This window comes from Phaseolus vulgaris, chromosome 8 (genome assembly GCF_051622355.1).
Source record: "Phaseolus vulgaris cultivar YP4 chromosome 8, ASM5162235v1, whole genome shotgun sequence".
Lineage (NCBI taxonomy): Eukaryota > Viridiplantae > Streptophyta > Magnoliopsida > Fabales > Fabaceae > Phaseolus > Phaseolus vulgaris.
In genome coordinates this window covers 17,037,309-17,109,397 of record NC_143505.1, presented here as the reverse complement: position 1 = coordinate 17,109,397, position 72,089 = coordinate 17,037,309, and the positions used below count along the sequence as shown (strand labels likewise).

Genomic DNA, 72,089 nt, shown 5'->3' with positions numbered 1-72,089 from the left:
TTCACACAACATTAGAATATCTAATAAGACAATAGCTTAAAGTATTCACTTATTTGAAAATTCTTCACTGATGTGAAGGTTAAACCTCAAATCTTTTCATTTAGAGTTATTCATTTTTAAACATATATTAAATATATCAATTTTTGTTGTGAAGATATCTCACAAAAGGAGAGCTTAGACTTCAAATCTTATCATTGAGAGTTATTTCTTGCATTTCAAACATATCAATTTTTATGATGTGAAATGTGAGACTTGAATAATACTCAAGAAATTCATTAGAGACTAAGTATTAAAAAATATGTGTGTTCTTTATCTCAATGGAGATAAAAATATAGTTGAGAGTCACTTTTCGTACTCCTATAAGCCAAGAGTGACAATAATAATACTTGTCTAATCTTCATATTCTAACATAATCTTTTAAGATTTCTCTTAACTTGGTGTAGCTCATATTATGTGAATCAGTATATAAATAAGTATTCATTGTACTATTTATTTTATGTTTATACATCTATCTTTTTTTATTTCATAGGTTTTGAGAAAAGATTTGATGCAATCTTATGTTGAATCGATGTAGTTCTTTATATTTTTTATATGTTGCGGTTTGATGGATGACATGTGGAATTTATGTCTTCCTTGTCACTTCATGCTTTCTATTTGCACTTTAGTCATTTATTTGTGCACCCTAAATGGTCCAGAGTTGCATTGAGTCCAATGAGATCCAATTTAACTCTAGTTAGACTCTATTTTCTTATTTACACCTTAGCCAGCTTCTTCCTGCACCTCCATGACTTCTTCTCCCACCCCATACTAAAAGCACATTTACTATTATACCCTTCAGTAAAAATATTAAAAAATTAAAATAATATTTTAACCTACTTTAAAATTTAACCTAACTTCAATTTCATCGTGCCTCTTCTCTTTCTCTTCCAGCATCGCACCACCCCCTCCCACCTCCTTTCAAGGTTTTTCCTTCTCTTCATCTCTCAAATTTCTCATCATTTCTAAACCTCACATTCTCCATCACTCACAAATTCACAAGTGCCCTCTTCATTGACAGATTAGTAAGTTTAATTTTACTGATTTTGCATTATTGCATAAGTATTTGAAACCTGCGTTTGTGTTGCTGGTCTGATGTAATCCGGTACTCACTCTTCACATTTGTGCTGGTCTTATGTAATTCGGTACTCATTCTTCGTAGTTGTGTTGTTCTTTTGTAATAAGCACCGAATTATGTAATCTGATACCATTCATAATTTAAATTAATTCTGGATTACGTAATCCAGTTTAGGTATTTAAGTAATTATGGATTACGTAATCCGGTTTAGGTATTTAAGTAATTCTGGATTACGTAATCCGGTTTAGGTATTTAAGTAATTCCAGATTACCTAATCCGGTCTAGGTTTACAACATGTTCCGAATTACATAATCCGATATGGACATTGTCTACTTAATGTTTCAGATTATGTAATCCGGTAGTGTTCTCCAATTAAGTTGTAATCATGAAGTTGCAATTTTTGTCTTTTTGAGTTTTTGTTATGTATTGAGTTTCCAACCCACTTAGGTAAAAAAAAAATTAAATTTTATATTATGTACACAACTTTATGATTATATTATTCATTATTTATAAAGAATTGAAATTCAAATTGTGTTGTGGATAGATATGGTTAAAATTAGAGGTGGTGGATCTCAGGATCATGATCGCAAAAGACCGACGACATTCGTCCGTAGAAGAGACCGAGGTGGTGTCGAGGAAAGGATTGGTGATGATGTTCATAATGATAATGACAATGAACAAGGATTACGGGATGATGACCAAGTACACTAGGGAGAAGGGTTTCCTGGAGGACCTTCTTATATGTTTTTATTGTAAATTTTGCTGACGATGTTGTTGTTAAGCTCCTGGGAGGGTGAGATAAGAATGAAAAAATCTTCAATTAAATTGTTTTTGTTAATTATTGTTTAAATTTATTTAATTATATTTAATATATACAAATTTTATATTAGGATCAGGGACAACTTAAATTGGTATCCCACAGTAGGAAATTACGTAAATTTGGGATGCCTCATACTAATATTGAGCTACTTGTACAAAATTTTTGGATTGTTTAGTCTGTGCAATATAAGTTATGAAGTGGGGCACAAGGGATTGATTTCAGCCTTTGTCGAAAGGTGGCATCGGGAGACAAACTCCTTCCACCTTCCCGTAGGTGAGATGACCATCACACTTGATGATGTGTCATCTCTTTTACACCTTCCCATTTTGGGTCAATTTCCAACATATGTGCCCTTAGAGTACAACGGATCTGCAACAATTTTAGTTGAGTTACTAGGGGTGGATGAGGTTCGTGGGAAGGCTGAGATGAGGCACTGACAAGGTGCCCACGTACGATTGAGTTGGCTCCGAGATATATATGAGGAATGTTGCGCTCAGGAGGCTTGGGAGTGTGCTGCCAGGGCTTACTTGTTGCATCTGCTTGGATGCACTATTTTTGCAGATAAAAGTGCCACCTCTGTAACTATATCGTACTTATTATTATTCAGCAATCTACATATGTGTCCTGGATATGCATGGAGAATAGCAACACTTACATATCTATATGAGCAGTTGGGGATGCATCTTATTTTAACACGAATCAATTGGGCAGTTATGCGACACTGGTTCAGGTATGAAACCATACAAATAATTAGCAATCACATGTTACATTCCATAATGTTATGTATTAAATATTTTATAATTAATATGATCGAATTACGTAGGCATGGATTTATGAGCACTTCTCGGGCATGGGAAGAAGGGATATTAATCCCTCATATGACGAGGTACAGTTGGTGATGTGCGGGTGCAGTTGGATGGGGTCACACTCGATGACATCATCTAGACTCCGTATGAGGACCATAGATTGAGCAGGCCATTTGAGACCATTTATTTATTCTCGGGTCACTTGCGATTGGGCAGCTTATCACAAAGACATATGCCCGAGCGTGTCTTGGGCCAATTTGGCTACGAGCATAGCATTCCACCTTCATCGATGGCGGCTAAGGCTCCTGGTGCACATGTCATTGATCAAAGGTGGTTGCAGTTTGATCACCACGTGGTGACAGGTTTGAGAGTTGCTTTCTAGTCCATCTGCATGTGTTCCTGAGTACATGTCTTGGTTAAGACGGTATCACACCCATACATTCGTATAGGTGAACTTGGAGATCGACCCAGTGTTGTACCACGTCGTCGCCTTCGTAGTCCAAATGTTGAGCAGGTAGGGCATTCGTCTCAAGATGAGCATGTACAGGCGATAAGATTTTTTTATCGTTATGTGATTAAACAATATATTTGACAAGTTTAATTTATTTTGAAATTGTTGCAGGGTATATTTAGGCCCATTGTCAGTATCCTCCAGCGCATGATAGATTGTCGTCAGGTCACTGAAGGCACTGACGCATATGTTATAGTGTTTGTTATTTTATTTTTATATGACATAAATGCGAATAAATTATGAATCGGAATTGAAGTAATAAATTAGGAATCAGAACTTAAGTAATAAATTATGCATCAAAAACCCACATAATAAATTATGTTTACATCAATCGTCTCCAAGGTTCACATATGTCGGGCTAATACTAATTAATTGGGTAAAAGATTGCATTCGAGCAATGTAATATGATGACCATAACCTTGCCTCTGGGTAACAATGTGTACACCATAAAATGTCAGCGGTAGGTATGGGACAATCATCACACAATTTTACCTGCACCACAAATGAAAATTAGCAAACAAAGGAATATAAATAATGTGTTGAGTAATAACCTTACATGCACAAAGTGTGAATCATACACATGACCAATACATAGTAATCGGTGTAGACTAGCATCGGTAGGGGGTGCAGTACGTAATGGAAAAATAGTAATATTTTGTTTCAATAACAAACAGACTAAGATAATATTGTATCTGCTTTCACTACAAAAAAACGTGTATAAAGCGGCGGTTATTTTCGCAAAAACTGGCGTTTTTAACCGCCGCATTATACGTCTGTGGCGGTACCGCGTACGGCCAGAATTCTTGCCGCCACAAAGTTTAATGTGGCGGTCAATTGAGAACCGTTGTAGCATACGCCATATTATGCATTGTATAAAGTGGCGATTTTAAACGTGTAATTGGCGTCAGTTATAAATGTCATAATTTTAAAACTGGGTAAACCAATTCTAACGTAAATAGTGGCAGTTTTAACCGCCACTTAATACAATATAGTATGGCATTTATAATACACTTTATAATTGTCATAATTCGAATATTAAATATTTAATTTTATTTTTAATATTTATAATAATTTATTTAATTCTATTTTATAATTTGATTTCATAATATTATTTAATTTCATATTATAATTAAACTTTAATTTTATTTTTAACATTTATAATAATTTATTTAATTCTATTTTATAATTTGATTTTATAATATTAATTAATTTGATATTATAATTAAATTTCACTACACATTTATGTTTCATAATATAATTAAAATTGATAAATATAATAATCAAAAGATGACTTCATTCATTGATTGAGAAAACAAAATTTATAATGTTAAACTAATCCAAACAACTAGTAAATTAAATTGTCAAAATATAAATTGTTTAACTTTCTAAATATATTACAAGTAAATTTCCAATCCTAATTTGTCTTACTACCTTCACTTGAGCTTGGTGATATATTCTGGTTTCGTGATGGAGTATGACTGCCGATGAAATGGTGATTATCAACTCCTGCAGATACCATAAGGGTTGTCAACTTAGCGGCAATACACACGAAAAAATGGGATAGATACTAACTAGGGTTGGCATTCAACAACCAAAAAAATTTCAAATAAAACTAGTCTCAAGAGAGGTGTGCATCTTATTTCCAGACTAAATAAAAAACCAATGCGTGCCATAAAATGTGTCATTCAAGAAACAGTTTGTGTTATGAGACAGACAAGAAACCAGACTGGTCCCACCATCACCCGTAGACTAAGTTGCATGATACGTGTAAATTTAGTTTAAATGACAATATTGGTCTTTCAAAGATGATACCAACACAACACTGGTCCTCAATTTATAAATACATCAAATCAGTAACATGATCAAATTGGTTTTAAAATTTTACATTTTATCATCAAATTGTTTTTTGAAGGAAAACCAATGCCATTAATTATCATCAAAGCAACAATCTTTGGAGAACCAATCTAACCTCATATTTTTAGAGGACCAAAATGAATGTTAATTATATAGATAATGAAAAACATAACAGCATAGAAATTTTATATTGTAAAGGATAAACTAACACTTGAATTGCAATCAACCATAATGAATTCACAAAATATTAGTTGATACCTTTAACTGTTCAAGGAGAAAAGTTCCTAATATTGCACTTGTGCTTCGTAAATTTTATTTTATAACCCAATCTAAATTCATATGCTATTTAAGAAAATGGCCACTGAACTAACTATCCTTATCCTAGTTCACAACTATTTCATACTTCAATAGCAACTCATCCCTTCACATCATATGTATTAAAAGATAATACTCGTGTAACCGAGAAAAAGTTTTAAATCAATAACCATGTGATCGTTCATCTCATAACTGCATTAAGCAAATAGGGAATAAAATGTATTTAGCAAGACAACTCACGTAAAGAATGTTCCAATGTTTTAAAAGCAAAAAAACTGTCAGGCACACATCATATCATTCACGAGGATAGTGGACAACTTTATAGTGGACAACAAATGGTTCACCAAAATAGAAAATTTCTTCAATACCCTACTTTTATTGCAAATTGTTGATCCAAAGATTACAATGAAAATTTCTTTTGGACAATCTATAGTCATTCACAAATGCTTGCATACTTATTACTATCAAGAGAGCAAAAGCAGTATAAGTAGGATGTGTATAGTACCCGAGTTGCAAAAATGTTATCCTTTTTCTTGTTTTTGAAGATTGCCAATTGAAATTCTTCCTGCAAAGAAAGATCATCCAAAACCACACAATATGGACACCGAATTCCATGTGAGAACAAGTTGTCTTAGGACGATAAAATATATAAAGTATTTTTATCAAATATATGAAAGAAAAGTTTAACAAATTGATATTCTATTGTGGATCATTCATGCCTAGAAGCATCATTGAGAAAATAACAACCGATTATCCTTATATTATAAACATTATCAGAAGAGAAGACAATAAACTGCAACCCAATTTAAAAGTTAGCTATGACTAAGAACAGAAACTTGGAGAACCAATCTAAAATTGGAAAATATACACAAAATTCTAACCAGCATATCCCAACACATTATGACATATTTATAAAATTGAATTTCTTCCAAATAGTTGAGAGTTGAGAAAATACCTTGTAAAATGTATGTATCTTGGAGTTGAGCTAGCTTCCAACACAAATCTGAAATAGTCTGAAAAGGGAAGAAAATGATAAGGCATTGGACCACACACAAACCAATTATTTAGAAAACCTATTATAGTATTTTCCACCAATTTTGAAGAGACTATAACAAGGTCAAGTAAAATAATAGACCAACATTACCCATTTAACAAGGTTAAAATTGAAACACAAGTTGCATTGTACTTTCACCATCAGACTAAAATCCTAAGGGAATACATGTCACAATGAATCAAATTATAAAGTGAAGAATGCCCCAATTTAAAAGGGAGGTTGCAGTAAGAGTACCCAACATCATAACCTTAAGGGTTTGTTTGGTGTAGAAATAAAGTGAATAAAAATAAAAACGATAATTGAAAAAAAAAGTTGAGAAATAAAGAAAAAAAAATTATTTGGTTGAAGAGAAACGAAGAAGAAACCAGGAGAGAGATACACACTAAGGTAAAAAAAAAAAAAATAGAGTGAAGAAGTATTTGTGAGACAGATTCACCTTTTAATTTTCTCCTGCCTATTTCTATCTCATACAAAACAACCCATTCAAATTCGTCACCCCTATTTTAACTCCTCCCCCTCCACCCAAACATACCATAAAGAAACAATTACCATATCAATCATATAAAAACTGAACATTTAAGTAGGATACAACATCATCATCCTGAACAACCTGTAGTAGAATCAATGAGTAAAGAGTTAAGTTATCAGTAAACTACAAATAACATATGTCATAATATACTTACAAAGAAATCACCAACGACAATAAATATGAGAAGGCAAGAAAATAAAATTCCAATTTTAACTGAGAACATTCACACAAAAGAACTGCAGAACAGCATAGTTCTTACCAAATAAGAATAAAAAACATAGTTATTTGAATCCAAAACATGTAACAAAACTTGCCTGAACAAAACTGTAGTTGTGGTGTTGGGATATATCGGTCGAATGCAAATGCTTTCCAAAGTCTTCTTCAATATCATCTCATACTCCTCCACTTTTCCTAAACCATGGAAAACATATATTATTTTTTTATTTTAAAATGAAAAGAAAGAGCAGAGTTTAGCATTGTTCCAACCAATTTGTCCAGTCTTCGGCTTCCAAATAATTTCAACGAATGCTTTTTCAGGATTTTCATTCTTCTTGGTTCCAGTTTTGGGTCCATAAACTGCAGCAAGCACTTTGGTACATGCGTGCAGCACAACCGCAACCACAAACAAGACCAAACACCTGGTGTGCGTGGCAATGTGCATAACCATCTCCCTTCTTTTCATCTTTCTCTCAAGAAACTCACCTACTGAAGAAACAACAACGTCGTATGGCTCCAATGGTATCTCACGTAACACGCAGTCCACACGCCGCTGGTAAGCAACGAAATCGAAGGTGAATTTGTGGCCATTGATGGACAATAAATCATTGGAAACCTTCTTAACAGTGGGATCTCCTTCGTCCTTGTCGAGGAAGAGCGGCCTCATCCTCACAATAACCTGCGACAAGGCAAGAAGAGAGAAATCAGAGTTAGATAGAAGGCTTTGGAAACTGATAAATCGAAAACCCTAATAGGAGAAACCAACCTTAACGGAATCGGAGGGCGCATGAAGTGAATTTTCGGTTAGGGCATCGGCGGCGGTGGCGAGCTTGCGCTTCAGAGTGTTGGAAGAGGGTGGTCTCGGGGGCAAGGGGCTCTTGAACTTAGCGGGGGAAGGGACGATGAGATTGGGATCGGAGGAGGGAGGGTCATTCTCTTTGGAGGGTTTGTACTTGCGAGAGGGGCGAGGTTTAACAGAGCTAGGAGAAGAAGAGGGGGTTGGAAACTTTTGGAGGATGGAACGAGAGAATAGGATTTTGGAAAATTAAAATTTTGAGTAAGTGTGGGAAATGAAATTTTATGAGAGGGAAATAAAGTAAATATGATGGAGGGAATAAAAGGAAATTTGTGGCGTTTCTAAATGACATATTTTGAAGGATAATTGTGACAGTTATTAAAATGTCGTATTATACGGATAATTGTGGCGGTTTTTAATAACCGCCATATTAAAACCGCCACAACTTACAAGCTTTTTTGTAGTGTTTCTATTAAGTATCCCATATCCGGTATTGTCATCCATTTTTCAACACTAGCCTGCAAAATTCAATAATAAAATTAGATTGCATCCCAACACGAGCACATGTCTCTCATGCTATTTTGTAACATTAGTTTCAAAGACCAATGAGTTGATTCAACCCTGTATAAGTATAAAATATAATAAAACAATTACACATTATACCCGTTCTAAACAAAGTAAAGGCATTGATATACCTGTTTGATGTTGTATTTCCCAAATGCATTAACAAATTTGTCCAACACTTGACAAACTTTTCTTTGTGCGAAATAATCCATGTGTTCTTCACATATTCAACAAGTAATGACCACGGTGAACAAATAGTTTCAAATTTTTTTCACAAACTCGTCAAATTTAGTAATCTATGTACAGTCAATGATAGTCTTCCATGAATCCATCACAACTTCCCAAGCCTCGACAGAATCTACCAACATTTTACACTTTACTATAACATTTTATTGTTGTGAAACCGACAAAGAAGATTTCTTGTTTTAGAAAACACAATATTGAAGGCATTCATCAAAGCAAGATCTCTATCACAAACAATGACTTCAGGCCCCACATGCGATGTCAAAAGTGACCCTCTAAATTTTTGTAGTGCCCATATGAAGTTCTTTTCTTTCTCACTAGATAAGAATGCAAAACCAACATAAAGGGACAAACCTGTACAAGTTACACCAACAATCTCAAGCAAAGGCAGTCGATATTTGTTTGTTTTGTAAGTTGTATCCATTAAGAATACAAGGTTAAATGCATTCAAGAGTTTCACAGCATCAAGATGAGTCCAAAAAATATCACTAACAATATTGGAAGACTCATGACACGTACTCCAGTGAAGATAGTTGTCACGGTCTAACAACATCATTAACTGTTGTAATCTGGTTCTTGTTCCTCTAACTGATCTCTTGTACGAGTATCTTGCATTATATAATTGCTTTATTGTTATCATATTATCCTCATTATTCTCCTTCAAAGTACGTAGAATGTTACCTAGCTTAACCATGCTTTTAGTCATATCAATAAGCATTGAATGTTCATTCGCTTTTAATCTTCCTGCATATGGATGACCAACTAATGTATCATACAAATCATGATTATGAGTACCACATACTACCTTAAGTACCCAACCTTGACCATTTCCAATAGGTTTACCTCGCAATTTAAAGGGACATTGACATTTTCGAGTACCGATTACACTAACCTCCAAACCATCCTTGTACTTTCTATAACTACCCCCCCCCCCCCTTTCACAGCCTAACAAGACATATGTCTTTCTCCCTTGCTTTCCATTTGCTATGTCAGACCTAATAATGACAATAACAAAACCAAGTCCATAACCAACCCTACGGACCCATTCAAGTAAGTTTTCTCGTGAAGGAAACACCTACACAAAGTTATTCTAACAATATTACAAAATCACTTCTTCAAATTATAATGCAATAAACATGAATGAAATGAAATTTTATTCACCTCATCTGTTGTAAAATGGATACCATAGTCCCCTATAAACAATCCATGTTGATGCACATAATTCATTAATTCTTCCATACTTACACCTTCATTCATAAAACATAAATTTTCATTTTATTATAATTTTCATAAATTCACACAAGTATGCAAAACAAAAATAACATTCACTTTCGAGGATTTTGTAATTGACAACTTAAAAATGACTTCCAGATTGTATAATTCGTAAGTCAAATTTTAATAGCACAATAAATTATGGATTATGTAATCCGTAAGTCATTTTAAAACTTTAAAATGACTTCCAGATTGTGTAATCCGTAAGTCAAAATTTTCACAGCAAAATGACTTCTGGTTTATGTAATCCGTAAGTCATGTTTGATGTTCCAAAATGACTTCTGAATTGCGTAATGCATAAGTGAAATTCATTTAGCAAAATGAGTACCGGATTACGTAATCCAAAAGACATAATGATATAATACATATGATATCATTATTTATTTCCTATTCCTAAAGAAAAGGCTAAGGCTAAAAAAACATATGATATATATTAAGAAAAGGAAGAAAGAAGCTAAGAAAATACTTGCTGGATTGTAGATCAATTAATGACCCAAATTAGTTACATTGAAGAACAATCAGGGAAATGGGCTGACGAAAATAAGCCTAACATTTTCGACAAGTCCATGATCAAAACAGGAAATTATTTCCTGTACCCCATGAATTGTTACTAGCACCTGATACTTATGTGAAATAGTAAAAATACCCTTAAATAATAGGAGTGTATGGATAAAAATACATACGAATATTTTTCTGAAATACGTTTTCGAAATACTTTTCTGAATTCCAGATTCCTTTTTCTAAAATATGTTTTTAGATTTTATTTTTCATAATTTTTTTTAAAAGTATATTTATTTTAATTTTAAAACTATTTTTTAATGATTTTGATTTTTTAATTTTATTTTAAAATTTCATTTTCAGAACACAAAATATATTCTGGATTTACTTTTTCAAAGTATATTTCTTTTATTCTAAATTTTTAATTTCAGAATAAAAAAAATTGGGAATAAAATCTGCATAGGACGTCACAATTCTTCCGGTGCACATGAAGAGTTAGTTCAAACCTGAATAAGGAATTCTAATTATGAAAAGTATAAAACGAAAATATATGTTTGGGGAAGCATTCTTTTTGAAATGGAAACAATATTGTCTTTTATGTATTATTTTAAAAGATAAAAGTCTTCTATTACCTAATTTAATTATATTTCAAGTGTTTTTTAAATTCAGATGTTATGACTTAAAAATGAATAGTAAAGTATGTGAAAGTTAATATGTATAACTTATTAAATATTCATCAAATTTAGATACCAAAATTAATTAATTATTATATTGATTAAATTAGATATTATTTGTTAAAAACTAAAAAATTATTAGTATCTAAGGTGATTTTTATTATTAATAAAAATTTATAAAATGATTTCTAAATTGGTATTTAAATTAGTTACCAAGGTTTTAGATACTAATATCTTAAATTCTAAATTGCTATTTAAAATACTAATAGAGACTAATTTAAAATATAAAGTAGTTAGTAGGTAAACCTTGGTAACTAATGGTTAGATACTAATTTAGAAACTATTTTATAAATTTTTATTAATAATAAAAACTACTTTAAATATTAATATTTTTTTAGTTTACAAAATAGTTTCTAATTTAATTAATAATAATTAATTGTTTTGATTTCTAAAATTAATTTATATTTAATAATTTTATTTAGTAATAAGTTTCACACGTGAGACATTTTTTCCCTGATAATGGATTATCAAGACATTTTTGTCATAAGCTTTATTTATTTTTTATTTTTATTTTTTTTATTGGTAATAAAAAATAAATAAATATGAATCACTTTAGGGGTGATTCAACCCTTATATATGAACTCACCCATTACCTTCATCACAAGACTTACACCAAAGTCTGCCTAAACAAAACTCTCCTAGCTAACCCAGAGGAAGACATCTAGGAGAAACAGTCATACAACTTAAATGAATACGTCATGAGATCATCTTCATACAAACCAATGGATTTATGCACCAATCAGAAAAGGAAAAATGTGCACATTGTGACTTGGATGTAACCCATGACCAAGCCTTTAATTGAACCAAAATAAAAGCTTCCAATACATCCACTACTCCCCCCTTAAAAATTACCCTGTTTCTATGCTTCCAAACAACACCCCAAACCTCATTCACTGAAGCAGACGCGTTGCTCATCCTAAACTGGAAAAACTTTAACAATGGGACGTTGTGAAACACACTCAGCACGCCCAACAATGCACAACAATGGTTTCACAATAACCAAGCAAATCTGCACTCAAAGAACAAATGGGTGCTAGTCTCTGATGAAGATGTGCCCTCATAGTTTCGATTTTTGTTGGTGAATGGCGGAAGCATCATGGATTGAAGATGAAGCAAGGTTCTCCCAAGAGTGGTGGTGACCTTGAAGGTGCATGAGAAGTAGGATTTGAGAGTGGTGAGGCCAACTCTACTTGGAAAGGGGAAGTTTGTGAAGATTAAAAGCCTAACCTAGGAGGTTTTGGGCAAGAAGTGAAATTGGCACAATTTGGCAACAATTCACTAATGTATTAATCTTCCAAATACATGAGCCAAACCCTTTTATTTATAGTGTTTAGAGGGCTGGAAATTCAAAAGAAAGTGGAGGGAAATTCAAATGAATTCCCTCCCAAAAGTGGATCCTAAACGAGCACATGGGGAGGGGTATGTCTAGTTTGTATGTTCACCCCCTCCATGGGCTTTCTAGACTAGCCTAGGTAAATTTAGAGGTTTTTAGAAACTCTAAGTTTACCTAGGTTGGTGTTTTAGGTGCCAAAATTAATTATAAGAAAAATTACAAATAAAGTTCCTATGCTAATTTTGACAAGAATTAAAATATTACTCTACCCTAGAGTTTATGACATGTAGAATGCGTCCTCTTGACCCCTCTTTGACCATAACTCTTTTTGAAAACCTTGAAATCATTTACAAAAACTCCTCTTGCAAGTGTAATACTCTTGTTTGTGAAAATTGTGAAAATCTTGAAAATAAGGTCCACTATCTTGTTAAAACTGTGGATAAGCTTTCTAAAGGTCAATCCAACTTTGAGAATGTCTTGGCATCTCAAAACTGTGTTTTTGGAAAAGCTGAATTGGGTTTCAATCCACAAAACAAACAAGATAGATTTTCAAAATCATTTTCGAAAATGCCAAAAAAACAACCGATTGGACCATCGAAACAACCGATTGTTACATGCTTCTATTGCATGGAAAGAGGTCATTTTGTGAGGTTCTGTAAAATCAGAAAATATGTTGTTCCTAAGGGCTTTATGAAGTGGATTCCTAAGTGAAATAAAGATTCAATTGATGAATGTAAACCAAATGGACCCACATTCATAAGGGGACCAAATCTTTGTACTTGAAAATCTTCTTTGTAAGAAATCTTGGAGGAGAGCAAGCAACAATGGTACTTGGATAGTGGATGTTCCAAGCACATGACAGGGGACAAATCAAAGTTCCTGAGCATCTCCTTTAAGAAAGAAGGGCATGTCACCTATGGGGACTACAACAAAGGAAGGATTCTTGGGAGAGGATCCATAGGAGACAAAGACATCTTGGTCATCCATGATGTGCTCTATGTAGAAGGTCTAAAGCACAATCTGCTGAGCATTAGCCAACTATGTGACAATGGATATCAAGTGATGTTCAAGTCAAACACATGTGAAATCCGTCTACCCAATACCAAAGAGGTAATGTTGGTAGGTAAGAGAGTAAATAATGTGTATCTTCTAGATATCTCTTCACCATGTTCAATTGGATGTCTTCTATCCAAGCAAGATGAATCTTGGCTTTGGCATAGAAGAATTGCTCATATTCACATGAATCACTTGAACAAGTTAATTTCAAGGGATCTTGTGATTGGGCTACCAAAACTCAAGTTTGAGAGGGATCACATTTGTGAAGCATGCCAAAAAGGGAAACAAGTGAAAAGTTCTTTTAAAATAAAAAATGTTGTTTCTTCTCTAAAACCCCTTGAACTTCTTCACATGGATCTCTATGGACCCTCAAGAACTGTGAGTCTTGGTGGAAATTATTATGCTCTTGTTATTGTTGATGACTTTTCTAGGTTCACGTGGACTCTTTTCTTGGAATCAAAGAGTGATGCCTTTTCTGCATTTAAGAAACTAGCAAGAAGGTTACAAAATACAAAGAACTACAACATAGGCTCTATTAGAAGTGATCATGGAGGAGAATTCCAAAATGAGAAGTTTAGCAAGTTCGGTGAGAAGATGGGGATTCTGCACAACTTCTCTTCTCCAAGAACTCCACAGCAGAATGGTGTGGTAGAGAGGAAGAACAGATCTCTTGAAGAGTTAGAAAGGACAATGCTTAGTGAATCATCTCTTCCTAAGTACTTTTGGGCCGATGCAGTGAGCACTTCTTGTTATATGATGAATAGAGTGCTTATTAGGCCCATTTTGAAGAAAACTCCATATGAACTCTTCAATGGAAGGAAACCCAACATCAATCATCTCAGAGTTTTTGGCTGCAGTTGTTTCGTTCTCAACAACGGAAAGGAAAACTTGGGGAAGTTTGATGAGAAAGCGGATCTTGGCATCTTCATAGGGTATTCTCTCACAAGCCATGCATATAGAATCTATAATAAGAGGTTGATGACTGTAGAAGAATCAGTTCACGTTGTCTTTGATGAGGTAGATCACAGAAACATCCAAATCCCGAAGACCAAAGCTGAAGAGGATGAACAAAGCATCAGTTTGGAGAAGCTGGAAATTTGTGCAGAAAAACAATCGGTTGATTCGCATAAACAACCGATTGAAATTCTGCAATAGAGTGAGTTGCCCAAAGAATGGAGGATTCCTAGATATCTGTCAGTGGAAAACATCATAGGGCAGATAAAGGAAGGTGTCTCCACACGAAGCTCCATCTCAAACTTCTGCAGGCACACAACTTTCGTATCACAATTTGAACCAAAGTCAATTGATGAAGCTCTCAAGGATGAGAAGTGGGTTGAAGCTATGATTGAAGAGTTGAATCAGTTTGCAAGGAATGAGGAACAAGTTGGATGAAGATGGTGTGATCACAAGGAACAAAGCAAGGCTAGTTTCCAAAGGCTACAATCAAGAGGAGGGCATAGATTATGGTGAAACCTTTGCCCCGTTGCAAGGTTGGAGGCTGTGAGGCTGCTGCTGGCTTTTGCTTGTATGAGTGGTTTCAAACTCTTCCAAATGGATGTCAAGAGTGCCTTCTTGAATGGCTACATCAATGAGGAAGTGCATGTAGATCAACCACCGAGTTTTGAAGATCGTAAGCATCCCAACCATGTCTTTAAGTTGAAGAAAGTTTTGTATGGACTGAAGCAAGCTCCAAGACAGTGGTAGACAAGACCCTCTTCATCAAAAAGTCAAATTCAGAAATAATTCTTGTGCAAATCTATGTTGATGACATCATCTTTGGTGCTACACAAGATAGCTTGTGTGAAGTATTTGTGGCTGCAATGAAAGGTGAGTTTGAAATGTCTATGATGGGAGAATTGTCTTTCTTTCTTGGATTGCAGGTTAAGCAAACAAAGGATGGGATCTTTCTATGTCAATCAAATTATTGCAAAGAGATTCTCAAGAAATTTGAAATGGAGAGTTGCAAAGAAGCAAGCACTCCAATGCCATCAAGCTGCTACATGGATGCTGATTCTGCTAGAAAGAGTGTAGATCAAACCAAATACAGAGGATTGATTGGCTCTTTGCTTTATCTAACAGCTAGTAGGCTGGACATCATGTTTGCGGTGTGTCTTTGTGCTAGATATCAAGCAAATCCTAAAGAGTCACACTTCAAAGCTGCAAAAAGAATTCTAAAATATCTCAAAGGAACATCATCAGTTGGGTTATGATATCCTTCTCACTCTCCAATTCATTTAATTGGTTATTCAGATTCTGACTTTGCAGGTTGCAAGTTAGATAGAAAGAGCACAAGTGGCACTTGCCACCTCCTTGGCTCAAGCCTAATCTCATGGCATAGGAAGAAGCAAGCATGTGTTGCTCTCTCTACTGCTGAGGCAGAGTATATAGCTGCTGGTAGCTGCTGTGCACAGATTCTATGGCTCAAACAACAACTTGCAGACTTTGGATTACAAATTAGCAAAATCCCTTTGATGTGTGATAACACAAGTGCCATCAATCTTACCAAAAATCAGATTCAGCACTCTAGGACCAAACATATTGAGATAAGACATCATTTCATCAGGGATCATGTAAACAATGAGAACTGTGAAGTGAAGTTTGTGGAGACCAAACTGCAATTAGCTGACATCTTCACGAAACCACTACCAAAAGAGAGGTTTTTCTTCCTAAGAAATGAGTTAGATATCCTTGATCTTAATAATCTCTCCTAAATCTGTTTTGATGCATGTTAAGGTCTATTTGTGAAGACAAATAGGGGGAGAATTAATTGGTCTTGTGTGTCCTTATCTGAAACTGTTTAATTATGTTAAAATCTCTTATATAAAACTAGTTTATTCTGCTGCTGATACAAGCAACCGATTGTTTCGAGTAAACAACCGATTGTTATTCAGATTTTATGCCTTAAATGTGTGAAAATCTAACCTGCTGCTGTAAGAAGCATTGGATGGTAGATATGCTATTTTTTGCAGGTACTGCTTCATATTCAATCAGATCAAACACAAGCACTAGGGTTTTGTCTTCATCAAATAGGGGGAGATTATTGAACCAAGTGGTGTTCAAGCTTTGAAGAATCCAAACCCTTTGAAGGATGTTGAAGGCTAGGCTGTGCTTGCTGTTGCAGAGCTGTCTAGATAGGATCTGGGGTAGATTGTTTATGTAATCCACTCTTGATTGAATCCAAAGCATAGGCATTCTCAATCCTTTTAAAAGAAAAGTGTTTTTCAAGCTAAGTGAAAAACGACCGATTGTTTTGTCGAAACAACCGATTGTTTTATACTTATGAGTTTTTAGGAAAGGTTGAAAACTGTTTTTCAAATGGTTGAGCTGTTAAAACCAAAACAACCGATTGATTCGTGGAAACAACCGATTGTTTGTTTTGGTACCATAACAGAAAAATGGTTTGTGCTTTGAATGAGCATTAAATGATTTTCTAACTGTTTACGCTCTAGTCTTTAATGCTTTGACCAATCTTTATATGCAATAAATAGTTTGTTAAGATTTTATAACAAACAACATCTTTGAATATATTCAGAAAAACAGATTTGAGTTGAAGAAGTTTTACACAAGTTTTTGAGATTTTCAAAGAGTTGAAATTGCTTAGAGATTGAGATTGATGAAAGAGTGTGAGATAGGATTTCTGCTTGTATTGATTTCAGAATTGCTTTTGTAACAAGTGTAATCCTTGTATCTGTTGAACAAGAATCTTTGTGTGTTTGTTGAGAAGTGTTGTGTGTTATTGAGGGGATCAAGATTAGCATTCTTAGTGTTGGTGTGTTGGCCAAGAGAAGTGTGTGTCTTGAGGGGATCAAGGTCACTTTCTTGGTTGTGTTGTAAGTGAACTATGTTTGATTGCTTAGTGGTGTTCCTCAGTGGTTTCTGAGAAGACTGGATGTAGCTCTGGGTTTAGAGTGAACTAGTATAAATCTCTGTGTGCATTTTCTCTATCCCTTAACTCTTTAAATTCAGTTTTGATATTTGTAAACTGGTATAAACAACTGATTGTTTCTACGAAACAATTAATTGTTTTTCTGGTGCTGTGCTTTTTGCTTTGTGTTTTGAAACACTGATTCTTAATCAAGATATTCTCGAAGTAATTTCATCCAAGGCTTAAAAGTTTTCGAAATCCCTCTTTAAAACATTCACCCCCCTCTAGTTTAAAGCCATACATTCTAACAGTCTCAATTTGACATTTTGGTGGTCTTTCAATGGATTGGTGTTGGGGCCTCTTCCATCAGTCTCCTCCTCGACCCCACAAAGACTACACTTGGAGCTTGCAACTGTGATCCCGTGCCTTTCCAGGTTAGCCTTAGTGGCTAACTTGTTTTCCAACACTCTCCAAGTCGTAAATAAAGCAGTAGGTACAACTTTACTCTTCCAAAACTTTTTAAACACCGTCTCATTCTCCCTACTCCATCCTCCCTTAAACGGAAGTATGCTGATTTAACCGTGTACCCAAACTCCTTTCCTTCCTTCCAGACCCACTTGTCCTCCTTATCCAAGTCGAAATTCACACCTTGGACTTCCTGAAAAAGTCATTATGTTAATTGCTTGTCCCACTCAAATAGATTCTTTCTCCATACAAAATTCCAAACCCACTTTTCGTTGTTCAATCCCCAAATGCAGCCATCACAGAAGCTTTTGACACACTCAGGGAATACAACCTCAGGAAAAACGTTTTCAAGGCCCCTCTCCCCACCCAATTATCTTCCCAAAACAAAACTTCCTTCCCAGTTCCCACCTTCTAGATTAAGGCTTCTTCGAAATTTCGGCCCCAACCCTCCAAGCTTCAGACCTCCCTCAAATCTTTCCACAAAATAGAGTCTTTACTATCTTTCCCTCCCTCTCTCAGACTTTTCCACCCCCTATACTTGGAATCAATAATTTTCTTCCACAAACCACCCTTGTCTGACCCCAACCGCCATACCCATTTACCAAGTAACGCCAAATTGAAAGGCATTAAGTCAATAATCCCAAGACCCTCGTCATCGCGAGCTGCACACACCTTTTCCCATGATGCCCAAGCGACCTTTCTTCCATCAGATCCCCACCCCCCATAGGAAATCCCTTTGGACTTTTACGAGCTTGTTTGCCACCACCATCGGCATTTTAAATAAAGATAGGTAAAACAATGGGATGGTCAACAATACTGACTTTATCAAGCAAATCCTACCTACCAAAGACAAAAACCTGTCTTTCCACCTTCTTAATCTTTTCTTCATTCTAACAACCACTTCATCCCAAAACGCCCTTCTCTTATGGCTCCCTCCTACCGACAAACCCAAGTATAGAAAAGGGGTTACCATCACTTAACAATTAAGAATCGTCGCGAAGCGCTGCATCATTATCTGCTCGACCCCCAAACCACCTATCTTGCTCTTCATAAAGTTCACCTTGAGCCCGGATGAGAGTTCAAACCAATTCAGGGTCGCCTTTATATTGAAGACACTTTTGACATTTGCTTCACAAAAAAATAAAGTATCATCAGCGTACTGCAACATGTTTACCTTCACTTTCTCCCTTCCAATCTCCAAACTATCAATCAGTTTCTTCTCGACCACCATCTTAGACACTCACGCCAAACCTTCTGTTGCTATAAGAAACAAAAACGGAGCTGGTGGGCCGCCCTGTCGAAGTCCTTTCTTTGGTAAGAACAACTTATACGGGCTACCGTTCACAAGAACAGACACTAAAGCTGACTCTAAACATCCCTTTATCCAGCGAATCCATTTACCGCAAAAGTCAACCTTTTCTAACATATAATAAATGAACTTCCATCTTACATAATCATACACCTTCTCAAAAATTTACTTTGAAGAAAACACACATTTTCTTCCTTCTTTTCATCTCATCCAAAACTTTGTTGGCAACTAACACACTTCTTTTTATTTATTATATCCTCTTGCCTTGAATTCATTTCAAAATTATAAAAAATTCCTTTCAATCTTGAACCGATTATAAGCAATAACTCAATTCTACAAAAATAATTTCATATACAATACCAACTTTAACTAATCAACTATGTTCTTAATTATAGTTATTTTAATCTTTATAGCATATATATCATTCTTAGGATTAAAAATTTATTTAACTCTTACTAAATTATTTTAATAAAAATAATATATTTATAAGAAATGAATATTGTAATCGAGGTGTATTTATACACTAAAAAAAATAATTTTAACTGAGGTTTATTAGAAGAGATTAGAATAACCTCCATTAAGATATTAAGATACGCGTACAGTGGAGATTTTCTAAAATCTCTCATCAGTATTCACAGGTTTTAAAAAATTGTCTCAAAATTTTATTATTTTCACTTTTTATTTTATTATTTGCTTTTCTAAACATTTAGTTTTAAAAAATATTCTAAAAAAAAAGCAAACAAGTCCAATCTTCGCAATATAACGAGCTTCTTCATTCAAAGAGAAAGATGATTCTCAATCCATGGAAGGAAAACAAGAAATCTTAAGGTTCAGATAAGATCTCAATGACGCTCAAGGTTCATTTCTCTCTCATATAAACTCACATTCACACAAAATAACAGATTAAATATGAGTTTGTGGATGTAGCTACTTCACACTGCAATCTATTCCCGGATAGTGTTGCTTGCAAGTTCTATTTCTTCGACAAAATTGGAGAAGTAAACCCCAAGTATCACAAAATTCCTAGTTGATTGTTCGTTGATCTCCTAGCTTTCAAAAACATTTGATACAACCCAGCTCGACAAGCACATGACCAAGGACACCACAAACACTTCACACCTAGGTCAGTCATCTCAGCATACAAGAGAAGACCCCACCAAATCTCAGAAGAAACTCAGCAGAAGAAGAATCGGACATGGACCGGAATATCAATTGTTCTTCCCTCTAGCCATTTTACAAGACAAGTTTAAGTAAATAAATAGGCTCACACTACAAAAAAAAGTGTGTATAAAGTGGCGATTTTAATATGGCGGTTATTAATAACTGTCACAAGTTTCTGTATAATACGACGTCTTAGTAATCGCCACAATTATCCTTCAAAATGTGTCATTTTGAACTACCACAATTATCATTCAAAATAAAAAGTTCGCGTTTTCCTTCCATCCATACACCATTCCTCATTATTCCCATTTTTTTTTTTTTTTGAAAACTTGCTTTGACTCTTGGAAATTGAATACACTCTTAACTCTTCACATTTTTCATAAACACTTTTCCCTCTCTCTGCTAAACAATTTGCCCCTCTCTCTCATGAAACACTCACAAAACCCTACCACTCTTGCCCCTCTCTCTGCAAAACACTCATGAAACATTTCTTCACTACACACTCATGAAGCCCTACCTCTCTTCACTCTGCAAAACGCTCATGAAACCTTTCTTCACTACACACTCACAAACCCTACCTCTTTTCACTCTCACGTTCACGTGTTACACTATCTGCCATTATCCGTCATCACTGCCTCCTCCACCATCGTTTGTTCAGGTTCGAAATCTACTGCTAGATTGTTCCTGATTTGTCAAACCTATTGTGGTTCTTAATTTTTGAAATCTATTGTTCTTAATTTGTGAATCTATAAACAAGGTTCGAAGATCTTAATGTTCTATTTGTTGTTGTTGTTTAAGCTTTTGTAATTTGTGATGTTTTATGAAAATGTTTGTTGTTGTTATTAGGATGCAGTGCATTACCCTGAGTGGGACGAGGATTACATAATAGCAATGTCAGCAGCACGCCGATTGGCACAAAGCATCTCCCGAAGAGTTGAAGTCGATTTACAGCCCTTGGCCGTTTCATACATGGGGGATCGATATTATGGGACCTTTCCCATTGGCGATCAGGCAGATGAAGTACTTGGTGGTGGCAATTGAATATTTCACCAAGTGGATCGAAGCAGAACCAGTGGCCCAGATCACCGCACACAAGATCGAGAGCTTTGTATGGAAGAACATCGTGTGTCGGTTTGGTGTGCCTAAGCGCCTGGTGTCGGACAACGGGACTCAGTTTGCAAGTCACCTGTTGAAGAAGTTGTGCAAAGGGGTGGGAATTCAACAAGTATTTGCATCCGTCGAGCACCCTCAGACAAATGGCCAAGTAGAGTCAGCCAATCGGGTATTGCTAAGAGGCTTGAAGAGAAGACTAGAGAAAGCCAAGGGATCGTGGGCTGAGGAGGTACCCCGTATAGTTTGGGCGTACCACACCACCGAGCAGTTAGGAACCCATGAGACCCCGTTTAGCTTGGTCTATGGATGCGACGCAATGATTCCAGTGGAAATCCAGGAGAGCTCGCCAAGATTCCAGAACTTTGTAGCGGAAGACTCGAATGAGGAAAGAAGGCTGAATCTGGATTTGCTGGATGAGGTCAGGGAGGAGGCGAGAGTAAAGGCTGAGGCAGTAAAAAGAAGGATTGAACGAAGGTATAACTCGAAGGTGATGCCAAGGCAGTTTAAAGAAGGCGACCTGGTGATGAGGAAGGCCCACCAGTACGAGATGGAGAACAAGTTGTCGCCTAAGTGGACGGGACCGTTCAGGATAACCGAGGCGCTCGGGAACGGCGCCTACCGCTTAGAAACATTGGAAGGAGGGGCGATTCCTCGCACTTGGAACGCCACGCACCTCAAGTTATATTACAGTTAAAAGCTTTGTAAGTAAAAACAAACACGAAGAGTTTTGCAAGCTTTCTGTTAAAACAATTTGAAGGGGGCACTCTTTTTTCCCTAAGGAGGGTTTTTAATGAGGCCACCCAATAAAGAAGAGTTTTCAAAGTTTAAGGCATTTTAGATTGCATGCTTGTCGTAGTTACGAAAGTTTTGAAAAAAGACCTTGTCACTCGTATGTGATTTAAGGCAAGTTTGAAGTTATGTTGCATGCTTTCTAAAAGGTTTTTAAGTCCCCATCGCTTTTTGGCGATTGGCGGCATCAGTTAAAGTTAAAAGTCCTCATCGTTTTTCGGCGATTGGAGGCACCAGCAACGTTTAAAAGACCTCAACGCCCTCGCGCGTCCTGAGGCGAGAAAGAGATAAAGTCCTCAGTGCATCCAGGGGGGAGGAGATGTACGCCCTGGGCAAGTTGAGGCGCCGGTTAAAGTCCTCCTCGACTTTGTGCGAGTGCAGGCGAGAGCAAGTTTAAAGTCCTTAGTGCATCCAGGGAAGAGGAGATGTAATCCCTAGGCAAAGTAGAGGCATCAGATAAAGTCCTTCTCGCCGTCGAGCGAGTTCAGGCGAGATAAAGACCTTCTCGCCGTCGAGCGAGTTCAGGCAAGATAAAATCCTTCTCGTCTCGAACGAGTTCAGGTACGGCGTAGAGGGTGGAAGAAGTTTAAAGGATAGCCAAGATAGGTTCGAAGAGAACGCCTAGCTATCTGGCTTATTGTTCTGAAACTCAGGGAGGTAGAGAAGGATCCGAAAGGCGCCTCTACCCCCAGATGAGGGAACAATAGCCAAGTTATGAAGGCAAAAGGAGGCTTACATCGCCGGGACCCGATGGCGATCAGAGGAGATTCAGGCGATGGCAAGAGTAAGGGCTCGTGTTGATGAAGCAGATTAGGTGAACTATGTCTTAAACTATCAGTTGGATTGAAACTTGCTGTTTAGTAAGTAGTTTCACGCTGAAGCTCGTTGCCTTAAGTTCACAAGTTATTAGAATGCTATCGTTCGAAAGTTGATAGTTTGATCGAGTTCGAAGCAGTAAGTAAACAGTTGCGCCCGCAGAATTGCTAAGTCAAATTCGTTTAGGCGGTTTTTACAAGAAGAAGCAAAGCAAGCAGAGAGACCATATGAAGAAGCAGAAAAATTTATGATAAAAGTGGTATCAGTTCGAATACAAAGAAAAGAAAATTACAATTAAGGGTTGTGCAAAAGAAAATAGGCAAATAAGTGATGGAGGGAAGCAGCTAATCTTCAGAAGGAACGATCTTCCCATCCACCACTTCATTACATATTGACACCATGGAGAGGTCGAGCTCGGGATACTGGCAGGTGACTTGCTCCAGGGCGGCGTCGAACCCAGCGGCGAGGACTTGGGCGGAGCTCAGCTCAAGCTCTTCGTTTTGTTGCTTGAGCCCCTCGGTTTGCTGCTTCAGCTCGTCAGCTCGCTTCTTCAGTTCTTCAGTTTCCCTATGAGTCTGAGTGAGGTCATCAGCAACCTTCTTGCTTTCCTCCCGCACCTGGGCCAGCTCTGCAGCAATCTTTTCATTCTCCTCTCTGGCTTCGGCGAGCTTAGCCACGGCGTCATCCCTCTCCTTTTCGACCTTTCCTAGGAGAACCTCCCGATCAACCGACCTTTTCTCAAGGTTCTCTACCTTGGCTGCATCCGCTTTTATTGATGCCTCCAAGTCAGCCACCTTGAGCCGGTAGGGAACCAGCTTACTCTCCAGCTCGATCTTCTCTTGAGCTAGGAGGTGCAGTTTCTGGCGTAGATCGGAGGTCTCCTTGCGTGCGACCCGCAGCTCGGCACTCATGGCATCCTCCACCCTTGAGTGGTCGATCTCTGCCATCATGAGGTTGCAAGACAGCTTCTCCGCCTCGATTCTTATCAGGCGATTCTCCTCTTCGAGTGCGGAGATATCATCCTGAAGTTTTTTGTTGGAGCTCTCCACAGCTTTAGTTATGATAGAGGGGAGGTCCTCTGCCATCATTTTGAGCTTAGCCGTGAAGGACCCCAAGATTCCTTTGACCGCGAGGGGAAGGCTTGCAACCGCTGTTGGTGGAGGTGCTGAAGGAGCCTGGTGCTTACTCTCACCACCACCCTCTTGAATTGGTTGATGAAGTTGGGTTTCCTGGCGTGGTGGTGATGTGGGGGACTCGGTGATGAGTATTGGCGAGTGATGAGCGCCTTCATCCCCACCTGCTGTAGCTTCAGCGATTGAGGTAGTTGAAGGAGGACCCTCTCCAGCAGATACGAATGGCGTGGAGGCGCTCGGAGGGTTCTCCATGAAGTTGGGCTCGTTGCCCTCAATCACAGGAAGTGCAGCTGCCAAGGGTACTGCTTGGACTGGGGGTGTTGGAGCTGGAGGAGAAGGCGGTGTAGGTGTTGGGAGAGCAGGTGGTGAAGAAGGTGCCACCCTTCTCCTTTTGGTAATGAGGCCGTCCTCAGTCGCCTCATCGTCCTCTTCTTCATCTTCTTGGACCACTTGAGGAGTTTTCCTCTTTGGTTTCCTCAAGATGAGTTTCTTTCGTTGAGGAGCGGGCAATGCCTCGGAAGGAGCTGGGCCTTGAGGGGGCGATCTGCCCTGGGCAGCGGCGATCTCCACCACCGAGTTTGGCACGGTTTGAGAACCCGACGCCAATTTGTGGGTTCGGGCGAGCGCCCTCAGTTCAGCCAACTTGCCTTTGCCCAACATGAGATCTGCACAGTGCAAGAATATACAAGTAAGAGTAGAGGCAAAGGTGAAATGAATGTACGAGTGTGTGTGCAAACGAGACAAACAAATGGTGCAGGAAATAAAAACCAAGTTTAGTGCGCAACAAGCAGGACGCCCAATAATAGATAACAGAGATGCAGCACAAGGCGAAAACCTAAATGTCGAGGTAAGTGCTAACCTATGTGAGCTTCGAGTTGGCCCTCGAGGAACTCGAAGAAGATTATTGCAGAGGTGGGAAAGGTGATGTTAGCGGTTGCCACGCTTTCCAGAAGAGGCATAGATCCTTGTCCAACTCGCCCATGTTGTCAGGACTTCTTGGTCTTCTGAAGCTTTCTTTGGAGTCCTTATTTCCCTTGTTTACCCAGTACAAGGGAAAGCCGTCGAGCAGCGAAGGGTCTTGATCATTTTGACGCACTTGAACGAACTTTCCCTTCCAATCTTTGTAAGATTGCTGGAAGATAGAGAGGATCAATCTCCCAGCAATTCCGTTCAAGCTCACCCAGGGGCGGTCTCCAGGATTCTTGGCCTCAAACAAAAAAAGGAAGACGTCTACCGAGGCCGGTAGTCCCAAATGCGCACACATAATTTGGAATGCCCGCACGAATGCCCAACTGTTGGGATGGAGCTGGGCAGCGGCGATGTTGAGCTCGGTTAATAGTTCCCGTTCAAAACGGGTGAAGGGAAGTCTGAGTTTCACCTTCTTGAAGAGGGTAGTGTAAATGAAGCAGAACAACTCGTCGTTGTTCCCCTTGTCATCCGCGCACATTGGCACGTCAGGAGGGCAAGGCAGCACCATCAGCTTATCGTCGTGCTCCTTGTGGAACGAAAGGTGGGGTTCGTCCCCTTTCTTCAACCGAAGCACCGCCAGCACGGAGTTTACTGAAGAAGTCTCCTTCAGCAACGTTGAGGTGGCCCATGGGTAGAACTTCTTGTAGTTTGGAGTGGAAATGGAGGCTCCTCCGGCGACTGGTGGAGTTGCCTGAGCAAGGTTGGGACGAGAGGTTGCAGGCCTCTCAGCCTGGGAAGAGGGAGCACCAGATGCTCGCGGTAGGTTATGCGCTTGGGATGGAGGGTTTCGTGATGAAGGAGGAGGATTCGCGGTGGTCTTTGTACGAGCCATCGTGGGAACTGCAAAGGAAAAAGAAAAAGAAAGGTGAACGAAGGTTGTAGAGATCGACTCGATTGTGGACGAAGGGTGAAAAACGAACGAACGAGAGTTCGTTGTGATGAAAGCAATGGAAGACGAAGCCCTAAGTTACGAAAAGGGAGAAGAAGAAGAAGAAACAACCCACAGCGTATGCACCAGGCAGATAATGGATGATGCGAATCGGTTAAAATGCAGCAAATATCAACAGAGAAAGTAAAAGAGGTACCTTTCGATGATCAGATAAGCGTTGAAGGGAGTTGGGGATTGAGGGAGTTGAAGAGCGTCGTAGGTTTGCAGAGAAGACTCAGACCGTTCTGAGAAGGCAGAAAGATGATGAAACAGTAAAAATGGAAAGGGTTTAAGGGTTTTTCAAACGTTTTTGGAAGCGCAAACGACAGCTAAAAATGACCGTTGATGAAGCCACGTGTCGTGCGATTGGAAAAGGTGTTTGGTGGAGCGTCAGAAAAGCAGAAGGTACGAGCGTTTGGAATTCCGTGCCAGTGCCACGTAGATCGGCAGTGACGTGACCTCTTAGTCTTTTCGCTGGGCAAGTCTTCGCTTAAGACTGGGGGGCTTGTGTACCGCCCAGGTAGTCGGAAGTGATGACGTGGCAGCAAGGTATTATGTAGGCGTGTTGAGCAGGGCTCATGGCTGGCAGAGGAGAAGGAAGTCGGGGGGCTCGTGTAGTCGCCAGTCCTTAAGTTGGCGTGCTCCGATCTCTAGCATACCTAAACTGGCGGTCACCAGGTTTGTGATAAAGTCGCCGGATGCGAACCCAGACGACCACATGGTCAGAGATCGCCGAAAGGAGGACATCACCGAAGGATCAGGGAGGTTTGTTTCAGGCTTTCAAAGCAGAGGATGAAGTCGTCAGATGGTCATTCCCTAGCTAGCCAAAGGTTGAGGTCGAGGAACAGCTCACCCGAGCATGCACGATGAAGCAGGTGAAGTAGATCATGAAGGCGGCCGGCGAGACCACAGGGAAGGTGTGTATGAAGGCACCCGTACTCGCCACGCAGAAGAGATCACGCTCCAAGGCAGTTATGCGCTGAGTTGTTTCATGCATAAGTAACTTAGTCGAAAAGCCTGAGGAGTAAGAAGTAGCGCCCAAGTCAAGGATGCTCCAGATGGTGACACGTGTACAGCTGGATGCGAGCCACGTGTCCAGATGTGTAACTGTCAGGAGAGAGAAAGTGCACAGGTATATAAGAGATTCTAACGAACTTCTGAGGTACGCGCGTTTTAGAATACTTCTTTTACGCTTGCGAGAACTTGAGTACGCTGAGAGAGAATTTTGCACGGTTCCTGTTCTTAGTTTTCTCTTGGTATTTTGGTGGTTCAGTCGCTGACTTGGACGTCGGAACGTGATTGGCCGCAGCGGTGCCGTTCTGTCTTTTGCAGGTACTTGAGGTGAATCAAGGTGAAGGACGGAAGCTAACACGGCGCAGAGTCGATCCAGATTTGACGAGGCAAGGTTCTTGCGTCCTGGTCAACAGGCAGGATCAAGGATGCAGTGCATTACCCTGAGTGGGACGAGGATTACCCTATTCATCTTGCTGGACACTCAACGGGTGCACAAGTTGTTCGTGTCTTGCAACAAATGCTTATTCATAAGGTTGGTGTTGATAGTTTCCCGTGTTTTTCACCTTTCCTTCTAATTCTAAAAAGTTTTATTTATTCATTTTTTATTTGTTGTGGTTTTCGTAATTTTTATAATTTAGTGTTCATACTGTATTCAGGCATTCAACGGGTATGAAAACAATTTAGAGAATTGGGTCTAAGCATCACTTCCTTATCTGAAGCATTTAAATAGGACTACAAGAACCTACACAGATGGCATGCGGTGAGTTCTTGTCAACTTTTACTTATAATTAAACTTATAACTGTTTTATAATTGCTGATATTTATTAGTTGTCTTAATTTAATTTTATTGCCTTCAAACGGGGGGTGGTTGAGATAGCATGTAATATTAATTCCTATGAAAAATGATTGAAAAACTGATAAATAACTAAAACAGTACATGTAAAAGGCTACATGGTTATGCAGTTCTTTTCATAACATTATCTACTTTCTTGCATTAACTAAATTTTATGAACTCTTTCCCGCAAACATTATCTAGTTCCATGTCTTTCATTTTCGCCAATTCTACTCTATTTTGAGTTCTTATTTTCTGCTTGCATAAATTCCTTTGTGTGAGTCTTTTCCTTTGCTCTTTGAAAAGAGCCTCCACAATTACTTAACCACTTGGTTAAGTTCGTGTCCAGTGACAATCCTCACTAAGTCATCACCATAAATGTTTATCCAATTCTTAATCCAAGTGAAATCTCTAAAAATATGTGCAATTCTCAAATCAACTCACTGGTTTACTATTGACTGACAATGCTAGGATTTAGGTCGAACAGTCAAGCCTTTAGTGTCGCCTAGTAGTCCCAGGATTTAGGTCGAAGGGTCGAGCCTTTTAATGTTGTTTCCTTATAAAATTATTGAGGTAAAACAACTGTGATCCCTGCTCCATCTCCAGGTTGGCCTTCCAACCCCAAGCACCTTTATGCCTCATGCGCACCAACATCTCCATAGCATTTTTCACAATTTTTCGGTTACTTTCACCGAACATCGAGAGTTAAAGAGTGATTTCTCATTTTCCCAAGAGTTATCATCCAAGGGGCCCTTTTCATTTCAATCTTTCCTTTTTTTATCAGTCTCGTCCTACAATTTTGCTTCAAATCCAATAAAAAAATGCATTCATATTTTCCTATTTTAGTTCATGCCTAACTAGTTCTATCACGGATCTTTCAGTCTTAGAGGGACTAGAGGACCAAAGTCAAGGACCGCCATCGAAGTTGCCTTCATATAGATTGTTATCTTTGCATTATTTAATAATGGCAATTTTTCATGATTGTGTGCTATGTTGTTTTGTGGAGGTAGGAAAAAATTTACCTGACCCCACAATGGACACAAATTTGTTTATATAGGTTGAGTTAATCTCTCTCTTTTTCTCCCCTCTCCTTCAACCAGACACAAAATTTGATCCCCTTTCTTATTAAGTTTCACCTCTTTATAGGAGAAAAGACTTCTCACAATACATGGAATATTGGAAATCAATTTCCAAAAATTGCAGATTAGTTGGTAAGTTCCCAGAATTCTTATCGAGGATTTCGGTCAGCCGCTTCAAAATGCACTCAAGGGACTTGAGGGGGCGTTCCCCTAAAAATCAATGACTAGATATGACCCTTCAAGCGATAGGGAACTTGAGGAGTCAATCTTCTCAAAATCGATTACTAGAGATCACCCTTCGGTCAATACTCCTTCATAGCCAACTACTTATGTTTGATCACTTATGTTCGACTCTCAATCAGGACAGTTCAAATGACTTCATCATAAGAAATAGCGGTAATGTAGTCATTGATACCATAGTAGTTAGAATCGTACGAATAGTAAGATTTGAATCGCGATTCGAATCAAAACTTCACTTTGCCGATTCATATAAAAAATGAATCGTTTTTGGGTGGGAATCATGACATGAATCGAGTGAATCGTGGGATTCTCAATTCTGTTTCATTATTTCCAATTCAATCGGATTCTGGAAAAATCCCAAAACTTAATAAAGAAAATGGACAGTAGAGAGACAATCAATTTGCCTATAAATCAAGTCAAGAACGACAGTGGAGAAGAGAAGAAGAAGAAAAGTGAGGAACGGGAAAGAAAAAGAACCACAAGAAGAAGATGTTGGGAGAAGAAAATTTTATTTGGTAAAGTAACTAATAGACCAGGATTTTAATATTTGAACCAGACTTAACCTAATCTTTAATATTTGAACCAGACTTAACCTAATTGAACCATTTTTCACTTAACCATTTTTTAAAAGGTTGAACCACCTTTCAGAAAAACTAACTCACCTTTCAGAAAAAAGTAAAGCAAATTTTTATTTTATTTTATTATATATTTTTTAAAAATTGTATTTTAAAATAAAAACAGTTTATGTTATTTTTACTTTTTTATAAATAATTATTCAATTTACTTTTAATTTTTATATAAAATTATTTCTGTACTTCTTTTTATTTTATTATATAAGATTTATTCATATTACTTATTTTTATTTAAAATATATTACAATAAAATTCAATTCCCGATTAAGAAAATAAAAAAACAATTCACAATTAAAAAAAAAAAAAAAGTTCACAATTTGAATCTCAATTCTATAACCAGTTCTATAACATGATTGATACATAAAAACTGCAATTCATTTACTCGCTCTCGTTCATATCAAATTCAAAAGGCAGCATAAAAATGATAAAATAAAAGAGAGAATAGTTTTCCTCACTGCACATTTACAGTATAATTAGCATCTAGAAATATGAAGTATTAACATTCGGCTTTAAGGCAATGGCTGAGAACATTCTAAATGAAAAATATATTTATTGCAACTTAGCAAAATTGAATTGGTTCAACTGGTCGGTCTAAAGTAATGTACACCACGAAACAATCCTAAATCTTCACAAGTTCATAAGCCATTTCAGCAGTGCATGTGCTTAAAATGAAAGCCAGAAGCTTTTCAACTCGTGAACACCCTATTCTTTAAAATCTTTTCCGCTTCAGTTACACTCAAATGTCTGAACCCATTCTCCTTCAACCACTTCTTCCCCCCTGCTTTACATTCTTGCACTCTATTTTCATCCAACTTCAACAACTTCTGACCTTCACTTGTTTTTGGAAAAAATCCTTCAGGTCTCAAACACCATGACCCAAATACCCCAAATAAAACGTCCAAGTCACTACCAAATCTGTCAATACCACTTCTGTGAAATTTTACATTGCTCATAAGAATACCATTAAAAATCAACCGATCAATTCCTGCCGCCAAATTTCTCCAAACACCAACGAAATCCCTACCGTTCAAACCCACTTCTACCACCGAAGTTTTACTTTGCAGATAATTCAGGGCTTCTACTAGAGCCTTCGACACAGTCCATCCTTCTTCACCCCTCTGCCATTGCTTCTTGTTCTTCACATAATCTCTAGAATGAGAATCAAAACCCCTCAAAATAACTAGGGATATCTTTTCAACCCACTCTGTTCTGAACTCTTCCAACTTTTTTATCTCATCATCAAAAATAACCCTTCTGGAACTCTCTGGCAACCCTTCACGATAGATATTAGCATTACTTTCCATTCCTGCCTCATCATCCCCATCCATCCCCATCTCAAGGAAGAAGACATCCTCAGACCATTCCTTTAGAACAGATTCGAAGTAATGAGCAGCATTGACAGAAATTGTAACCTTTAATACAGCATCATCATCAGTTAAGGCTGTCAAGCCTTCAGCTTCTTGGCAGCGGATAAGTATTGAATCAAAAAAATTTCTTATAATAGGAAGACCTGCTAACCTGAGAAATTTTGACCTCAGACTTACTCTAGGCAATGATCGACAGCGATCAATAACAGATGCTAAATGGCGAAGAAAGGAATTAGAAACCAGAGGAGACTTGTAATCATCAGTACAGGATGAAATAACAGCACCTTCAACTTTCTTTATCCAATAATTCTCATTTTGGATGTCTGGTTTCAACTTATCTAGGGCATCTTCTAGCTCTATTTCAGCCCATAGATTAAGCCAGTCTGGACGATCACAAAATATGGATAAAGATGAAATTTTCTGCATGATATCATCATCGTCAAAGGATAGCAAGACCCCAGAATTCTCTATCAACGACTTAATTCTCTTGTCAAAAGCTATCATCAAGTCAATGAGATGTAGCCATGATATTCTAGCAGATGACTGAGTCCCAGTAGCACTCTCTTCGTCTAGTTGACTAATATAACTAGGAAAAATTTCTTTCGCCATGTATGTGGTTAAGGAAGTTACCATTGCTGAGATCCATTCTTCTCTACAACTATAACCAAGTAACATTGCTTCATCAACCAATGGCTGCAACAATTCATCCATAGAGTCAACAAAATCCCTAGTGATTTTATATACAAGTGTAAAAATAAATTCCGGTTTATCAATCCATTTTGAGAAATGCCGTTGGGAAGCTAATGATAATGGATTCACAAGCTCTTCTATTACCCAAAGTGGTTGTCGTAGGGCAACTTCCCTGTCATGGCCCTCAAGTTGCCTAGCTTTCCTTTTCCTTTGCAACTCTTGTAGGTTGCACAAAGCAAAAAAGTTTTCAGAGTACCTGAGTTTAAGATCCGCTTGCATGCTCAGCAGAGGATTTGAGACTTGATTCACGGTCCTTGCATCTGAATTTGAGGAGGTAAAGGACGAAAGAGGTGGGGGCCATCCAAGCGAAGTAAGAAGTGCTCGATGCTCAGAAATCGCCTGGGGCCTCAAAATAGCAAGGGCTCGATCCACTCTGTGATCAACAGCTGATACAAGATGCTTCCACTGAGGATGTGCTTTTGTAATTGAAGTTAATATGCCTTCTGTTGTTTTCAGTGTTTTAATAGCAAGCATATGCATTTCCTGAAACATTTGAGATAAATTAAGGAATATAGTGAAACTACAGTTTCCACTATCATCTGGTAAATATTATGAAAGCATGCTCACTTGTGAATTTTGACTAGCAGATTGTTTCCTCATGCTTTTGTTCATAGTATATGATACCGCATCCTCAATATCACCAACCAAAGTATCAAGTTTAAGCGCTGTCTCTGGAAGACAAAACAAACAAAGGAGTCTCAAGAAATAAACAACATTCACAAAAGGCAACACCTAAGAACTCAAACCAAATGCAGTCTGTATGACAAGAACTACTGAAAAGCATAATATTTCCTGACAATCACAACAATCCATATCATAAAAACCCTTAAAATTGACTTCTTCATAAGTTAAAATTAACCTATGCACAAGTTTAAAAACATATATAGGGAAGTTATCTAAGAAAGTTTTTATAAATTAGTTTATATATGAACTACTTTTAACTTATGGAGAAATCAATTTTATTTTTTTCTTATTTTCCTCTCCTAAAAGTTCTTATGGAGAAGCATGTCCAAGCATCGTACTTCAATTCTGTCACCAGAAAGACAGAAGATAGAAAGAAAGCAACACCTGGGAAATCAAGCCAAAGGAGATAACCATACCATAACTGAAAAGGCTTAACACATAACTTAACGACGATCATGAAACACAAATGCTTTGTCATCTTCCAATTCCTCCTAGTCCAACAATGTTAATTGATTTGCACAGAAAATATAAAGTTCAAGAGCCGTTTGTTGATGAAACAAATGCAGCTTTAAGAAATAATAGCACTGATCAAAAGAATTGGTAATACCAGACTCAAATTCGAACCAAAACCTTCTGGATAATTACAACTAATCCACATCTTAACAATCGACCAAACACAGAACCATCTTATCAAAATTCTTCCCACAATCTTCTTCCTTTTGCAGAATTAAAAGAAAAAGGAAAAAGAAAAAAAAAACCTGCATAAACACGAACCGTCTCCAACCTAGCCACTTCCTTCGCCAAAGTCGCAAGTTCCTCTTTGAAACCCTTGCCATCCCCTTCGCCTCTTCCTTCATCTTCACTCGAAAAAAACAAAACCATTCAAAATTCAGCGCAGAAAGATAACCTAAAAAGGAAAAAAACAAACATCGAATCGAACCTGGCACGACAGTGGAGGAGAGGGCAGTCAACCTATCGGTGACGTGGCCGAAGAGGCCGTGGATTTCGCCGGAGAAGGAGGCGTACGCGGCTAGACCCGCTCCAAGCCTCCGAGTCAACTCGTCGAGCGCGCGATCCAACTCGGCACACTGAGTCTGGAGCTCAGAGACAAAGCTGGGAGCATCGGCGAGGGCGCATTCTGTGCGGAATCTGTGGTCGAGGAAGGAGAGTGCGGCGGGTGAGAGATGAGAGGATGGAGGTAGCGTTTGGAGCGACTCCATCGTGAAGCTGAATTTTGATTATTCTCGAAGGCTCCTCGCCGCCTTGGGCGGCTGCTCTGCGCTTCCGGTGTCGGATTCCGATGAGCCTCTGAAAGATACGAACCTTCTCACATGGGCGAGGGTTGGTTTGTTACAATCCTATATTACTAATTTTTTTCATTTTTAATGTTCTTATTTAAAATGAGTAAACACTAACTACACTGGGGTAAGACAACTTTTTAAGAAATTAAAAAGGATTTTTTTATGGAAATATGGATTTTTTACTTTTTTTCACATAAAATAATCTCTTGAAGTAATTATCTGCATATTTTATCATACTATCACACAAATGTTAAAATCTTCAATTATAAAGTTTTAATACAAAGCATGAGATTGGAAGACCAATAAAAAAAAGAAATATTTTTCTATTTAATAAGTTTAATAAGCTTAAAATTCACTTAGTAATCAACTTCTTCTCTTTTGGAATAAATAATGTAACAAACCCAACATAGTCTCATGATAGTCCAGTAGGATTGTACTAGATGTAAGATTTTTATACACATGGTGTAATTTTGTAAGTTTGTGTAATTTGGCAACTTTTTTTTATTATAAGTTTGAATAAATTTTGACGATTTTATTATAAAAAAAAAAGTCGTACCAATAGCAAATGATTTCAACTCAAAATTTAATCTATGTATTATTATGATACAATTTTAATACAAAAGTAATAGAACTTATTCAAAATTATTTTTGGGTGCAAGTCTAAATTTGTTGGGTGCAGGAAGGAATTGTCAATAGACAAGAGGAATCAAACTCCCTTGTATTCAACTCACCTTCAAGTATTAGGTAGTTCATATATGAATTGTATAAAAAAAAAAATTGTTCGGTTAAATATATTTAATAAGAAATTGGATTTAGTTCTTGATCTAAATTTTAGACCATTAAAATTAGTTTAATTTGAAGTTATACTTCATCAACTCATTGAAAGTAGTTATATTGGACATCAGTATGCAATTAAAATAATAATAAATTCTACAAAATTATCAATCTTTGAAAAAATCTAACAATCATACAAGTATATGGATGGTCTAAAGTTTAGACTAGAAATGAAAACCAATTTTACGTTTACAAGAACGAAAAATATATTTAACTCATATTTATTTAAAATAATATAACATAAATTGGATAAAAGATCATTTAAACTTCAACTTTGAATAAAAATATATATTGGAAAATTAAATTACAATATCATGTTAGTTTTAAAGAGTATTATGATATTTATAAACTTATCTTCTTCTAAAACTTCTATTATTTACAAATTTAATGATATTAATAATTAATATTTAATGTGTATTGTTTTCACATTTAATTTATTTAATAACCAAAACAACAAATACAATTACTATTTAATGTGTATTGGTTTCACAATTAATTTATTTAATAACAAAAACAATAAATACAAGAATTTTTTACCAATTGAGATCACTTAGTTTACAAGTCTAGATGAGTCCAGACTAACTCACTTTAACTTGGACTTAGATCATATTAATTTGATCTGATCCCAGCATGATTTAGCTCTATATAGACTCGAACCCACTTAATGTGGACTCAAGTTGATTTGACTCGACCTGGATCTTGTCTTACTCTTGGCTTCTTCTTTCTGCACCCCCACGTTTTTCTTCTTGTACCCCACAATTTTAAATATTCCAACATTAACCTTAACCTATAATTTCAAAAGGGGCTACCGGATATCGGGATCCGGTAATATATTCTGGATTCATGAATCTGGAATTGATTAAATTGTGTTTTCCGGATGAAGGTGTTAGAATATATGGCCTTAAACGAGAGGGGGGTGAATTGTTTAAGAAATATTTTTGTAAACTTTTAAGCTTCGAATGAAAATTCTTCAAAAGAACCTTGATTAAGGATTTAGTTTTTCCAAAACAAACAGCAAAAGCACAAAGCTGAAAAAACAATCGGTTGTTTTAGCGAAACAATCAGTTGTTTATACCAGTTCCAAAATATCAAAACTGAATTAAAGAGATAGAGATAGAGAAATTGTACACAGTTGTTTATACTGGTTCACTCCAAACAAGAGCTACATCCAGTCTTCTCAGAAACCCTGAGGATAACCACTAAGCAATCACCACTTGATCACTTACACCACAACCAAGAGAATGACCTTGAACACCTCAAGAAACACACTCTCCTTGGCCAACACTAAGATTGTTGATCTTGAACACCTCAAGAACACACAGCCAATCTCAGCAAAACACACACACGAATTGTTCAACAGTTTACAAAGATTACACTTGTTACAGATGAATATCTGAAATCAATACAAGTAGAATCCTATTCCAGCACCTTGATCAATCTCTCAACTCTTAAGCAATCTCAGAACTTCTTTGAAAAACTCTTAGTTGTTGTTCTTAAAACTTTGTCTCAAGATTCTTAAATCTTAAAAACAGTTTTTCAGAATATATTCAAGAATATAGTTTGTTATCAAATCTTAACAAACTCTTAATTGCATTTAAAATAGATTGGTCAAAGCATTTAATGACTGGAGCGTATTCAGTTAAAGCATTTAAAGCTCAGTCAAAGAAAACAGTTTTTCTGTTATGGTTTCAAAACAAACAATCGATTGTTTCCTCGAATCAATCGGTTGTTTTGTTACTTAACAGATTTCACCATTCAAAAACAGTTTTCAAACTTTCTCAAAACACCTAAGTGTAAACAATCGGTTGTTTCAAAAAAACAATCGGTTGTTTCAACTTAGTTTGAAAAACATTTTACTTTGATAAAGATTGAGATGCTAATTGCTTGAGATTTAATCTAAGGGTGGATTACAACATTAAACTACCCCAGAACAAAGCTTAAACCAGCACAGCAACACACAGCAAAGCAGAGGCTTCAACATCCTCCAACGGATTTGGATTCTTTAAAGCATTGAACACCACTTGGTTCAACAGAAGGGGGTGTTCCGGAAGGTAAAAGATCATAAATTGTTATTTTCCGGAGTGCTGAATCCGGAAGCCTAAATTGCATTACGGATTGGTGGATTGTTTTTTTGTGTTATGGATTCCTGAATCCGGAATGCATCACTTGCATTATGAATTTATGAATCTGGACTTGTTTTGTTGTGTTATGGATTCCTAAATTTGTAATGGTCTTTTTGAATTATGAATTGTTGGATCCAGAATAATGTTTTTGACTTATGGATTCATGGATCTAAAATGCAATGATTTTGTTTCATTTTTTTATTTTATTTGTAGAAGCATGGACAGTAGTGATGAATTTGGACAAGAACTATATGATGGGGTTGATTTGTGGGATGATGATGATATTGAGAAGTCATTATCCATGTTCTTCATGTTTTTCATCTTCATTAACATGTCTTCTTCTAACAGAGGTTGTGGGACGTATACGATCACCTTGTGAACCTCCTCCCCTAGTCTTCACCATTATTGTTCAATTACACCATTCAAATTAAATCAAATTACAAACTAATAAATAAGATGTTGAACCAATACAAACAAAAAACAGCAAATATAAAATTCTATTGAAACCAAAAGAGAGAAAAAAAGCATTGTATCATTTCTACTAAACAAATATAAATAAACTATAGACCAAAAAAAATATTAAAAGAAGAAAAAAAGAAGCTCATTGCAAATCATATTTGAAGATAGAAAAAAATCTTTTGATGAAGTTTTATATGTTGAAGAAAGGATGACCATAAAAACACAAATCCGGATCCACAAATTCGGAAGCTTCCTGGATCCACAAATTTGGAACCTTCCCGGATCCACAAATTTGGAATCTTTCCAGAACCACAAATCCAGGATTTTACTGGAAGCAAAAAATCGAGATTTTACCGTATTTTGTGATCTGAAATTCTATCGGATTTTATAATCTGGAATGGAAGAAAACACTTACAGAAACAAAAATCCATAAAAAAAACGAATGTGCAGATCCGAAAGCAAAGAAATTTACTTACCTTTGTCAAGAGCACTCTAAATCACCAACAAAAAATGTGAGATTGAAGGAGAAGGATTTGGAGGTGTCGCACTACTACTGGAACATGAAAGCGTGTTGCTGCTAGAACATGAAAGACACGGTTGCGCAAGAGAGTATCCTTCACTGCGCCTCTTTAGGGTTTTTTTAGATTAAGGATATTTTTGGAATTTTAAAAACTAATAAGGGTGATTTAGTCTTTTCATAAGAGTGTGGAGGTGCAGGAAGAAAAATGTGGGGGTGCAGGAAGAAATTGTCCTTACTCTTTCCAACTTGGGCCTAGCCCATTTTGGCATGACCAACTTGACCCAACTTTGTCTTTTGTTCGATTTGGCATAATGTGGACTCGTTTTGACTTCACTCGACCTAAGCCTGAACTAACTAAGTCTAACATGTACTTGAGCATATTCAACCTAACATTTGTCCAGCCCAACATGGATTGAGGCCCAATCAACCTGATATGAACTCAAGTTGGCATTGCCGATAAAAAAAATGAACTCAAGTTGACTCGATCGTACCTGAGTCTTGCTCGATTTAGCTCGACTTAGACCTTACATGCTTTGGCTCAACTTGGACCTCATCGACTTGGCACAACTTGGTCATGACTCGATTTGACCTGAAGTAGGTATGCCCTAATTTTTCCTAACATGGTTTGCCCTAACTTAGCTTAACATGGACGCAAGACAACTCAACCCGAACTCAACTGAGTTAATTTGGTTAACTCAACCCATCTCATCTCATGTCAACTTGGCGCAACTTTGACTCAACTTGACTTAACTCAGTCTGACATGAACCAACTCAATTTGATCTAACATGGGTCTAATCCAACTCAGACTAATCTAGGAAAACCCCCTTCAAACCTAACTTGACCAACTTGACATGGTTCTGGTTAGACCTAATTTTTCTTGAGTTTGATATAACCAAGACTAACCTAGATATCTCCTAACCCAACTTGACTTACCCAACCCAACTTGACTTACCCGATCGGACTTGAGGCTAAGTTCGACCTTTCCTTGCTTGACTTAGGTCTTGCATGAACGAGCCTAACCTATGTTCAAATTAGTCTAGCTTGACATGTGGTCCAACCCGATTCAACCCTACCTTCTTAACTTGAATTGACTTAGACTCACCTTAATTCTTAATTTTCAAAATCTAAAATATTATCCAATTTTTATCTAACTTTATGAATTTAAATCTGAGATAAATCCATTAAAATATATTGGATAGGAAGATTAATTTTTTTTGTCCATCCGTAATATCGAGTGTACGAAAATAGCAAATCCCCATTGTTTCTCTTGTGCCTTTTGAGCATCTTAAATGCTATGTTTCTACGTAGAAAAGCCCCTCACCGGAAAATTATCTCAGAATTTAGTTTGGATTTCAAAGGACTATGGGGAAAAAAAATCGTTAAAATATTTAATAGGGAAATTCATCGTGAAAATTATCGAACCAAAATCAAACACAAACTAAGTTGTTCGAAATGCCCTGAACAAGTCCCTTTAGATATCGTCAGCACCTAGTCTATGTTTAAATATCATTGTTCTACAAACATAGCATTATATTGAGCCTAAGCTTTTGCTAGTGAAAAGGTAGTTGCAGCACTGCACAATTTCCAGAACCAGGAGTCTGCATAATTGTGTGACTATATTTGATTTCAAAAATAATAGGGGCTACCTAATGCAAAGAGTTATGGAGAAAAGAAAAACAAAAAATTACAACATTCTCTAGACCATCATAAACTATCCTCACATTCAGATGAGAAAAGGAGGAAACACAACGTAAGTAGTAAGTGAAAATCAATAGTTTGATTAATAAGCATGTTGAATTGAAACCTCAAAATGGTGTAACACTTCCACTTCTTGTTTCTGTAGGGCTGTATAATGCAGACCTGTTCCTTGGTCTATTCTCCTCCAACTGCCTCACAACTTCTTCTATGCTTGGCCTCACAGATGCCACAGGCGCACAGCACCCCATTGCCAGCTTCAGTGCCTGCACCAACCCATCTTCCATAGGACTTCTTATCCCTTTCAACAGTTCCACATCAAACACTTCCATTGTAGTCTCCTCCAAAACTGCCACCTTCACCATTGAGGGCAAGTCCACATACTCGCCACTTCTTCCATTCTTTCCAGGCTTCTTCCCAATCAAGATTTCAAGCAGTAGTATGCCAAAAGCATAGACATCAGTCCTGGAGTTGCATTTCTTCATTCTTTGAAGCTCAGGGGCCTTGTAGCCATCAGTCTTGGCCTGGGCCACCATTTCGTCTGCTATGGATGGAATCATCAGCTTGTCCAGGCCAAAATCAGTTAGCCTGGCTGCAAAGAAGTCATCCACAAGCACATTTTTGGACCTTACATTTGCATGAGTGATAGGAACTTCTAGTCCTGTGTGAAGATAGGCTAGACCTCTTGCTATGCCTAACGCAATCTTGTGTCGTCTGGCCCAGTTCAGAACTGGTTTTCCAGCTTTAGGTTCTGTGGAAAATTAAAATCACAACACAATGATCAATGCCAAGCTGCAGTGAAACTGTTTCAATTCAAAAAAGGCAAACTACTATCTAAGTTCAGTAGTGAAACTTTTCATTTAAATCCAGTCTGATGCTCATGAAATTAGACAAATTATACAAGGATAACCTTCGATAATGAGATAACAGCACCCTATTGACAGACCACATAAATATTCACATATACATTACAGTCACCAGCAAGGATGCAACTTCTTGTTATTACATAGTTATTGCTTTTGGATTATGAATTTTTTGCATTGGGAAGATCAAGAATGAGAAGCAGACGATGCTCAACAAAAAGGACAGACCCATTTCAAGAGTTTCTTACAATAGATATCATCATTGTTCAAAGATCTAACAGCAGGTATAATTTCTTTTCTCTTTAGGCTGAAAATTGATCAGCACCCCATTTCAAGACTTTCTTGCAATAGATATCATGATTCCTCCAAGATCTAACAGCAGGTATAATTTCTTTTCTCTTTAGGCCGAAAATTCATCAGCATTTTGGTTCTACCTTTGGACATATTAACGTATTATAGGAGTTTTCAGCCTGAAGAAATATTAATAAAATTATACACCAACACACTTTTAGTTAGACACTGAAAAATGTGTTGATTTCACACTTCAATTTATAAAGACAGTTTTTAATGGTTTAAATGAAATTGCAGTAGTGCAATTTGAATTGCCATTGTGCAAGTGTATGATTGAAATATAAAAACAATAAAAAGAAATGCAATAGTGGAAGATTGTAAATTGAACAAACCATGTAAAAGATCATGAAGGGTTCTGAGAGGCAGATAGTCATAGATAAGGAGCTTCTCCCCTCTCTTCCCCTGATAGAAAGCTCTCAAAGGAATCAAATTCTCATGGCGAATTTTTCCCAATTGCTTTATAACTGACAAACACGAAGCCCTATCTTTGCAGCTACCTTCTCTCAACAACCTCAAAGCAATGGTGCCTCCATCAGCAAGCTTAGCCTTGTAAGCTGTCCCATAACAAGTCTTCTCCAACACTTGCCCAGTCGCATTCAACACATCCTCCAATGTCAAATTCTCACCTCCAGGGAACAACATAAGCTTCCCTTCACCAGCTCCACAAATAGCATTACCACCATTCTCTTCATCTTCCTCTTCTTCATTCAACTCATCTTCACTCTCTCCACTCCCCTTCCTCTTCCTGTTCTGCATATACCCAATCAGCAATGAGGCTAAAACCACAGCTCCTGTCATCAGACTAATAACAATGCCAGCAACTGCACCAGAACTCAGTGTAGAGGTCCTAGCACAGCTTGCCAAAGGCGGTCCACACAAACCAGGGCTATTCCCCTCAAAAGCATCTACACCAAACTTGGATTCTCCAAAGACAGGCAAAACCCCACTAAAGTTATTGTGGGAAAGATTCAATTTTTCAAGCCTCAGCCCAGCTAGGCTTTGAGGAATTGTACCCATAAACAAGTTGTTCCCCAAGTCAAGCTGCTTTAGCCCACCAAACTTTGTTATGAACTCAGGGAAACTCCCAGAAAACTTATTGCCACCTAAATCAAGCAACTGCAAATTCTTGCAGGATGAGTTGGGCAATGCAGGCTCAGAAACAGACCCAGATAGTGAATTACCACGGAGCCCAAGAGAAACAAGCCTGTCACACAAGTTCCAAATGGATGGAGGGAGAACCCCACTTAGCATATTGTCACCCAAATCAATGTCAGAGAGGGAGGAGCTGTAACCAAGCTCAAGAGGGATGGTTCCCTGCAATGAATTTATGTTAAGGTAGAGACTTTGAAGCATAGGGAACCCCCCAAGCTCTCTCGGGAGGGAACCAGAGAGATTTGCTGATGGGAGCTGAAGAGAAAGCAAGTGAAGAGAAGGGTCCTTGTGGAGTGTAAGGTTGGTCCATTGTGGAGAGGACAAGTCAGTGCATGAAAGAGGAGTGCCATTGGAGAACACCCACTTGAGGCCTCTCCACTGACAAAGTGGGATAGAGGAGTTCCATGAAGACAAAACAAGGTTGTCAGAGTTACCTTGCAGTGAAGCTTTGATTTTTCCCAAGAGAAGTTCAACATCAGAGGAAGTGGAGGGTGAAGGGGACAATGACTTTGTGGTGGTGGTACTGGCTTTGCAGAAGCAAAAGAAGAGGAAGAAGAACAAGGACATGGAAATGTAGAGAGAGAAAGACTGGAGAAAGGCCATGAACTAGCAAAGCAAAGCAGAAAGAGAAAGGGAGACAGAGAGAGAGAGAGAGAGGTTGTAGTGTGTAGTGTGTAGTGTGTAGTGTGAGAAGTTCAAAGAAAGAGGCTCTCTTTTCTGGGAAAGCTGACACGCTGTTGACTGAGAGTAAGTAGTGTAGTGAGGTTAAGGTCTCAGTCAGTGTCTCATGCTATGTTCTTTCAACGGCTATGATGCAATTCTACAATACAATCATGCAATCTCAACTTATGCCAACAAATCATGCACCGTCAACAGATTTCTTTTTATATCTATACTGGGCTAAACATTCCTTCTTTTTATTTAAATTGCACTATTACTTAACATCTATTTCGAAATTCATTTCCTACTTTCTTCTTGTCTTTTTTATATTCATAATAATGACTGTGTTAAAAGTTTAGATCGTTGTAGCTTTATCAAAGAAATTTTGTTACATTGCTTAAATTCAGGAATTAAGCATGGTTTTCTTTACATAAACAATCACTTCTTATAAATAAAAAACTAACTCGTTGATTAATCAATGAAAATTAAATTCATATGAAAATATAAAAATCTAAGCCACTTGAGAGTTGTATCATTGAAATAAAATACGAGTGGTTGTTAAAAAAATAAGGTATTAAGTTGAGTTGTTCAGTTACTAACGTGTAAAAAAATAAATTTTTGCATAAAATCTATTAAAATATACAACTAAGAGTGATAATATATATATATATATAATATTGATGGGATAAATAGAAATTTTAAAAACAATATGATTAAAACAACATTGTTCCATTTTAAGGTAAACGTCCCATGTTTTAATAAGAAATGATGGGGAATTTGCATGAAGCTATACTATAGAGGTGTTAAAAATTGTGTAAATTTTATTCAGAAACCAACTTTAGTCATTAAAGTTTTAATTTTTAATATTTGAATGGTACAAAATGTAAAACAGTTAATCGAATCTCTCCTAGGCAATTTAGAAATTCCCCAAAATGATGTTTTGGACAATAAGAATATTCAATGATTTTGCCCTTTTGCTTTTGCAAGTCCTGTGTTATTATTTATTTGCTTCTGCACGCTTACTTTTGTAAAATGGCCTACAAGTTTAATATTGCACTTTGCACTTTGCTCTCTTTGAGGAAGGTAAGGTTTTCTATGCAAGACGCTACTACCTCTTTCTTGTCATTTCAGGGTAAAGATTGTGAACCCCCAATCCCACCTACTCCTCTCACACCCATCCTCCTATCACCCTACACGTGTCCTTTGTGGGTTCTGATTCAACATTATGTGATTTTAGGTGAGTTTCTATGAAAGAGCATGCATTTGATGTGCATTTTGGGGGCACAGTGGGATCCCATGTCTTGTGGGTCATGTGGGTCATATAAGAAAAGAAAAGAAGAGATAATGATAGTGAAGATTGAAGAGAAGAAGAAAAAACAAGAAAAAGGTTAATCCATGTCTCATGAAAAAAAATACGCTTAGAAGCTAAAGGGTGCACTCACTACAGTGACTTCTGAGTGAAAGTGCAATGGAGATTAATCAGAAAAAGAAATGTAAATAAATGCAGTAATATGAAAGAGCATAGATAATTCTGGTATCTTAACATTACCTTATTTTAAAATCATATATGCTATTTGTTTTAGGCTTTTAGGATATATAAAGCTTACAAGAACTTGTTTAATTTTTATTTTAACGATAGATATTATATATCAAGAGTTTTATGAGTTTAAACAACTAATATAAGAAAGGTTTGTTGACGACTTTTTTAGAATAAGACATTTTTTTGTTCAGCTGGCATTAATTGTTATGTTGCGAAGATTAGTTAAGTGAATTCGAATTCTGGTGGTTAGATTACTAGGTTCTCAGATAAAAAATTGTGCACCCTGAGTATCGGTTACAATTTTATATAATATAATGATCTAACAATTGCTATAAGAACAAATTTTCTAAGTATAATTTTAGTGTGATAATTGTTGATGTAGAGACTGTTATAAGTGTTAAGAACAAATTTTCTAAGTTTAATTTTAGTGTGATAATTGTTGACGTAGAGACTGTTATAAGTGTTATCAATTGTTTCGTATCAGAATTTTATATAATGATCTAACAATTGTTATAAGAATAAATGTTTTAAGTTTAGTTTTGGTGAAACAATTTTTTATGGAGAGATTGTTTTAAGTGTTATCAATTGTGTCATACTAAAAGTAAGGTGGACTAAGTTGCACTATAACATATAGATGTGTTATCTTTAGGGTACTAAGTTTAACGTGTTTTGGAAGAAAGACCATAAGAGTAAGCTTAATAAACACTAAGTGTACTCATTTTTTTTTGTCGATGTCCAAAAGAATATAATTCCTAAAAGATTTATTGATAACTTTTGCATTGAATCACCTAAAATATTGGGATAAAATTATGTTATTGGTGAAGTTTACTTACTACAACAAGTATCACGCTATCATTGGCATGATTCCTTTAGAAACCTTGTATAGAAGAAAGTGTAACACTTTATTATGTTGATATCAAGATACGGAAACCTTTTAGCTTGATTTGTTTCAATAAACTATAAAGTAAGTTAGGCATATACAAGAAATGATAAGGACATTGTGAACCAACAAAAATCTTTGGTATATCAAAGAAAGAATTTTTTTGGAGTTTGCAACCCATAAATTTCCCCATACTTAAAACTATTACAAATGTAGGAAAAGTTATTAGGTTAAAATAGTTAACTCTTAAGTTTATTGGATCATATTAGATTTTTAGACAACATAGGAAATAATTTTACCGTTACCTCTCTCGCTAACCTACATTATGTGTTCCATGTGTCTGAATTAAGAAAGTATATGTTGGATTCGAGTCATTTTGTAAATTATAATAAAGAAAACATTTCTTTTGAAATTGGATTTAACATGATTGATGATTATCAAATCAAGTAGTTAAGGATGAAACCATCAATTTAGTCAAAGTGGTATGAGATGTCAAAAATAGGTGATTCTACCTAGGAGTTGAAGGAAAAGATGTGATAAGACCATGAATTTTGGAGGAAGGAATTTTTTTCTTGTTATGGAGAATGTAAGAACATCTTTTATGAAATTATACAAAGAGTTAAAAATAAATTAAGAATAATATTTAATTATTTTGTTATAATTATATATCTATGTATATATATATATATACAACAAAACATTTCCTTCTTTATTTATTATAATGATCTCTCTAAAACGCTATTTTCTCTTACTTCGAATTTGTTTTCATTCCTCCTCGTAATTTGAAATGTAGTAAAGTCTAGATCAATCTTATCCTATTAGAATTTTGATTCGAGTAAGTTTTTATTTTCTTTTATATCTCAAACACTTTGTTATTTGGTATGCATAGATGGGATTTTGTGATCACGTGTGTGATATAACTAGAAATTAGATTTTCTATAAGCAAGTTAGGACATCCCTAACTCTTCTCTCTCTTCACAATGATTATTTTAAAAAATAAGATAACTTAAAGTAAGAGAAGTTATCTTAAATTTTTTTAATTAATAAAATATTTTAAAGAAGAATTTTGTTGATATGTGAACTAAACCTTAAATTAGACACAATATGAGTTTATAAAATAAAGAGATTTGATCAAACAATGTTAAGATTAAAATTTTAAATGTTACTTTAAATGGCTGGCAAGTGTATTGTTGAATTTTTTTTAAGAATATTGCTTTGGAAGTATTGAATCTTGTAATTAATTATATTATTTAGTATGGTTTGACGATTGTATTACTTATGAGACAAGTTAGTAGCTCCAATGATATTGAAATGGTAACATTTAATGTTGTATAAAAAAAACTTTAAATCAATTGAATGATAGTATTTGATGCTCAATTCATGGAGTCAGAATTTAAGTGAGAGAGAAGTCATAAAAAATTTCTCTCCTTTGGGAGTTTAGTTGCTTAAGCGGCTATTTAAACATTTAAGTAAGGTCAATTTCTCTCCTATATAAGTACATCACTTAAGTGTTAGAATTATTGCCCAAATGATAATGTGACCACTTAACTGATATTTTATGGCTTGAGTGATGGGGAATCAATATTGATTCCCTCTCCCCCAAAAAATAGCTCTCAAGCACATACGTTTATATAGATATATTTAAGTGAAATATATTGTGTGCAATTGGATCAAGTAAATGAATATGAAAATTGAAAAATTATAAGAAAACTTAAGAATTGATATACATGTCAAACATGATGATTGTATGAAATAGATGTTACTAAGAGGGTAACACTTTGATTGAATTTGTATGAGTTTTAGTATTGAGTATTTGAGCCATTATTGGAAGGAGATATTCAAGTTATCAATAATCTAAATCACATATATCAATATATTAGACGATGAGAAGTTAATGGATATTTTTGAACATGATTTTGTTTAATATGTGTTAGGAGTTACCACTACAAGAAAAATTGTTATCATCTACTGATATTTACCTACGAATTTGAATCTCTATGTAAATTAGGACTTACCTACGAATTTTACATACAAATTATTATCTATAAGTAAAAGTTAGTTACTTATGGATTTTTTCGTATATAATAACAAAATAGTTTGCACGGAAAAAATTCGTAGATAAAATTCGTATGTAATTTTGGTGGACTAAGATAGAAAATTGTTATCTATGAATACTACTCATTGATTATTACCTAGGGATATTACCTACAAATTTATCTGTAGGTAATTACATACGAATTAAATATGTAGGTAATAGTGTACGAATTAAAATTCGTAAGTACGAATTCAAATTTGTAGGTAAATTACATATAGATAAATTCATAAGTATATATTAGTATTATTATTATTAACATTATTATTAAAATAATTGTAACTATTTTTAATTTTCTAAATATTATTATTAGTATATTTAAGATTAATAATAATAATAATATTTTTTATTATTAATATCAGTAATAATAATAATAATAATAATAAAAATAATTATAATACGATCAACATATTTATTTGATATAATGATAAAATGTTTTATATATTATGGGATCTGAGTTCAACTTTTTTTCTGCGACAAAATCTTAATAAGGTAAACAGAATTAATAATATCAATAATAAGAGTATGCAATTATGTAATGATTTATTCGTAGGTAAAAATATGTATGTGTATTTGAGTTTATTAAGTTAACTTGTTGAAGTGAATGTGTACGGATTTATTCAAATAATCCTAACTATTTGGTTAAAGACCACATTTATAAGTTTAAAACACCAATGTTTAAATATATTATACAAAGGATATTTTGAAGAGAAAAAAAACTACAACAACTATGGTCTCTTATCTTCTTGATGTGTTTGGTAGTCCAAACACAAAACCTTTGCTCACGTCAACTCATGGTTGGTTTAGTACAGGCAAATGGCAATAAATCATGTGAAACTTCTATACTCTACACTTTCTTGCAAGAAAAGAATCCCATGAACAATGAACATCCCTAATCAAACAATGAAGAACAAGTAAAATTCCCAAGATAGTGTGAGGTAGGTCACACATAATGCAATTTTATTAGAATTTAAGGTTGTATAAAAAGTTACAACAAAATCAAATAGTAAACAAGTCAAGTCATGATATAGTTGAGTATTTAAAATAAAGATAAAAAGAATAATAATATTCATTTTTGTCTTATTTATTTCAATGAGATTGATTCAACTTATTAGTTTGACTAGTTTAGTGTCCATTTCTATATGGTTAAATTTGATTTTGACAACATAGCATAATTGCACAAGCGTCATTGAATGCACTTTAAGAGACATTTGTGTTCCAAATAAATTGAACCATAATTTTAATTATTTCGTGTCATTATTATCGATAATATAACCAAATGGATCCTTAAAAAGATGACTATTTGGTTTATCTAAATTAAGTTATTTATGACTTAATGTTTTCTTTATCAAATATTTTCTTGAATATTTTATAGTTTTAATTTAATAGACAACCATTTTAATGCTAAATGCTAAAGTAATGTAAAATTAGCTAACGATTTTTTAACCACAACAAAAGTGTTAAAAACTAAAGTCATATAAATGATTGTCAACCTAAAGTTATACAATTTAGGTTCATGTAATTACAAAATCAAGTTTAAATTTAAGTATTTATTAGAAGAAAAAGAATTATTTGTATGAAACGGAAAGAATTGATTGTATTTTTTTAACTTTAGATAAATATTTTTATAGCAAAGAATAATAAATAAATTCATGTTGTAAAAGATACTATTATCAAAAGTTTAACCTTTTTGAGTCAAGTTTAGTTTTTAAATAAATATAATTTATTTATTTTCACAATTCAAACCCGTTAAAAAAAGCAAACAAGACTATTTTCAAAATATGAATCTATCAAAAGCAATCCAAAAACTTGTATTATTTGATTACATAATTTTGATAATATTATTATGGAAAACTATTTTTCTAAATATTTAACATGATTATACATACATAATATTCCTACTCAAAATCGTTAATTTATAAAATAACTACGTATTAATTGGTGTAGTTATACACATGCATCCATGTAAATTAAAAAAATTAGCCCCTAAGTTAGTTTTATAATCCAAAGACACATGAGTTTGTAATTATAATAAGCATGTTAGGGTTGATTTGAATGAATGGTGAAATAGCATGGGACTTGGTGGGAAATAGTTGTGATTGGATTGAAAAGATGAGTAAAATTGATTGAGATAATGTTGGAAGTGATGATGGTATTTCCCTTTTCCATCATTTGTGTTAATCTACTTTTTGAAAAGCCTTGGTAAGATGTCTAATAGAGGGTTTCTATAAGCACCTAGGGCTCCCATAAAGGTCCTACAAAGTGGAGGCAAGTGGACTTAAACAAGTTTGAGTGGTTTGTTTCATGCAAAAATAATGAGCAATGACCAAAGATTTTTTTTATTTTAATTAATAATGACCTCAGCATGATTGCTACTATCCCACTATTCAATCTCACGCTCGTCTAACCAATTACTCACTTCCACTATTCTCCCTCAATTTTCCACTTCTTCCTCTCTACTCTTCTATTATATTGTTTCACCCTTTTTCACACTTCTTCTTTCTTCCTCTTCACTAGGTTTCTTTCTTTAAGGAACAAGTTATTGAAGTCAAACATGGCCGTATAAAATTTAATTTCATTCATTTTAATCCAATATTTTGCGGTTCCATTTCATCTGTTTTTTGGAGATATTTTATTATTCTTCTCTAAAAAAAATTGTAAACTTATTAAATAAAATAATTATTATACCGTCAATGGGTTAAATGGTTGCAGAGAGCGCGTCAGTATATCATACCGACCAACGACACAAATTTAAACATATTAATTGAAGTGTATATTAGTAATAATGGTAATGTGAATTCTAATTGGAACACGTAACTTAATTAAGACCTAACAGAAAAAAACTTATTAGATACTATAAATAACACAATAATCAAGATAAATATATGTTATTATCATAATATTTATTGCATTCAAATATCGAATATTTACTTAAATGTCAGATAATCTTTTGTAAGTATCCTCCAATTGAGAGTCAAAATCGAATAAAAAAAAAAGAAGAGAGTTATAAAAAAAAAACCGACTCAATTGTTAGCGGATAAATACTAGTGTTATAATCCTAAAAAAACAGCTGAAAACTAAAATATAATATACTTTGTAATCATATTTTGATATTATGAATGTATTATAATTATAATAGAATAAATTTTAAAATATTTTTTCAACAGATAAATTTATATACTTTTTATTAATTTTAAATATAATATTATATTTTAATATAGTAAGTAGTTCAGTTCCATTTATTTAGTTCAGTTTGATTTGATTCTTGATTTTTAATTTGAATTTTAGCTGAATTTTTATTGTTTTATTAGTTTCTTGTTAGTTTGATTTTTAACATTCCTATTTCGGAGACAAGGGAAATCACGTCTGGGCAAAATGATAAAAGAGGTGATGTATTCTGCACACATTTTACTTTTGTACGTCAAAATCATATCACCGTTTCTAATTTAGCTATTTGAAAACACATTATTTTTTTTTAATTAGGGGATTATCATAATTTTGTTTTTCAATTTAGGAGAAAGAAACAAATTCATCTCAAATTTTTAAAAACTAAAAACATAAATTAACTTTTCCTCTACCTCAAAAGTTAGCTAATTTATTTTAACCCAATCAATTGTTGAGTCTTCAAATAACAAAATGAAAAGATGGTGTTTCTGCATTTATATATTTTTCTGAACCCGAAATGATAATGTTTTTCTTCTTTATAAGCATGTTAAAGAACAGTGAAGTATTCAGACCTGTAAAACTGATATATGGAGTTCTAATAAGAATCCACACCTGAAGAACTGAATCCACAGCGATAACGTTGTTCAGCATGCTGGGAACATACTTTTCCAATGGTACGCAACTAACACAACATGTCAACAAACATGTTCATTCTAATGATTCATTCCTTTTTTTTCACTTTTCTCACCACATTAATATTATCTTTAATGTTCCAATTCGGTTTTCTGCCTCAAGTCCAACTCTTATCGTGTTTATGGCTCAATCTTGTTTATGTTTTGATGGGCACTTTCCTTTTTGTGTGCGGATTGGTCAAAGGAATTTTATACCTTGTCCTTGGCGAAAACTTAGCAAAAAAAAGTTGGATGTGATTTTTCTTAATATCAGATCAATTAGAGATAAAAACTTAATAATTCAGTATATGGTATAAAATTGGAAAAAAAATTTAAAACTGGTAGAACTATTATTTTTATCGAATAAATATGAAATATTTTAGAATGGTTTAACCTAACTATTACACGGATTTTACAATCGAAACATGAAAAAAAAAAATTATGTGATAAGGAATATAATTGTAACTTTAGTTGAAATTTGAAAACTAAAAAGGGTTTGAAGAAAAGATATAAAAACACAAGGTTGTGGGACTTCATTCCGAAGAGAAAGAGTTTAAGCCAGAAATGTTAAGTCAAATCACCTACCGTTTTGAAATTCAGAATTTTATTATATATATACATTTTTTTTAAAAGTTTAGAATTAATTACGATTTTATTTTTAAAAAATATATTGATAAATAAAAAAAATAATGTATATAAATTAATATTGACATCAACTCTAAATAATATAAAATTATATTAAACGGAACATTTGTATTATGAATTTTTTACCTATAAAATTCATAAGTTATTTTATTGGGACATAGTTATGAATATGATAAAGGTCAAAAATCATGATTACTATTGGAGTGAGGTAATAACTTCTCCTACAAAATAACCCATTGTTTGGTGGTACTATCTTCTCCATTTATGATCTTGCCTGTTTATTATTGTGAAGCCATTAAATGAGTTCAAATTCCAAACATGTCTTTCAGTCTCGTTTGTAATGAGATGCTGAAAATGACAATTCTAATGATAACTCTTTAGTTTATTAATAATTAGAATATAATTTGAAATTGTCATACATTTTTTAGAGATCAACATTATGGATACAATATATTACCCCAATACATGCGTTCTAACCCATAGAAGGTGTTGATTGGCTTACAATTTTTTTTTTATAAAAAGCCTTTGGTTATTTAGTTATATTATAAATGGTACTGGTATTTCACGTTCACAATCCTGAAATTACAATAAAAAATTAATTAATGTGTACTATGTGATAAAGCAGAATAATTTTAAATTTATATTCCGTCACTTTGTCACTTTATTATTGATATATTTTATTTTGTAGTTTATTAAAATAACATTTATTTTCGTTAGGAAGATGAAACTTAGAGAATTATTGAGAAACTTTGTTTTTTTTTTTTTATCGAACGGTCATTCTACACATCAGTTTTCTCTCCCCAGACTTCCTGCTACTCCTTGGAGTCCCAGTTGCTTAATTACTGGGTCTTTTAAGGAATGTCAAATGAGGAGAACCTACAAAAGACACTCTGACGCTCAAGTCAGCAAATGATGTTAGAACACAATAATTAATGACGTACCTATTTTTTGAAATGTGCGCTATTTATATTATTTTAATAAACATACTTGTTGGGTTGTGATAGATGTGTATTACTTAGTTCTTAATGATGATTTAACTTTTCTGAACTTGATTGAGTGCATTTGAACCGAAAGTATCGATTATGGGAGTCGAGCCTTGACATTGACCGTTCGCCCGATACCAGTAAAATATTTTAATACAAATATATAAAATTTTGAATAATTGTGATTTTGTGAAAAAATTGACTGGAATATAGTTTGAGTGGCAGTATTAGGGGCATTTAGATGGATGATTGAACTTTAATCATTTATTTATTTGGGGGGCTTTAATGCTTATCTGCTAAACAAACTCATGTTGACAAATTAAATATTGTGTATATTGATTTTAACGATAAATTTTGTAAAAATGAACTCAAATCAAATTATTTAAAGCATGCCATGTTTTCATTTTATCGAAATTTCTCATACTTTTTTCAAACTTTCTTTTGGTTCGCACCAATAATACCACGTCTCGGGAAATGGAAGGTCATTTCAATCCTTGAAATCCTCCCACAAATAAGGCAAACAGAAAAAAAATTTAATGTTTTATTCATGAGTTGTCTTCATAATCCTTTACATTTAAATTCATATATATATATATATATGAAATTAATTAAAGTAAGATCTTTTTAGTGTTAGTATAAAAAATTAAGTTTGAAGTTATGGTGAATATATAATTAGAATTTTATTTGTTTTGTTTTATTTAACTATATTATTTCTTTAAAAAAAATTCTCACATTTTTTTTTCTAAATTTTTTAAATAGTTTCTATTTTTTTTATCTGAAGTCATATTGCATAAGATAACATAATAGAGAACAATTTGATCCAGATTTTTGTTTAAAGCAAGTTTTTATTTCTCTTATATTTCAAATTGTTCTTTTATTTTTGGACTTGTTGAGGTTTTATGGAATGTATGTGAGATCTAGGTTAGGTAGATGAATTTCTGCTAGTTTAAACTAATAATAATACCTTTTACTTGTGAATCAAAATCTGTATTAACAATTTGTGACTTTCCTAACCTGGTTTGGCTTTAATTCTTATTTGAGAAGCCCACAATTAAAGTTAAGGGAATTTAACATGTTTAAGTCTTTAGTAGAATTGAGAAGTTGATTCAAGTTAAAATATCTCAAAATTTAGTAGTTAGTCATAGTTGATGGATGTAAAAGTAGTTTTTTTTAATTTTTTATGTTAAACTAATTTAATATATGTATTTGATCTGTGTTGAGTGAAAATATTGAATTGTTTATATAAATGAGTCAATTTGATAAGTATTACAAAATAGAACAGACATGAACAAACATGAACAAAGATGAACACAAAAGAGTAAACTAAAGACAAAGGATATGAGAATGAATATCTCTTCTTTCTTATTATTCAAATCAAAACAAAAATTGTCTGAATATATATAAGTAGTACACTCATTCTAGGGTTTAACTAAAGAAGGAAAGAATAAATAATTAAATACTAGAATCATGACACACAAAGATAAAATAAAGGTTATTCCCCTCTATAAAGAGAAATAACTGATAATTAGAAAAGATACACCATTATTCTTCTTTATAAAGAGAAACAACTGATAATTAAAAGAGACTCCCAATTAATATTAGGATCCTTGTATAACTCTGGTATCCGTATCCTTTAATAATAAGTGAAATTCAAATGTTGATATTTAAAAATTCAACTTGAGATTATCTCTCAAGAAGGAATTGTAGTTGAATGTTTATTTGGAATTTGTTTATAGATAGTTGAATCATTTTGTTGATGTTATGAGTTATATAATAGCTATATATGACCATTTGATTGATGTTATTCACTTTGGAAATCACATTCGAGGTATTTTAGTTTGTTGACATTTTTTTTAAACTTGTGAGCAAGGTTAGTGTCTCTCCTGAGATGGATTTTTGCTGAAGTGATAAAATGGTCATTCAAAAGATAATGTGAACGAGACAAGACCTAAAGATGTAGCAAAGAGGTTAAACAAAACTATAGTCATACTTAATACATGAGCATGTAACTTTACATGATGTATTAGGAAGCAAAACAAGACTAAGAGACTATTTTTATTTATTGACTAGTATTTTGTTATAACAAATAGTGTATAGAGTTTTTAGTTTTGGATCCTAAGGTTCCAATATTATTGTGTTAATAATAGTTTGTACAAATATGGATAAAAATTTATATGCTTAGTTATAAATAGTGATACTTAAAGCTTGTAGAGACATTACATATAAAATGTGATTTTATCTATAATCTAAAAATTTATATTCACACTTATTGTCCGAACTTATTCTTTAATATAAATAATACTTGAATTTTTAAATCAAATATAGAAATAAGTATGTACATATCTATTTTTATTGTCTTAAATTACAAAAATACTCTTAATTTATTTAGAAAATAAATTATGTAATTTATATTTTGAAAATTATGTAATTACAATGGTTTAATATCACTTTTGATCCAATATTTATCACAATTACTCAATGTGGTCATTTAGTTTTTTTTTCTCAACATAGTATCCAATTTTATTTAAATGACTCAATTTGGTCCCTTTGATTAGATTGATATTGATGTTGTCAAAAGGGTGATGATTTGACATTTACAGATGAACACATGAAAAACGATTTAAAATAGTTGTACAATGGCACCACATCGCTTTGGAATCTACCATGTCACTCTTATCCTCTTCCTCGCTCAAGACGTCCTCCGAGGTTTTCGGCTCCGTGGTCTTCTTGGACCATTTCCTAGAAGATGTGGTATGAATAGGAGCCTCAGGTTGGTTCTTGTTGGCCTACGTTCAGCTTAGAGAAGCTTCCCATATCTCATATTGGGCCTTCACTGGGAATGCAAACTCTCTTTCTAGACCAGTTCAAACCTGGAAAGCAACACGAACTCATTGGAATCAGTGTCCTTCGCCATTGATTGAACCTATTTGTCGTAGAAAAGACACAATAATACTAAGAAATGATGGAAGATCCCAAAAAATGTGTGAATTGTGCATACAAATGGGGAGTTTGAACGAGAGGATTGGGTTGGAAAGGGAAAGTTAAGGTTTGGAGAAAAAAAGGGCAATAATGAATAATTTGGGAATTGGGGTCAAATGAAAAACGTAGAAGAGATCTTAATTGCTCAAGAATTTGATTTTCCATATTAGTGAAACTCTACAAGACTTACCTCACACTTACCACTTTCAAAATGGGACGAAATTTCTACAACCAAGATCAAAATTCATATTTGTTTTTTGTGGGATTGTGTTTTAAAGTTACTTGGATGTGATGGAGACAGAGGGTGGAAAAATGTATGAAGGGGACAAAGAATTTTGTAGACTTGTGTTGGTTTATGAAGTGGTGCGTTATGTTTTCTATGTCTAGTGTGTATGTATGTTTAACTTATGACATGTGAGTTATGATACTTGAAAGAAAGGGAAAGAGGAGAGAGTAGAGGAAAACAAAATAGAGGTTGCAAAATCGCATAATCAAAGAGAAAAAAATATTTTGATTGTCTACATTTTTCAGAGCCTTGCAACAAATTTCTGAAATAAAAGGGACCAATGTTTTTCAAAGTCTTACAACTAATTTCTACAACGAATGCGTTGTAGAAGTTGGAAATCGGATTTTTGCTTTTGTCTTCAATCTTCACAAGAGGGACTATAAAGGCCACACAATAATATATTTTCAACCTTAGAAAATGACCACAAAGGCCACTAATGGGTCTTTTATTTTTCGGCAAGCGGATCGAGTCAACTGCAGTACAAATGATAAGGGGTTGTTGTATCCTTAGGGACTAATGCTAATGGTTAATGCAACAAATGTGTCCTTCATTATAAAGTGTGAAAGTGATCATGAAAAGTTGTGCAAATAAGGATGATTCAAAAAGAAAATAAAGTTCGTGAGGTTAAAACTTGGTGTAAAAAGAAGATGTTCTTAGATGTATGAAAGTATTTGAATAAACTTTGTAAATCTCTTATACTCGACTAGTTATAAATAACATGAGATTCAAGTTCACTACTCTATAAGCCCAAATCAAGTTAATTCCTTAATCATTGTTATATAGAAATCAAACTACCATAATCAATCCCTTAACTTACAATAGTTTGTTTTTTGGAGTATTTTGAAGCATTTCATGTCAAACACATTCTCGAGTTTGAATGATTTAACTTAACTCAAAATAAGAAAGTATTTTCCAGTATCATTCAATTTCTAAGATCAATAATAGTGATTTCTCAGCTATCAAGCTTTAAGCGCAAATCAAATCAATGAACTTAAAGAAACATATGCATTTATAAATAATAGAGCACATAAATGTTACATTGTTCTTTAATCATAACAAGAGGAATTTAGCTACTCAAGTTAATGTTTACAAGACAACTCAAGATTGAATAGCTAACAACTAAGGACATATGACTTTGCATGGTGCGCTTAATTTGTCTATTCTTTCTTCACCTCATATAACCTTATTTTCTCTAGACCAAGCCTTTCTATTTACAATGTTGAGTGTTGGACTGTGTTTCACAATTGATTCGCTCAACACTTGGGGAATCCACTTAGAAAATTGGATTTTCTGATTAATTAATGTGTGCACTCAACTCATTTCCAGCCCAACCAACAAATTGACTTTCCTAGGTCTCAGGATTTCCTCTACGCTCAACGCTTGATGGTCATTGCTTAACAACTCATTCTTAAGTTTAAGTTCTTCTTTAACACATATTTGCTCAATGGTTCTTCTAGGAGCTCAACACTTCAAGAGCTTTGATTTGCATATCCTATGCCATCAATCCGCTCAGCGCTTAATGTATGCGCTCAACAGATGGTCCCATTTTTCTCATCCATGGCTTTGTTTATCTTTTTCCTCTAATTCTTTCAAGATTTCAATGCATCATATAATCATTATAAGTGGGAAGAAGTTAGTCTTTATACTAAATATTTTCTATTTTGCCCCATTTAGGTGCGCCTAAATTGATGTAATATCTAAGACTATTTGACACTTATTAACCACACAATATCCACCTGAGTTTAAAATGCCACATATGTACCATGTCTCACTCTATCATTAGTTAGAGTAACACGTTAATAAAAAGAGACCAAATTGAGTCATTTTAACAAAATTGAATACTACATTGAGACAAAAAAATTGAGGGACCATGTTGAGTAATTGCGACACATATTAGGACAAAAAGTGGTATTAAAAAATATAATTTACTCTTTGTTGTTTGATATTGAAGAGAAAAAAATATGTATCTTTTATACGTTGAATCTTTGACAGTACCATATTTATTTTCTTTTGATTTTATTAAAATCACGAGATTCAAATGAAACAAAAATTTCATATTCATTAAGATCAAGAACAAAGATAAGGATAAAATTTTACATAATAAACAATGAGAAATATAATCAAACACACATATGAGGAGTTATGATCCCCATCCAATTGTACAAAATTTGTTTGTCCAGTAATTTTTGTGTTGTCATTGTTGATGTGTCTCCACATAGAAAATAAAAATGGCTTAGTTAAATTTTAAGTCTTTCGTTAATTTGAGTATTCTTAATTGAGTTCATATTAAAAACAAAATTGTTCTTAAGTATCCCAAATCTTACAACTTTTTAATTAAGTGTCAAAAATATTTTATAAAACTAGTTAGTAAATATAAAAGGATATAACTATATAAATTATGTTATATAAATAAAATTTGTTTTTTAGAAGAGAATATAATATTATTGATGGCAAAGCCCCCAACCACACACAACCACATAATAAGAAGGGTGAAGACCAAAAGTCTGTTTATGGATTTATTTACAAATATGAGTCGAATTGGGCTTTTGTTTATCTTTGTAGGCCCAATCAAGATGACAACTCTAGGATGAAGAAATGTACAAAGCATATACTAGAGTTTTGGTCAAAAGAACACAAGAAGATTGAGTTTCGACTAACTAATCAACATTATTTTTGGGTCAAGCTTTAACTTAAATAAATTGTATAAAGTTGTTTAGGATTTTATGGGCCATGTATTGGGCCTAGTAGCATAAAATAATTGGACCAAATATTTGGGCCAAGTAACACAGGTTTTTGGGCTTGTATTTGGACCAATAGTAGAACATGTCTAGTTAGGGTTAGAAGTGGGCTTCTTTAAGCCTAATGTAACCCTAGAACGAACGTATAGGGCATAATATAGGACAAAAATTACCTTGGCAAGAAGCACATAGACGTCCACATGGCAGCTTAAGAGTGGAGAGGATTTAGCATGAAAGGTGTGAGCTACACATGGAAAGTATGAGTCCACATGACACCTTCTCATTGAAGAGTTTTATTTTAAATTTTCAAAATTTGGCTCCAAAATGTTCAACCCCTTCCACTATAAATAAGTGGGCAAATTACATGAAAAGATAGATTAATATTAGAGTTATGTTGCAAAATTGCAAACTTATAACTTTCCTTTGTTTTGCCTCTCCTTAGGTTGGACACCTTTGTTGACCTCCTCTCCCTTTTCCAAGTGATTAGCCCTCATCTATCACTCTCCAAAACACCTCAAAACACTCCAAGCTCCATGGAAATTATGAGTTTTGCCTTGGCTCCATTCCTCCATTGCTTTCGCCTCCAATTCGAAGTCAACTAGTGCTAGTTTCACAACCATGAATAAGAAACTCTATCATTTATATAATTATACTTTATATTTCTTAAAAATAATTAATATTCGTTGAAAAATTTAATGTTTCTATATTTTTCTAAAAGTTGTATATGTTTTTAATTTAAATAAGTCATTTTATCAAAAAATCAAAATGAGTATTGATCAAATTTAATTTTAATTATTTTTAAAAATATTATTTTTTACTTATCAATTTAAGCTACTTTTCTTTTTATAATTCTTATTGTGTATAATTTTCGTATATTGATTACTTCAATTTCTAATATTAAATCCTTTTAAATTTAAATTAAATACAAAATTAAAAAGTAACTCGAAAAAATACTCAAAATAGTATAGTAATTAATAGCTTCTATTAAATTAAAAATATGAAAAAGAATAAAATGAATTAAAGATAATAAGAAAATGTATTGAAGTGTAAAAGGTGATAATAAAAAATTAAATAAATTACATGCTACAAACCAGTTAAAATAACTTAGAAACTTAAAAACTCCTAAAATAAGTTACCAAACATTTTTATTTGGTCAAACAAACTTATAAATAACTTATTTGTTTTGTCAAATATACTACAAGATTACAAACAATGCATCACAGTAATATTCTATCTTAAATAAGATACAGTTACATTTAAAAAATATATAGTCCAAAATGAAAATAGGAAATTTATTTTTTTATTGGATGCACTAAGTTATGTCCTTTATATATATATATATATATTACCTAATACGGTCCTTACTCATCATCATTGGAAGATTAGTTTCTTAGTGCATATTTTTCTTTATTTGGGTCTAAAGCATTTATTTCCTTCATTAAATCTTTAGGTTTAACCATAAATTACTCCCACATGTCGTTATTTGGATTAAGAGATTAAGAACACCTTTGGATACAAATTACACACACAACAAACCCTAAATTACACAAGTTTAGTCTTCCAATTTAAAAGTTATTAAAAAGAGTATGACTAGGTCTTTTATTAATGATTATTTTTTATTTAAAATTATTTTCTTTATATATTTTATTTTCAAAGGATAAGCAATTACACAGCCATTGTGCTTAACAATGAGGAGTATGTGAGGTAATCTTTGCCACATATGATTCAAATGCAATTCAAATTACTCGATTACCTTTCAATCATGTGCACCATCATCTTCACATCCGCACCATTATCACTCTACGATTATGAACCATCATACCAACCTCAACAATCATACCACAAACAACCACACTTGCTAGCCTCATCAAACCTACCATCCCACCTTATGCCTAAACATTCCCACCTAGCCAAATTTTGGGGATTAGGGAAAAACATTCAATCATACCCCAATTATTTATGGGTCCATATGTAAACATAGAGAAAGAGCAATCTCAACCAATCTCACAACAACCATTAGGAGAGCATGAAATTGTTGGTCTTCTTATTGAAGTGTTTGATCCTTTTAATGAGAAAAAAAGATGATGTTGAATTTTAGGATGATGAAGACAAGAACCAACTAGATTTAACACCAAGGAACAAGTACAAGATGCCATCGACCATTTCCATATTCAAAACCATTGCACCTACAAGGTGGAGCTTTTAAGTCAAACAAAGTTTGTGTTGCAATCTGCTCATCCTGAGTGTGCTTGGAGATGTAGAGCAATCTCGTGTTCAAAATATCAATGCTCATAAATAATGAAGTTGGAAGATGAACACACTTGTGTTTCCCCCAATGATTTCACTAGACCATAAGAAGTTCTGGTCAAAGATGATTTCATGAAATTGTGAAGGTTAATCCATCAATACTAGTGTCAACGATTATAACTCACATCATACACTATTATAACTCACATCAAGTTAAGTATGGGCTACACAGTGAGCTACCAGAAGGTATGGCCGAGCAAACAAAGTGTCATTGGAAATGTAAAAGACAACATATCACGACAAATTGTTGGATGAAGACTACATATTCTTCAAGAGGGTCTTCTGAACATTCAAGTCATAGTCATGCATTAATGGTTTTTGTTACCGTAAGTTAGTTGTTTAGATTGATAAAATATTCCTATATGACAAATATAGATAGACTCATAATACCCATCACATTAGCTAGCTTGAAAGGTGAGATAGCTATTGTTTGGTTCTTTTTATTGAGGAACCTACTAGGTACATCATTCCACATTCGAACATTGCTTGTGTTTCTACTTCTCATAAATTGATGTATGTGTTTTAGACAAATTGTATTCCATGTACCATGTTGACATTAGTTTAATGAATACAATTTTAACTATTTTTTCTCTTAAAATTATTGTTCTTTATTTAACTATTTTATCACATAACAAATACAATTTTTTGCAAATAACATTTTAAGTTAATTCAAATTTAAATTTTTAAAATAGAAATAGTTTTACCTTTTTACGATTTGGTTAACATAGCTCTTAATAACATGGTAGTAAGTATCGTGCGACTCACGATACCAATCGCACGAAACGATACAGTTCATGCCTCCCACGATACGAATCACACAAATAATCGTTTTTGCTCATGTATCGCAAATGTATCGTGTGAATCGTAAGACGAATCGTTAAATCGGAGAATCGTTTCGTATAATAAATTGGAATTTAAAATCCTAATTTCAAAATTTTACCACGCGAACCTCTTCTCCTCTCTTCTTCTCCTACTCTACACAAACCTCATCTCCTCTCCTCCAACAACAACGACCATCAGACTCGTGACAACAAGAGGAGTGACGTCGGACAACAACAACTTTGTGGAATCGTGCAATTGTTGAGGCGTGGTGGTCGCTGGAGGCACGTGACTGTATGCACGGTGAAGAGAGTAGAAAACAGAGAATGAAGCAAAGTAGGAGCGCAAAAGAGCATAAAAGAGAGTGAAGCAAAAATTAGGGAGTGATTAACTACTTAGGATTTTTTTCTATTATCTTGGATTTTTAAAAATGTGTAAAACAAAAAGATAGGCAGATATTATAAGTGTACATGATTGTTTTGTTGTTGAAGAGGGTGTTTTGATGTTTGAAGAGGGAGCTCCAAGTAAAAAAAAGAAAGAGAGGTAATTATTTTTGTTTAGAACTTTTACAACTTACAACTTACAACTTGAAAGCTCAACAAACTAGAACTAATTAAATTTATTTATTTTTGTTTTGCTAATATAGGTCCTAGAGATTTAAATACTAAGACCAATAAAAATGAAAAATCCATAGGAGATGAGGAAGACATTGAAGAACTTTTTGTAGACGATGAAGATTACTTGAGTAATGTAGACGTTGGAGAGGAAGACAATGAAATATGAATGACTATGATAATTGCATCTTTGCATGTTTACATATCTTATATATTGAATTATATGTTACATTTTTTAGTGTTTGTGAATCTTACGATTCACAATACGGAACGATTCACGATTCAGAAAATCAAATCTCTAATACACTACTTGTATCTCAATTCAACTACCATGCTTAATAATACTTGAAAAAATATTCAAAATCACAACCTTCGAATCAAATTTTATTGAACAGAATTAATCCAACAACAATAAATGCAAACATATCTTATTGATCATTGCTTTCCTTCAAGGCACATTGATCAACAATATGTATAGTTGCACAGTTGTCCATGCTTTGTTTTTTCTCCAGGTCACATTGATCAACAATTTCTACAGTTGTTGCACAATCATCCATACATTATTTTTCTTCACAATACACTAATCAACAATTTATACAATTTTACAATCATTCGTAATTTACTTTGTAACAAAGTATACATGCATACTTTACTTTGCTTCAAGGCATATTGATCAACACATAAGAATCTCACTAGCACCAATGCTTTCATAATAGTGCATCCTAAGTGTATCTACACTAGTGTATTCATTATAGTAGATCCTATCTATATCATTGCTTTAACAACGCACACAGATCATGCTTATTTGTCATTTAATAATTGTTCAACTATAAATTGAACCATCTACCTATTTAAAACCATTGCATCAAAACACACACTGATAAACTCATAGATCACAATCTAATTAGGTATGATGCTACTAAAATATTAATAAATATCCATGTATGTTAAATGATTGTTAGTAAGTTTCAATCTTCTTTTAATACAATAATTAATTGTACACTAAGTTTAAAAGATCTACAAAAGAAATTATGATGCTTTTAAACTCAATTACTGCAAACTCTTCCACAAATTTCAACCTCATCACTTCCACTACTTCGGAAGACTTCCAATGGGCCATCATAATGTAAAGTCGAAATGATTACGGTTTAACATACAAATGTTGCAACCCTAGAAGAATAACAATCCAACACAATTGGTCTTTCGATCAAATATTTCACAGCATAACAAAAGTATTACAATATGAAGATCGTAAACAAGTCCTGAAAATCAACTACCAACATTCGGTTTTAGTTCTTAATAAAAAATTATGCACAACTCAATACAAGTAAAAATTGATGTTGATGTGTCACAAAAGATCAATCATCAAAAAAGGACTCAACTTTTTCAGTCAAGCGTGTACCATGAAGAATCATGGGACAACATCAAATTGTTTGTCAAAACCAACAATTTACATAGAACAACACTTGATGATGGTTTGTAACTTACTAGACAATATCTACATCGACCAACAATGTATAATAAAATTCATACTTGAGTGAGTATATATCCATTTGATTTTAATTGTATTTATGTTCTTTCCATTCACGTACATTCTTTCATGCACATTTAACTCAAATTAATGGAATTTATATTACTCTTAAATAAATATTTAAATGTTTCTTCATTAAATATAATTTGATATGTTGTTTAAATAAGCTTTTTCCAAATATTATTACATAAACTTATTAATATATTTGAGTAATATATAAAACACATCCTATCTTAAATAACTATTCCATGCCAATTTTAAATGTGATCCTGAACAAACTGAAGATCCAATTCAAAGTGTGTGTTCTTGAATGCATTATAGGATAACAAACAGGAAGACGAACTAGAGAGACCTGATGGTTTTAAATGTGATCCCAAACAAAGTGAAGATCCAATTCAAATTGTGTCGTTCTTGAATGCTTTATAAGATAGCAAGTAGGAAGATGAACCAGAGAGACCTAATGGTTTTAAATGTGATTCCGAACAAAGTGAAGATCCAATTCAAAGTGTGTCGTTCTTGAATGCATTATAGGATTCACACTGAGTAAGACCACTCCAAAATTGTTCAAATAAATGTTGGGTGGAGATGTAAGAATGTGAAGTTCTGATTGTAACGATTTTTAGCCATAAAATCTCTACAGAACAACAATTATGCAACGTATTCAACTTTTGTGCTACTTCTAGAAACAACTTTTTGTTTATGGGACGACCACGACTTGATCAATATTAAACACAATATCATGTTGTAGATTTACCATCGTTTATATCATTTCCCACTCTGAATCACTAAAGCCCGTGATTTTAGAATTGACGCTTTGTTGAATGAGTAAGCCATGATGCATTGTTCCTTTAAGATAGCATAACATTTGTTTTATTGCTTTCTAATGGTGTTCTTGAGGAGCATGCATGAACTGACACACTTTATTAACTACAAAGGAGAGTTCAGGGCAAGTAATAAGGATGTACTAAAGCACCTACAATAGATAGAAACATCGAAGGATCTGAGAAGGAAGCAAAAACATCTTGTTGAAGTTTCAGAGACGAGACCATAGGAGTATGTTGAGGAGTCAGCCATGTGAGTCCTATGCACGAGGTTCGAATATATCAACTCTGAGATAAATGAAGTTTACCATCTTTGAGGGTGAATACTTCAATACCAAGAAAATGATGAAGTCTACCAAGATTTTTTAGGGCAAAAGAAGAGCTGAGAGTGGAAATAATGTGTTATCTCAATAAACAATGATCTTGTGATTATGATGTCATCTACATATATTAGAACAAACAAGGTTGAAGATTTAGTGAAACAAACAAACATAAATGTGTTACTAGTAGTATAATGAAAACCAAAGTTGTTAAGAGTACTACTTAACTTTTGAAACTAGGACCGAGGTGCCTGTTTGAGGCCATAGATTGCTTTGTGATGTTTGCACACAAGATTCGGATTGTCAGAAATGAACCCTGGGGTTGTTGCATATATACTTATTCCCTAGGATCTCCGTTCACAAAAGTATTGTTGACATCGATATGTTGAATTGGCCACTTGGAAGAAACCACATGTGCTAGTACAATCCGGATAGTTGTTGGTTTCACCACTGGACTGTATGTTTCATTGTAATAAATTCCTTTTGTTTGACTGTAGCCTTTTGCTACTAAACATGCTTTATGTCTCTGAAACGTGCCATCAACATTATACTTGTTTTTAAATTCCATTTACAGCTTACACAATTCGCTCCCGCTAAAAGAGAAGTAAGCGTCCATGTGCCATGATTGACAAGAGTGGTGTATTCATCCATCATAGCTTGAGACCATTGCTTTGATGATAAAGTTTCTTAACAGTTTTAGGTTCAAAAAGGACAAATGACAGAGACATAGTATATAGCTTTGTTTAAAGATTCTTGATTTTGCTCTAGTAGTCATATGATGAATATTGAGGGGAGGATTGGGATTAAGGATATTAGCAGAATCAGAGTAGAACGAGAAGTGGTAGAATGTGTTTGTGAAGGTGAGTAGTTCATAGAAGAAGGAATAACATCAGTAGTAGTATCATGCATAGTACTCACAACAATCAAAGAAGGAATAGTAGTAGACAACATATCATCATTGTGAGAACTAGTAATGAAACCATAAGCAAGCATGAAGTAAGGAGCACACATCATTAAACACTACATGAGGAGAAATATATGTTTCTCCATTTGAAGAGAGACATATATATCCCTTATTATGTAAACTATATCTAAGAAACAAACAACATGAAGATCGAAAATCTAATTTATGTTTATTATAAGGTATTAGAAGAGGAAAGCAAGCACAACCAGATGTTTTAAAATTTGGAGTAATCTAGATTAGTATTGAATAACATGTGATAAAGTGTTTTACCATGCAAAGTGGAGGAAGGAAAAACATTAATAACATGAGTTGCGATGATGAAGACTTTTGCCCAAAACTTAACAGCAGACAACATGGTGAGACCCATGTCGGTTATGTGACGATGTTTCCTTTCTATGGCCCCATTTTGTTCGTGTGTGAGGGAAAATTAGACAATGATGAATGGCATGATCATTTATAAAAAATTTAGAGACAATAAATCCCTAGCATTATTTAGTTTGTATAGCTTTTTAGTTGAAATCCAGTTTGATTTTCGGAGAAAACTTTGAAACGAGTTAACGTTGCTAGAGCTTGAGATTTAGTATGTAACAAGTATGTCCATGTATATTTAGAGTAAGCATCAAGAAAAGACATATAATACTTGGCCTTGTTTGAAGCACAGGTTGGACCCTATATATTAATATAAACCAACTGTAAAGGCTAAGTATAGACAATGTTTGATAAAGAAAAGGAAGTTGATGAGTTTTACCAATAACACAAGCATCACATAAAGCAAGTTTATCATCATAGTAAATATTACACTAGTTCAAAATCTTTTGAACAACCGAATAACTACAATGACCAAGTCTAGTGCACCACAAATAATTGGTTTTACAAATTTAAAAAGTATAGTTTGAAGTAATAGTAGATGAACACAGATCGGGAAACACTTATAGATCGTCTTTAATTGTGTCGTGAAGTAAGCTTTGTTTGGTGCCTTGATGTTTAACATAGCATGAGTTAGGATAAAATTCAAAAATAGACATTGTTACCGTGAGCCAATTTGGATACACTAATCAGATCTTTGTTTATCTCAAGCACATGTAAAAGATTATTTAGAACAAGTTTAGCATGAGTATGTGGTGAAATATAATATGCAAAACCAATATGAGATATATGCATACTTGTTCCATTACCTAGTTGAACTTTTTTAGTGTCGTGGTATGATTTCTTATCATTGAAAACGGATGGATCATTGCTTATATGGTGAGACACACCAATGTCAGGGTACAAGATAGAAAGGATTGAGTGCCAAGAATGGAAGATTCACACAATCTTGATTTGTTGAAGATGAAAATTGAGATAGATTGGCTTGGAAAGGAGAGGAATTAGCATGTACATGCAGGTGCCAACAATGTGTTGCAGTGTGACTAATCTTTCCACAAAGTTGACAACGTGGTCTGTGATTCTTCCAGGATGAAGAAGCGGTTGAATTCCAAGAGTTATGCTGAGGTGGTCTTGCACTAGAAAACCAAGAAGAATTAGGAAATGATGGTGGTCGTGAAGCATGTGGCCACCACGAGAAAAATTTATGTTGAACATAGGTCGCTGAAACTGGGACTAATGGTAGGGAGGAGCAATTGTCGTCGTATTGGCTTGAAGGTAGAATGAGAGAGCTTATGTTTGTCAAACCTTTCTTCTTGAGCGAATAATACGATATCAATCTTGTCTATAGTGTATGGGTCAGTGTGGGATGTGACAACAATAATGAAAGGGTCGTAGTCTTCAAATAGCCCATCAAGAATACTATCAATGTGGTCTTCCGCAAAGATAGGAACACCCATTGCTGCTTGAATGTCCACAAATTTCTTTATGTCCTGAAGGTAAGAGGTGATATACCTATTGTTCTTGGGATTCTTAAGTTGAAGTTTGACTTTCTTGATTTTGGCTCGAGTATGAGAAGCATAATATGTCTCAAGTCGCTGCCATATCTGAGCGGAAGAACGTAACCCAACCATCTTGGTGCGAACATAGGGTGCCATTAAAGCAAGAAGCCATGTGACGGTCAGTTGGTGTTGACGATATTGAAGGAAAGCCGCAAAAATTGTGCAATTGGATTGATCATCAGAGGTTGTGTATTGAGATGGAACATTCGTGCCTTCAAGAAACTGCATCAGATTGAGACCATCAATGGTAGCAAGAATTTGTTGTTTCAAGAGCAGGAAATTGTCATCATCAAGCTTGAGCAAAAGCGGTGTTGCAAATTGATGAAGGGTAGAGGAAGGGGAAGCCATCGAAGAATGTGGCGGACAAGACACAGTGTTAATCATCGAGGAGGACAAATCAGGCAAATCAAAGGTCATGAAGTACGAGAAAAATAGCTCATGATACCATGTTAACGTGAATCAAATGAATCATATGTAAGAAAGAAACAAATGCTATTCATTCAGCCAAACTCTGAGATAGAGAAACGTTTGTTATATATAGATGACACAAGCGTGTGTCTGATATGTCTATATAACTACTTTGTTATACTTTGTGTCTGCGTCTGCTTCTTTTGTTGCGTCTATTGTTGGCTATGGTTAACAATGTGCAAAACAATTTATAACTATTTTTTTCCTTAGCCTCAGATGATTGTAGAAAGAAAAACAATTTCCCCCTAAAATTTAAGCAAATCCAAACATGCTTTGACTAACATCTATACAAATTCACCAAAAAAGAAGAAAGAAAACTAATATATATGCAATGGAAAATGTTTGCAATGACTGGGTTCAAGGCTATAATATGATCTAGAAATGGAAAATGTCATTCACATAAATGATGACAATTTCATCTATCAAATTTATAGCTCAATAAAAAAATATTGACACGAGCACAACTTACACGGAACAAATGTATAATGCAGAATTTTAGAGGTTTAGAATACCTTACTCTATGTTGTTACTTGTATTTGTCCATTATCTTTCTAGCTTCTTCCACTGGATCATCCATAGGAGTGGAGGTAGTTTCTCCGTTCCCTCTAGGTCCTTGATCTTTATTGAATGCTAGGTATGCAAAGTATGAAAGTCCTATAGTGGCCTATCAAAGAAGAAATTCACTTGGATTAAACACAGCATATAGCAGTGAAGTGAACAATCACCAAAATTTAGGATACATTCAGAATTTTTATTTTTGTGAAAATACATTCAGCTTCAAAGACAATTTCAAGGGGAACAAACATCCCTTTTCCTATGTAAAGTTTCTTTCAGATACCCTTGTATGGCTTGTATTTAATTGTCAAAACTGCTATCCATAAACAAAACAACATATAGACTTTTGAAATCATCATAAGAGAGCCATGTACTCGACCAAAATGGTCAATGGTGTACTGATGACCACATTTTACTGGAAGACAAGACAAGAAAATTAAAAACACAATTTGCCACTGTATGTCATGGCTGAATAATGCAAGCTGCACAGATTGATACATATAACTTTATCAGGAAACATATATAGCTGCATAAAATTGCACATGCAACTACATGATTTCGACTGGTTACTATTTAAACCCTTTTTTTTCAATAACTGTTTATAGCTACTTGTGTAATTTGTCAATTGGAAAATAGCTACAACAGATGCAAACATTTCATCTCAATGGATAGAAATTGTTGAAACTATCAGTGAAAAAATAGGTCACGGAAGTGTCCTCAAAACGTATTGAACATTGATTGTCACTTTGACAAAGGAAAAGTCCTGTCCGGGAAATATTTACTAGTTTTGTCATTTTTTATTTTGTCAGCTCCATCCAGCAACCCACTGCCTTCATGTTCACTAAGTCTCTCAAAGGTTCTTGAGTTCATGACATTTGTAATAAGCTTATTATACTTATGCTCTAGTTTGAGGAAGAGTGTTAAAGATATAATTTGATTATATGTTAGATTTTGATTTGATTACATTAAATAGGAAGTCATGATATAATTTAATAGGGAAATCGCAGAGTGGTACCATCCTTTGTGATAAGTTTTGTCAGTGTCAGTGATCCTTTTATCATAATTGATAGCCTCACCCAAAATTATTAGACTATAAAACATGGTTTTGGCACTGTTGAACCATGGAATCGATATTGTGACCTAAATTTGTTGATTCCTTGTCAACACAATATAAAACAAGTTTGTCTCTCAATATTGAAGCGGCAGTAGTAAGCAAAAATTGACTTTACCATCATGCATGACCATGACACAACTGATTTCATGCTAAGAATCTGTATTATAAAATAAAATAAGAATCCTCAAATTTTAATTTGATAACGTAAGTCAGATGACTTACCAAGATAAAGAAAGCAGTAGAGAGGAATGCCTTGAGTACAAAAAGCGTAACACTCAAAGCCACAATTGTTACTGAAATCCTTGCTATTGGCCTTGGAACAGAATTCTAGCATCAGAGTAGAGAAACACAAAAATCAGTATTTTTAACAAATTTGAGAGGTGGGCTTGAATATATCTAACAGTAATATAATGTTTGAAGGGAAATTCTGACTTACAGGAACCAGATTAGTCCCTGCCTCAATTCCATCCCTTCCAACTCTCCATGCATTCTGCAGAACTATTTCATAATCACAGCAACAGTTGAAACAAAAGACAAAATGATCAGGCTTCTTAGAAAAGCAAAAAAATGGTAAAAGGAAGTAGGCAAAATAAATTGACCAGAATTGATACAGAACAGCCCAGCAAAAGATCAATGTTCCCCATTCAAAAAGTGCAAAATAACAAGGTACTCTAAACCTGCAACAATTCATAATAAAATGATGTTTTCCTTTCAATAAAGATGGCACTTAATGACCATTTGCCAGCATCATGTTGACCCCTCATGAAATTAAGAAAAGGCATGCAATTACCAGGTTTAATCAATAATAGTTGCTATCATAAAAGGATCATATCATCGACATAGTCACAAGTATAGGAAATTTGTTGTTAAAATAGCTGCAACGAAGAAAATAATCTGAAGGTTATATTGATAGAGGTGACTCAAAATTTTAACCACAAATTGGCAAAGGAGATAAATCATATGCATTAAACCCATTTAACCAAAAACTATCTCATTTTTAATATTTCTAACTTCAATAATAACAGTTTCTTCACTAACATCCAGCAATCATCTTCTTATCCACGAAACTCTCTGCTAACAACAAAACCCCTAAATCAAACTTAAAAATCACCACCCTTCACCTTTTCTAAACATATAAAAAATAATTCAATAAAGAACAATGAGGCCAACCTTTAAGAAAATTTGATTGTGCTGCGAAAACTACAAAAGTGGGACGAGGCTTCTGCGTTCTGGAACTCTTGAAATGAGTGATTGAAGGGAAAGGTTGATTCTTTAACCTCAAAAGGGGATTGGGTAACCGAAACTGATGATGGGAAGGAACCAAGGTTTGGTTTTGGCGGCAATTCGAAAAACCAGAAGCCACAAAACAAAAATTGCGAACAACAGTGGAAGCAGACATTTTTTCTCTGTCTCAAATATATTAACTTAGAAAAAAAATACTTAAATTACTTTCATTCAAAGAAGCTGTGGTTTGTTTGAGGCACACATTGTGGAAGAAGAAGAAGAAGAAGTGCACTGCAAATGGAGGTGAGTTGCGACAAAGTGAGGTAGAAGAAAGAACATAGTAGCATTGTAGTCCTTTGTTCTCAGCCTCACAAAGTTGGGCCCATAAGATGGTCTTCAAGCCCAAGTATTTGTATCCCTTTCTTGTGTGAAAGGAAAATGAAAAAAAATAAAATAAATAAATATATATATATATACTAACATTTAAAAATCATAAATATATAAAAAAGAAATTATCCTTATATTCACATTTGTTTAATTTTAAAACACACATTTATGTTTTCTAAATCTTTAATAAAATAATAATCGCATCTTATTTAGCATTTAAAAGGTATTTTACCTTCTTACA

The 72,089-nt window shown here is 34.5% G+C and overlaps 5 protein-coding genes and 1 long non-coding RNA gene across 15 annotated transcripts; all 6 read right to left on the bottom strand.

Annotated features, from left to right (window-relative positions):
• Positions 1-4,528: 4,528 nt before the first annotated feature.
• On the bottom strand, positions 4,529-6,807 carry LOC150025459 (uncharacterized). The gene is made up of 3 exons (XR_016515156.1): positions 6,376-6,807; positions 5,926-5,985; positions 4,529-4,757 (listed from the first exon to the last, which is right to left on the bottom strand). It is a non-coding gene; the product is annotated as an uncharacterized LOC150025459 (long non-coding RNA).
• A 243-nt stretch (positions 6,808-7,050) lies between these two features.
• On the bottom strand, positions 7,051-8,260 carry LOC150025458 (uncharacterized). Its single transcript, XM_090294046.1, has 4 exons — positions 7,986-8,260; positions 7,490-7,898; positions 7,318-7,414; positions 7,051-7,084 (listed from the first exon to the last, which is right to left on the bottom strand). The coding sequence occupies exons 2-4, from the start codon at positions 7,884-7,886 to the stop codon at positions 7,051-7,053; spliced, it is 528 nt and encodes a 175-aa protein (XP_090150172.1). The 5' UTR covers positions 7,887-7,898; positions 7,986-8,260.
• Positions 8,261-8,958: 698 nt separating this feature from the next.
• Positions 8,959-10,061, bottom strand: LOC150025457 (protein FAR1-RELATED SEQUENCE 5-like). The gene is made up of 2 exons (XM_090294045.1): positions 9,984-10,061; positions 8,959-9,897 (listed from the first exon to the last, which is right to left on the bottom strand). The coding sequence occupies exons 1-2, from the start codon at positions 10,059-10,061 to the stop codon at positions 8,959-8,961; spliced, it is 1,017 nt and encodes a 338-aa protein (XP_090150171.1).
• A 20,521-nt stretch (positions 10,062-30,582) lies between these two features.
• MAG2 (RINT-1 / TIP-1 family) lies at positions 30,583-34,274 on the bottom strand. Of its 2 annotated transcripts, none has more exons than XM_068629641.2 (4): positions 33,802-34,274; positions 33,620-33,718; positions 32,745-32,848; positions 30,583-32,660 (listed from the first exon to the last, which is right to left on the bottom strand). In XM_068629641.2, exons 1-4 carry the CDS (start codon positions 34,079-34,081, stop codon positions 30,747-30,749), a joined length of 2,397 nt encoding a protein of 798 aa, XP_068485742.2. In that variant the 5' UTR covers positions 34,082-34,274; the 3' UTR covers positions 30,583-30,746. The 2 variants fall into 2 exon arrangements, with proteins under 2 accessions (XP_068485742.2, XP_068485743.2); XM_068629642.2 differs by having other exon boundaries at positions 33,636-33,718; positions 33,802-34,226.
• A 5,422-nt stretch (positions 34,275-39,696) lies between these two features.
• On the bottom strand, positions 39,697-43,016 carry TMKL1 (transmembrane kinase-like 1). The gene is made up of 2 exons (XM_068631778.2): positions 41,341-43,016; positions 39,697-40,545 (listed from the first exon to the last, which is right to left on the bottom strand). The coding sequence occupies exons 1-2, from the start codon at positions 42,761-42,763 to the stop codon at positions 39,905-39,907; spliced, it is 2,064 nt and encodes a 687-aa protein (XP_068487879.1). The 5' UTR covers positions 42,764-43,016; the 3' UTR covers positions 39,697-39,904.
• Positions 43,017-55,293: 12,277 nt separating this feature from the next.
• On the bottom strand, positions 55,294-71,845 carry LOC137824496 (uncharacterized). 9 transcript variants are annotated; one of them, XM_090294315.1, is made up of 5 exons: positions 71,408-71,817; positions 70,674-70,735; positions 70,460-70,564; positions 69,081-69,232; positions 55,294-55,666 (listed from the first exon to the last, which is right to left on the bottom strand). In XM_090294315.1, the coding sequence occupies exons 1-4, from the start codon at positions 71,634-71,636 to the stop codon at positions 69,095-69,097; spliced, it is 534 nt and encodes a 177-aa protein (XP_090150441.1). In that variant the 5' UTR covers positions 71,637-71,817; the 3' UTR covers positions 55,294-55,666; positions 69,081-69,094. The 9 variants fall into 9 exon arrangements, with proteins under 9 accessions (XP_090150441.1, XP_068486259.1, XP_068486263.1 ...); XM_068630158.2 differs by lacking the exon at positions 55,294-55,666 and adding an exon at positions 59,050-59,403; XM_068630162.2 differs by lacking the exon at positions 55,294-55,666 and adding an exon at positions 60,784-60,985.
• Positions 71,846-72,089: the final 244 nt, after the last annotated feature.

Bases quoted from the DNA above. Each gene is read 5' to 3' on its own strand.
- LOC150025458 (XM_090294046.1), bottom strand. From the start codon at position 7,886: ATGAGGCCGCTCTTCCTCGACAAGGACGAAGGAGATCCCACTGTTAAG. The intron at 7,415-7,489 runs GTTGGAACAATG...TCCATGGTTTAG, and splicing joins GCCGAAGACTGGACAAATTG to GAAAAGTGGAGGAGTATGAG. The intron at 7,085-7,317 runs GCAAGTTTTGTT...ATTCTACTACAG, and splicing joins ACAACTACAGTTTTGTTCAG to GTTGTTCAGGATGATGATGT.
- TMKL1 (XM_068631778.2), bottom strand. From the start codon at position 42,763: ATGGCCTTTCTCCAGTCTTTCTCTCTCTACATTTCCATGTCCTTGTTC. The intron at 40,546-41,340 runs GTTTGTTCAATT...AATTTTCCACAG, and splicing joins CCTTCATGATCTTTTACATG to AACCTAAAGCTGGAAAACCA.
- LOC150025457 (XM_090294045.1), bottom strand. From the start codon at position 10,061: ATGGAAGAATTAATGAATTATGTGCATCAACATGGATTGTTTATAGGG. The intron at 9,898-9,983 runs GTGAATAAAATT...AACTTTGTGTAG, and splicing joins TCCATTTTACAACAGATGAG to GTGTTTCCTTCACGAGAAAA.
- MAG2 (XM_068629641.2), bottom strand. From the start codon at position 34,081: ATGGAGTCGCTCCAAACGCTACCTCCATCCTCTCATCTCTCACCCGCC. The intron at 32,849-33,619 runs GTTTTTTTTTTC...TTTGTCTTCCAG, and splicing joins GACGGTTCGTGTTTATGCAG to AGACAGCGCTTAAACTTGAT. The intron at 32,661-32,744 runs GTGAGCATGCTT...CAAATGTTTCAG, and splicing joins CTGCTAGTCAAAATTCACAA to GAAATGCATATGCTTGCTAT.
- LOC137824496 (XM_068630153.2), bottom strand. From the start codon at position 71,636: ATGTCTGCTTCCACTGTTGTTCGCAATTTTTGTTTTGTGGCTTCTGGT. The intron at 70,565-70,673 runs GTAAGTCAGAAT...CTCTGATGCTAG, and splicing joins CAGGGACTAATCTGGTTCCT to AATTCTGTTCCAAGGCCAAT. The intron at 69,233-70,459 runs GTAAGTCATCTG...CTTCTTTGATAG, and splicing joins CTACTGCTTTCTTTATCTTG to GCCACTATAGGACTTTCATA.